At 38.0% G+C, this 72,089-nt stretch overlaps 3 protein-coding genes and 1 non-coding gene across 5 annotated transcripts; 1 reads left to right on the forward strand and 3 right to left on the reverse strand.

Moving 5' to 3' along the window:
- Positions 1-5,398: 5,398 nt before the first annotated feature.
- Positions 5,399-19,904, reverse strand: LOC104889079 (poly(ADP-ribose) glycohydrolase 1). 2 transcript variants are annotated; one of them, XM_010674220.4, is made up of 11 exons: positions 19,523-19,900; positions 17,960-18,145; positions 16,285-16,388; positions 14,729-14,933; positions 14,523-14,627; positions 13,660-13,778; positions 13,189-13,332; positions 7,779-7,920; positions 7,400-7,579; positions 5,803-5,865; positions 5,399-5,714 (listed from the first exon to the last, which is right to left on the reverse strand). In XM_010674220.4, exons 1-11 carry the CDS (start codon positions 19,769-19,771, stop codon positions 5,586-5,588), a joined length of 1,626 nt encoding a protein of 541 aa, XP_010672522.2. In that variant the 5' UTR covers positions 19,772-19,900; the 3' UTR covers positions 5,399-5,585. The 2 variants fall into 2 exon arrangements, with proteins under 2 accessions (XP_010672522.2, XP_010672524.2); XM_010674222.4 differs by lacking the exon at positions 5,803-5,865 and having other exon boundaries at positions 19,523-19,904.
- An 18,629-nt stretch (positions 19,905-38,533) lies between these two features.
- Positions 38,534-41,725, reverse strand: LOC104889080 (cytochrome P450 84A1-like). The gene is made up of 2 exons (XM_010674223.4): positions 40,566-41,725; positions 38,534-39,103 (listed from the first exon to the last, which is right to left on the reverse strand). The coding sequence occupies exons 1-2, from the start codon at positions 41,508-41,510 to the stop codon at positions 38,534-38,536; spliced, it is 1,515 nt and encodes a 504-aa protein (XP_010672525.2). The 5' UTR covers positions 41,511-41,725.
- A 23,745-nt stretch (positions 41,726-65,470) lies between these two features.
- Positions 65,471-67,349, forward strand: LOC109134561 (uncharacterized). Its single transcript, XM_048640289.1, has 2 exons — positions 65,471-66,405; positions 66,800-67,349. The coding sequence occupies exons 1-2, from the start codon at positions 65,471-65,473 to the stop codon at positions 67,347-67,349; spliced, it is 1,485 nt and encodes a 494-aa protein (XP_048496246.1).
- LOC125496128 (small nucleolar RNA R71) lies at positions 65,852-65,958 on the reverse strand. Its single transcript, XR_007272830.1, has one exon. It is a non-coding gene; the product is annotated as a small nucleolar RNA R71 (small nucleolar RNA).
- Positions 67,350-72,089: the final 4,740 nt, after the last annotated feature.

Raw genomic sequence — 72,089 nt, forward strand, 5'->3', positions numbered from 1 at the left:
TAAAATGGATCCCTATTTATGTCAACTTATGGTTTTTATAATCAATTTACAATCCTAAGGACTTTAAGAAATACTACAATTGTACATTTTAGTCAATAAATAATTATATTTAGTTACAAAACCCCCTAAAAAAAAGGGAGTATGTTTAAAAGTAACCATATTTATGTTATTACAAAAGAATTATGTTTCAAAGTAACCATAATGTGTTCCCACTAATTGAGATTGTGTTTCACCAATCAATTAAGGATCATTAAATATTTATGTGTTGTTATAAAAAAAATTATGTTTGAAAGTAACCATCTTGTGTATTGTTACAAAAGAATTATGTTTTAAAAGTTACCATATTGTGTTCCCACTAATTGGGATTGTGTTCCCACTAATTGGGATTGTGTTTCCCACTACAAGCAATTTTCACCAATATTCATTGGTGAATTAACCCACTATATTTTAAATATTTGTTGGTATTATTGTGGTTGAAATAAATTGGCACTAATGTTTGTGTTGTGTAATATAGTACTTTTGATTTGTGGAAATTTAGCGTTTAACTAACAAAAGTTTACATAAAGTCAACACAACAAAAATGCAACATGTTATTATCATGTTGTTATATTAGAAACAAATAGTGCTTTATAGTAAGCATATTGCAATATGATGAGATGATTGTAAAACATAAGCAACGTCTGAAGGATCAAATTAAGGAGTAGGGTTTCATCTCGTTATTTGGTTGTATTGTTGTGCCAAATGGAACAATCATCTAGGGTTTTAAGGTAAATTTGGTTTCGTCTCCTTATTTGGTTTTATCTAGTGCCAAAAATTGCAAAAAAAATGTGTTCTGTAACATAGTACTTGTGGTTTCGTCTCGTTATTTGGTTGTATTCAGTTCAGATAAGTTTCAATTAGGTCCAATCAGATCAATAAGTTTCAATCAGATCTAATAAGTTCCAATAAGGTCTAAATAGTCAATGATCAATAAATTTTAATTAAAGTACCACTCTGATTATATAGTATTATATTTATATTATTATTCATATTACTATTAGCTGATTATGTTATTAATAATTTTTTAATTAAAGTAGCATTATGATTGTTTAGTATTATATTTACAATATTATTTATTATTTTATAATTCATATTACTATTAGCTGATTATGTTATTATTAAAAAAATATTATAATCATAGTCAAATAAGGTTAACAATAATAACCATCATAATTATAATATTTTGCAATTCGTCTTCAAATAACTAGAGATAACATGTTTTCGTTACTAATAACAATGAAATATATTAATGTTATCAATTGATTTCCTACTAGTGCTTTATGAAATCAACGCAAGACTATTAGATATATTAGTAGTGAAAGTTGTGTATAAGCAAGCATATAAATAATATTTTACTTGTTAAAATGTTAATCATAAGAGATAATTAATAATTATTACTATTTTTTCGAAGGATAAATTTTAATAATTATTATGTCATAATAAATTTTTAGGGGTAGTATTCATGTTAGGGGTAATATTTATGTTATTACTCATCAAAATTTTTGTCAAATAAGGTCAAATAAGTTCCAATCAGGTCCAATAAGTTCTAATAAGTTTCAATCAGGTCCAATAAGTTGAATCAGGTCTAATTAGGTCTAATAAGTTAAATTCAGTTCAGATAAGTTCGATCCAGTTCAGAGTTTTTTAGGTGAAGAGGACGAGCCTTAAGAGTGTTAGTGGTCCATGATATTGTGTTATGTAGCATAACATATTGTGTTCCCATTTAATGGATTTGGGTTTAGTGTGAAACAATTAAACTCCATATGGGCCTCCTTGCAGTATGCTTATCTTTTATCATATTATACTGATATGTTGTCTAGTTGAAATCATATTGTGTTTTGAAACATTTGATTTTTGTATTATATTCCACAATTTTATTTTTCATACGCAAACCAAATCAATCGTTTTTCAATAACTTTTATGTCGGTTTCTTCATCTTCATTACTTGTTTCAAGAACTCCTAATTAAACCTCCAAAGGGCAACGTCTACGGAAAGAGTGGGTTCTTCTAGAAAGGGTTCCGGATCTTATTGGTCAATTCGAGTAGCAACCACAACGCGGAGACAGTGGTCCGAGTAATAAAATATGGCCCAAACAAAGGGAAAAAAGTTCCACGGATGTTCTTATCGGCTTGTAATTTTCTTCTCTTATTGTTTGTGTTCTTGAATTTTAACTTCATTTCATTTGTCAATAAATCCAGTGACGATGTTGTTCATCTTTCAATTATCAGATTTTTGATTCACTGCAGCTCTCCACCTCCATGAAAGCCCAATTGCCTTCTCCAATTTTCCGCAATACACAACAAAACAACAACAATGGTGAGGGTTTTTTTCTACAATTGAACAACACTTAATTTCCTCCTTACTTTTGGTTTTTATTTCTCCCCATAATTTGCATCAAGTTATCGTCCCAGTGTTACTAATTTGGTTTTGTTGTCCAGTCACTTGTAGTGGAGGAGAGAGAGATAAAGTCACTTTTTCGGTTTTTCCCCATTCTCTTCTATTCCCCTTCTATTCCCTTTCTCAAACTCAAAAGGTTGAATAAAATATGTTTTCTGAATATAATACATTATTTATGTACTTTCAGCTTTTTGCAAGATTACTTTTTCAACATAATATTGCTGATACGGGCAAAATTCCCCATATTTGATATGATTTTATCATTACTCCCCCACCACAACCACCATCAATTTTAGTTAATTGCACATGGATCTTTGTTGTGTCCTTTAGCTGATAGAGGTTTATCACTTCCTCAGATTATGGCATTCTTTTAAGGTCATACATATAGGAAGGCACACGTTTCCACTATCACTCTTGTCGAACAAATTCTAAGGCTTGCCATGTTTCGTTTCTTCCCCCACCAAATGATTAGCTTTGTCGTACACTGATATATGAGACTCTTGCTTTTGGAAAAAAAGTGTGTGAGATCCCATTGAATTGTATTTGGAACATGTACTTTTCTTAGTATCTCATTAAGAATCAAATCATGTATTTTTACTTATTTGCCCTAATTTGATTTTTTTTTTTTAATATAACTTCATTTTGATTAGAATTGTGTTTCTTTGCCATGTACGTGCAACACCAAACAATATCTAAGATTAGAGAACTAAAGCACTCAATCCATAGTAAGTAAATGGGTAGGTTGAAATTCTATGAGATGCATGCAACAAATTAAATAGGTTTATTGAAATTGTATTTATATCCAGGATATCATCAAATTGACATTTTATATCAATAAATTAAACTATGAAAAATAATAGTACCTCGTTTTGTACAATTGAGAAATATTATATTCACATCTCGTGTGGGGTCTTGCCTCGGATCCTAGCCCATTAGCCTGGTTAAGAGTGAATTGTTCCTTTAAGTAAAGGTTGACCAAAAGTAGCTCACCTGGACTAGCCGACCTTCTAGCTTCCCTTGTTGTATAGGCCAGTCCAAGTTCCTTATCGGTTGAGATCCTCTTTTAAATAAACGATCAAGGTCTGGAAATACATGAAAGCAAAAAAATACATGAAAGCAAAAAAAATGCTAGATTAGGTGTATCATCTCACGATAGACAATAGATGTCGTTATAAACTAAGGCCACCTCCCGAACAGCCAACCCACCTCATTTGGCCCACTGGCCAACTCTAACAATCACATATTCTTTAGAGTAGTGGAAAGCCAAATAATAATAAGTGATGAAAGAGATATGGCATGGAGGAAGTTGGAATTGCAAATTAATGATTGTAATATCTACAGAATCAAAATACATCTACGAAACTCAAAAAGGCTCTTGCACTTGTATGAATGTGTTTGTTGATGGTCATCTAACCACAAGAAGCGCTAGCATATTCTAATATTCTCAAACATATGGAAAGAGACTTAATTAATGGTTAGAGGACCATCAACAAAACATATTCATCCATGCAAAAAACAATGTAAATTCACTTTTGCACAGCAGACAACACTTGTTCAAGACAAAAAGAAAAACAAAGAAAAGAAAATGGTCTTTTTGGCATCATTTATGAGCTCGATTATAAGGAAGAAAGTAACGAAGCATATTCCAAGGAATCATTCTTTCCTTCTCCAACCTAACTTCAAATTGTCTTGAAAGTGACTTTCTTAATTTCTTTTGGCAGCAATTGACTGATTGGAGGATTTGTGTTACAATGAGAGCATGTGGACTCATTTTCTGTCCCAAGTTGCAAAGACGAATTTGATATATGATGTTAATGATAATGAATTTTATAATTAAACTAGTTGGTATCGGTGTTTTTCTTAATCATTTAGTAATGCGAATTAAAATTTTAAATCAAACATTTTAGAAAAATGGAAAAAAAGTTGTAGGCATTGAATTGTGCTCTAAAACTGATTTTTTAGTTCCTTTAAACTCTTTTACATAGTAAATTATAATATGAACTATGCATCTCAAAAACCACACCAGAAAATGAAAATAAGTTTCATCCTGCAAAGAAAATTAAGTTTACGGTTTTTTCGCAAAAAAAAATGCTCTAACATGTTTTTTTTTCGCAAAATTGAACATTTAAAAGTTTTTTTTTGACAAAATTGAACATTTAAAAGATTTTTTTGACAAATTCTCCGTAAATATTAACAATATACCACATTGGAGAATAGGAAATCTATTGGGATAGCTGCCTTCAACCATATGAAACTCAAATTTATACCATGCATAATATTCATTGAATTACTCAATTTACGCCCTGCATATTATTCATGAATAATCCATTTTACACCATGCACATTATTCATGAATAAGTCGTGATAGCTGCCTTCAACCATTTGAACAAATATAAATTATACAAAATAAACTTCACAAACTACTTGATGTTGGTCTCATTTACAACAACGCCTGGAAAACTTCACATAGGTACCGTGATTTTCGCATGGACAATATGGTCCTTGCAGCCCAATTAAACACTAAAAATATCCCTCAAAATCAAGAGTCATATCTAGAAGGAGAGGTGATAGCTCAGTGAAATACCACCCCGGAATCCTGGACATTGCTCAGGGTTCGAATCCTCATCCTAATAATATGTTGGGAATTTACTCTAACCTGTTTAGCCTTGTACCCAACCTTTGAGCTGATGTGCCTGCAGGTTACTAGCCTAGCAAAAATTGGTCTTCGAACCAATTATATTTCCTAATAAAAAAAAATCAAGAGTCGTATCTTAAGAGCAACATTGTGCTTCAGACACACACTACACACCCTTTCTCAGAAAAGAAAAAAAAAAGACACTACACACCCGCTCTCAATCTACGATTGACTAGGATCACAAATGACTTTTACAATCTACATTGCCGGCCTGACGAGATCGCAATTGTGCTTTATAAAGTCTACTTACTTCCACGGTCCACCAATTGAATAGATTAATCCCTAGATGCTCAATCTCAACTAAAAAAGAGTTTTCTGAAAGTGAATCAAGCAATAACTGCAAACAAATAACAAGAAATTTGAACTGTGGTTCTATTTACAAGTAGGGAAATATCTGCAACAAAACAAATGACATGAGAATGTTACATGACAAGAAACTGATTTAGCATCGATTCAACATGGCAGCAGCCAAGAAAAGAAACCGAGATTTGTTTCTCCCTTTGCACGTTTGGAAGAATAGTCGACCAACATGTTCCACAGGTCTCCCACAGTCCAGTTATGTGACATAATCCATTTGCATACCTGCATTGTATTTCCAAATGATCAGGAAAAATATTCTATGATTCAAATTTCAAACAGGTCTCAAAAAGCACCCAAGAAAAAAAGGTACCTGATCCAAATTTTGCAATTCCTCTATTCCAAATGTGTAATGCAAAATGAAAGGTCTTAGAGCCTGAGAAGGTTGAGCACCCGGAACAAAAGAAAAGATTTAATGGACCATGGAGAATGCACAGCAGGAAAAAAAACACATTCCTTCCCACGCTTCTAACAAATTTCTCAGACAAGAAACTAATGCAAGAAATCACGAATACACAGGGCAGCTATAGCAACTCTTTGGGTCATCGTCTCACAAAGCCTTTATTATATTTCTGTCCCCACACTTTTTGCAAAATAACTTGAACTTTGTAGAAACATATCCTTCAATTCTAGCTAACTGGGCAGTTGGCCTTTACGCAAGAACATGGATTTCTGCTCGAGTTGTGAAATTCTGTGACAAACATTAACCAGCAATGTTGATTGCTAGTTCCTAAGGTGTTCTTTTAGGAGGATATATTAATTATTGTATAGACATAAAGGCTTCTTTTTTGGGCAGGGAAGGGGGTAGGTGAAAGGTGAGATCAATCAAGCCCTTGTATTCTGCAAGTAAGTCAGATCAGTCCGCCAATTAACAACCTTCCACCAACAAAGATTCAGAAATCGGACACGAGTCCCAGAACTGGGAAACATGGTGCAGGTATGTAAATGGATCATGTCCATATAGTTTCCGTTGACAAATAGAGGCTTGTTCTCCTCAATCCCAAAATCGGCAAAAGAAACATACCAGACAACTGAACAAGCCATACTATGTAGATCAGAACTAAAAGTGCTCAGATTAACAAAGTAAATGTCAAAATGAATGAATCGTAGAGATCTACAGATTAAAAAAGATGCAGACACAGCAGGCCAGAACAAACACCTCTATGCAATGAACTGCCACAGGGAGAGGGGTACTATTGGTATAGCAGTATTGTTTAGTTAGAGGTTAGCTTGAGAAATAAGTTAAGAATTAATGAGGGAAAAAAATCCTATAAATACAGGAGATTGGGGGAGCCAAGTTATGGGGAATATGGATGAGAGTTTTGGTGAGCTTTTAAGAGTTCATTTGGGAAAGAATCAAGCCTCTCCAAGGCTTTCTACCATCTATATATTATCTGTGTTTTGCATCTTATTAATACAAATCCACTTTTAGTCCTTACTAATCATCAAAATCCTGAATCAGCTATGCCAGTTCATAGCACTACAACTTCAAGCAGTATCCAACATGTCAATGTTAACCAAACAAGTGATATAAGGAGGAGCAGACCCTTCATTTACCACAATCATTAGACCAGTATAATAGATAAATGGGAGTCTGAAACTCTGAAGGCTGCATCTACGATTTGGTAAAACAGGGCATAAAGCAACTCCGATAGCCCTACAGTTTGGTGATACAGGGAATAAAAGCAACTTCGATAGCCCTACAGTTTGGTAATACAGGGCATAAAAGCAATTCCAATGAGATAGAAGATTCACACTATTTTACCAGAGTTGAATTTTAGAGTTGGTGACTATCTTATGACAAATATTTATAAGAGCTACCTCTCAGGAAAAATGACACAGTTTACGCTTCTAAGTTTCGTACCTCTACGAGAATCCATATTTTGAACAGAGATGGAAGTAAGTGTCACCTGAGATGCAGCTAGCCATTGTATCACTGACTTAAGTTCAGGATCTCCACCAAAAGCACCACAACCCCAGTTTCCAGTAGCAATTCCAACATCACTATGATGCACTTGCATCTGACTAGTAACATTTTGAGTTGCTTTTGCTTCGTTATTGTCTGGAGACATCCCACTGTCCTCAACTAACTGGAAATGGCTCATAAATAAAGATCAAGAATCAGATCTATGTTGAAAATTTAAGCTAACTTGATATAAAAATTACGTACTCCATCACAGGCCAGAAAACAATTGTCAAGAAACTGCGGAGCCCAATAATGAAAGAACAGAGAAAAATAAAGAAGTCAAATAGCAAAGCACATTCAATACAAGAAAGTCGCCTCCTTACTGTTGCTTGGATATCAGATACGTCGGCATCCATAGGATCATTACCACCTCGAACTACGCAAGAGTCACAGTATTGCAACAGCATCTGATACTGCTGATAGTTTAGTTGATCCAGAAAGCCACAAAATGCTTTGTTAACCTCCCTGTCAAAATTAAAGAGCTTGCTATGTCACCTTAACTACATGAATTGATATTTCAGCAATTGGCCACATCATTATGTGCTAAATAACTTTAAAATGTCAAATAACCTATGGCGTTAAAACATTCTTCACTATCACTATAACTGTTTACAAACTGTACCTTTTTTTCCATTTAACTCCATTATGACTAAATAGACAATGACATGTCATGAACATACCCAAACCACCACTAAAATTGGTGTATTCCATTTCCAGGCGCCGAAAGAAGTAGCTTGAAAGTTCTAGAAGGTTCTGCATTGGTGAGCAGGCGAATGATTGGAATGATTGCAACATCAGCTATTTTGTCTTTAGTATTACTTCAGCTATCTTGTCTTTACCTTAGAATAATCCTGTTGGCCAAAAGATATTCTTATCAAAGTTTCCACCTAAACTGTTTATTTCCCTCCCACGAGTTGATTCATTTTACAACTTGGTATCAGAATTCAGAGCCGAATCCTGGGAACCCTCATGGCACCCCCTTCAAGCAACCTAAGAGTAGAAACAATAGAGCAAGAGGTTACCTCTGTCAAGGAGACATTACGGCAAGGGCCACCAGCCTCCATGGTAGCAAGAAGAGTCCATAAGGGCCCTGCGAGAAGAAATCTCCCTCCTAGCTGCCACCTTCGCCGAGCACTAAGGAAAGCTTAGGGAGGAAGTTCTCTCCACCATTTCGTCCATACCCAAGCAAGGAGAGCTCGAGATTTCGGAGAAACCCCCTCCTGGATTTCAAACAGCGAACCTGTGGGTATTTGAACCCAAGTATCCGGGAAAGAGTCGAGTATTAGATGGAAGAACGAGATCCTTTTGAACAACCTGTTATAATAGGAAATCCTTATATATTGAAATTTATTCATCAAGTTGATGATAAAATCCATGGATGTTTTAGTGGTCATTATGCACTTGTTACACAACAACCCCTGAGGAAGAGCCAAGCAAGAAGGACAACGGTTAAGAGAAATGGAGGTTTGGGTTCTAGAAGGATTAAGTGTTGCTCATATTTTACAAGAGATGCTTACTTGTAGAATCGGATCATATTAAAGCTCGAAGTACTTGGTACTACAATGGGGGAACCATACCTAACCGCGAAGATGCTCCAGAATCTTTTCGATTGCTCGTTCGAGAACTATGATCTTTGACTCTGAAACTTAATCAATTCCTTATATATGAGAGAAACTTTCAGATTAATAGGATGGAAGGAAATCCGCCACAAGATGGTGGACACAAGTGGAGGTAAGAAAGCTTGACATGCTCCTCTTTGATGGTTCACGCCCCGAGGATCAATACTACGGGCATAGAGGTATTTGATTTCTACCGATTGAAGTAAGAAGAGAAGTTAGAAGCAGATGCGGTGTCCCTTCAAGATGATGTGTTGGCTTACTATTAGTGGGAGCACCGCCGATAATTGGTATGCTGGTGAGAGGAGCTAAAAACTCTCTTACTCCGGCATTTCAGGCGTACCCACAAGGGTTCACTTCACAAACAGTGGTTTACTTTGGAGTAGGTGGGAATAGTGATGCAGTATAAGAGGAGGTTCATCGAATATGCTCTGAGTGCATAGTAATGGGCCTGTTTATCAAAGGTCTAAACGATGATATTAAGGCACAAGTCCATTTAACGGGTTCAATTAATGATGACTAGGACATGAACTTAGCCATAAAAGCTGAGGTGAAACTGAAGAGTAGCCGAAGTGGGAGAAAGTACAGTTATGGACCATCTGAGTCCACAGCCCAGACCTCCCTTTTTCTAGATCCCACCCAAATCCAAACTAGACCGGTTTATCAAAGGTCTAAAAGATGATATTAAGGCAGAGGTCCATTTTAATGGGATCAACTAATGTTGATCAGGCCATGGACTTGGCCTTATAAGTTGAAAAGAAACTCAACAGTAGCCCAAGTGGGGGGCAATGTCTAGAGATGGACCATCAGCCCGAACCTCCCTTTCTCTAAATTCCACCCGAGACCTAATTGGACCAGCCCAAAACTCCACCAAAAACAATACCCTTTCCTAGTCAAAAAATAACCCACCCTTTCTTCAAACCCCCACCACAAAAACAATCACCACCACATAGCCTGATTACCCAAACCCACGCAATCAACCACATGTCCGTCGATTGTCAAATAACTCCAATTCCGCCGTGAAGGGGCTATGCTTTATGTGATGACAAATGGTCCCAAGGGAACCATTGACAGAGGAAGGAATTTAGCTTCCGCATAATGGATGGCGAGGAAGATCCACTCCCACAATCCGACGGAGGAGTATGATCCAAGATAAGAAACCGGCACCGAGATCACCGCTGTTGAAGTGTCCTTGAACTCAAAAGTGGGATTGACAAACTTGAAAACAATGAATCTTTTGGGTCTCATTAATGGATGTGAAGTGGTGGTTATGGTGGACCGAGGGGACAACCATAACTTTATTTCCCTCCCGACAGTGAAAAAGTCGACTTTCCTTGGAGGGTGACACTAATTTTGGTGTTTCGGCCATTCTTAAGAAAATTTGTGCTTGTATTCTTCGATGACATATTGGTTTATAGCCTCGGTGAGGAATTCCACCCCTACCACTTTAATCAAGTCATCTACTCTACACCTTAGTTGAGCATTGACTGTATACCAACCTTGGGAAATGCGAGTTCGGAAGACAACAAGTGGTCTACTTGGCTACGTTACATCAACACAAGGAGGATCCAGGAACTACGGGGGTTTTCTTAGACTTACCCGACATTACTGCAAGTTCGTGGCAAATTATGCCAAGATTGCCTCTCCACTAACAAATAGTTTTGCTTGGACACCGGAAGCCACCCAAACTTTTGAAAGGTTGACTGTCTCGGTGTTGGCCATGCTAGACTTTACCCAGCAATTCATCGTTGAAGCGGACGCTTCGGGTTTTGGCTTAAAGGTTTGCTTATGCGAAAGGACCTCGTAGTCGCCTTTAGTCTATCTACTAGAAGGAGCTCATGGCCATCATTTTTTGTCATCCAAAAATGGAGGCATTATCTTTTAGGTCATCGGTTTGTGATAAGAACGGACCAAAAAAGTCTGAAGTTCATCATTGAGCAACGTGAAGTCGAAGATGACTGCTGACTACCAACGGTGGGTTAGCAAATTAACGGGCTTTAAGTTTGAGATCCATTGATATGCACCACTAGAACAAGTTTGGATATTGTACAGAACCGAAGAAGGGTCCTTACATACAGCAGCTTGTTACAAATTTGGAAAGGGGAGGCCAGCCCATGGTAGGGTTCACCATTGAAAATGGCCTAGTCATGTACAAAGGCTGCATTATTTTGCCTAAGTCTTCCTTTGTCCAAAGCCTGCTAAAGTTTTATCATGATGGCCCAAACGGTGGGCATTCTGGAGATCTAAAACCTACCTTTGAATGGCTTCTGGTAATGGGTCGAGATGAGAAGCACTCTTACACAATATGTGATGAATCAAGTATGTCAGCAAAACAAAACTTCAAACCAAATCCCAGCCTCTTAAGTCTGGGATGACATCACCATAAATTTCATTGAAGGCTTACCTCCCTCCAAAGTAGATACCATATCGGTGGTAGTGGATCGTTTCACCAAATTTGCCCACTTCTTAAGCCTTAAACATCGTTTGATTGCTGCTGCTACAGCCGGAGGTTTTATCAAAGAGGTAGTTCGACTTCACAGATTTCACACATTCCCAGCCTCTACTGTATCAGCCTCTACTGTATCACACAGAGATATTCATGAGTTTTTTGGAGGGAGCTCTTTTGACTCCAAGGCATGGCTCTGAAGAGAAGCACCGGCTATCATCCTCAAACGGATGGTCAATCGGAGCATATTAACAAGGAATTGGAAACCTATTTACGGTGCTTTGTGAACGGGAAACCAAAACAGTGGCCTAATCGGCTTCCATGGGCAGAATTCTGGTACCCCACATCTCACCATGTATCTACCCAGATGACCCCATTCAACGCATTATATGGGAAAGACCCCCGTTCCTCTGATCCATGTTGGGCACGGTCAAACACCGGTGGATTCACTAGACAATGACCTTCAAGAACATGATGCAATTATGGATAATCTGCGTGTGAATCTTCTAAGGGATCAACAAAAGATGAAATTTTGGTTGATAAAAAGAGGAGGGAGCTGCAACTGGAAATTGGGGACTATGTATACCTCAAGCCGCATCAATAGAAATTTTTGGCTAGAAGGCCATATGAGAAGCTAGCAGCTCACTATCATGGGCCTACCAGATTACAGAACGCATTGGCAAGAGGCATATAAATTCAACCTTTCCCCAGCAGCAAAATACACCCAGTATTCCACATTTCTCAATTAAAACCAGCCATTGGCAACCCAAATCCTCCCAGCAACCTACCTGACAACTCTCTCCTGATATGGAACTAATGGTTGCACTCCTAGATGTTCGCTATGGCACCCCAGGAAAACCAATGGAAATCCTCATTAAATGGAAGGACCTCCTTGAAAGTAAAGCTACATGATAAGATCTGGCAGCAATGAATCAAAGGTTCCCCACCTTCCACCTTGAGGACAAGGTGAAACTTTGGACGGCGGGTAATGTCATGAACGCACCCAAACCACCACAAAATTTGTGTATTCCAGCCTCCAGGCGCCAAAATAAGTAGCTTGAAAGTTCTAGAAGGTTCTAGATTTATGAGCAGGAATGATTGCTAACATCAGCTTTTTTTTCTTTAGTATTACTTCAGCTAACTTGTCTTTACCTTAGAATAATCCCGTTGGCCAGAAGGTATTTCTAGGGTAACCTTTAGGACTATGTCTATAGATAGTGAGATAATTGTAAGGAAAGGTATCCACAAAACATTTGAGTGTTTGTATTCTTGGGACTTGGGAGGAACCCAGCTCCTCAGAGGCTCTGGGCACATCTTGTTCTTATCAATATACAGCCTGATTCTCTCTATATTGGTTTAGCTAATCAATAGCTACTCACTGTAGACTCAGTAAACCAACATCTCTCATGGGGAAATGCGAGAATGCAGAAGTAACCTGAGTCACAACATCTTTCTCTTTAAGCTCTGTAAGACAAAAGAACCTGAAATGAATCCCAGCAGCAGAGACCTGTATAAAATTATGAATGGTCTATCACGGACTCACGGTAAGTCCTTATTAGCATACTTACTATCCTTTCAAATCTGACTTGTCATGATAAGCAAAAATTGATTAACAGCCAGAGCTTTGCCAACCCTTAATTGAATTACAAAAAAAAAATCAGGAATCCAAACCTTAAGAGAGAGTCAACTCTGTATTGTCGCAATCCTGGACTGCGCAGTGCATCTATTGCAACAATTATTGTCTTACGCCTTCCAAAAGAATCTATTTCTCTTATGTCCACATGGTTGCCAGCATAACGAAATGTAGAGGCATACCTACAACAAATTTTAAGATCGCATGATAAGAAGATGAAGATTATGGTTCCATTTAACAAGCAAAACAATGCCTATATGACTAAGAATTATGTTAGTGTTATAGAATAGCTACCAAATACACCAATTTAAATAACTTCAGTCTTTATAATTCTCATATTTAGATCTTCACAACATCAACCTTAAGGGAGAACGATAAAACAAATATGTTCTTGACAAGGAAGGGTTTTCAAACCCCTCAATGCAATACTACAGTCTGAGGACAATTCTAAAACATGTATCTGCCGGAAAAAAAAAATGGTTTCAACATCAGATTCCATCAGCACTAACCCTGAGTAATTTGAGAATCGTTCTGCACCAACAGTTTCTATCGCCTCATTGTCTGACATGGAAGGCAAAAAAAGCATGCCAGCAATCAGTTCAGGATTGATCATAAAACGAATTTCCTCCTACAAAAAGATTAATTAACAATGAAACACGCTATTTCCTCTTATAAAAGTAGTATGAAAGAGTCGTCAGGTATCAACAATTACAAGTTCCAGCATAGTACCTCAGCTGGTAACAGCTTGGATATGATTCAACGTTACATGTAACTAGAGAAGACCATAATCAACACATCAGACCAAAACCAACACATCAAGGACCTTGTAACTGAAGGTGTATGAAATTGTCAAGGAAAACCCTCATCTAACCCTCTTACATACAACATTGTTCACAATCTCACAACCAAATAATTTTTGTCCGCTGTGCATTTTTCTCAGCACAGATCTACCAACATACAACATGTCAATCATTGAGTTTAAATTAGGGTTCATATTAGGATTTAGATTTTAAGGTTAGGGGTTAATTGTGGCAAAATCCTAAATAATGCAAAGGGTGAGTTAACGACAGTTACGAAAAGGGCATTTGGTGAACGTTTTCGAAAAGTCACGGGTATATGGTGAATATCTAAAACATTGAGGATATCTGGTGAATTTTCCGAATTGTCGGGGCTATTTGGTGAAAAAACCGTAAAATTAAGTACAAGAAAGTTGTGGGAACGACGATCAGCAAGAAACCGTGGTGACACTCGGAAGAGACATTATCCAGGGAAGAACTTCACAATATACAAGAGAACAGGAACATTCAGAAAAGTATTTAGAAGCAATAAAGCATCTATGATCCACATCTTCAAATATTGTAATTTACCACACCTGAACACAACCCCTAGACAGAGCACCACCACCCAGATACTTGTTAGCAAAATCAACTTCCAGAGCCCCTCTAAGCTGGTCCTCTATCAAGCCTGAAGAGCAAACCTTTCACAGGAATGTGAAATTTTAATTAGTGGTCCATTGTCTAATACATTATTCAAACTTCATACAGTAGCTATATATGTTTTAGGCCATATTTTTGTTACCTCAAACAGGCAGAGAGGAACTACAGATTTAGCCCATAAATTAGCAGTGGGATAAGTAACAAGAGGCGCATTGTTCTCCAGAACAAGAACTTTCCTTTCAAATGAAACATATCCCACCGGTACACTTGAATGTATCCTCTCAAAATAATGTACAATGCACTTGATTTTGTGCTCGAGATTTTCATGGTACTTTTCATACAAACTCCTGAAATTTTTAAAAAACTTGTCATGACTTCACATATAGAACAATTAAGAAAAGAAGCGAGTGATAAGTGGATACAGTCATGTTCAAAAAGATTCAAACATCATAGCAGGATCAAAAGTAATAATGAACCAAGACAACTCATAACTCAACTCTAAACCTTCATGAGTCATGGTCACAACTCAACTTACCAATTTATCTTAGATACTCATAAGATTGAGTAATAACCTTATTAGCAACAAAAGCAGCATCAGAAACTTACCAGATTACACCCCCTTGAGTCTTGATAAAGACACTAAAGTAAAGAAACACTGCAAGATGACCAATCTATCAGACTTGATTTTACATTATAGACAGAAATGGTCAAACTAAACTAAGAGTACCAATGTATTAGACTTAGACAATATATTATAGACATGACCTATCATCAGAATCTAACTGTGACAAATGATAACTTATCTTGACCCCAGTACCAAAGACTCTTAAGCATTTATCTCACTAAGTCAGTGAGTCATAAGATCTCTCAATCCACAATTTCTCTATATTGTTTTTTTGTAAGAGATCTCTCAAGCCAGGTAGCACAAGCATAGCAGTCATGCTTCTTAACATGCACCTTCTCTAAATCTATAAAATCATATGTTAACTCCTTGCTCCCAGCCTGAAAGCACTTCATGAACCAAATTGTAGTAAGAGATGTTATGTCCCCATTATGACCCGAAGAAGTGAAGATTATAGTGAAGGCAAGTCCAGTTAAATCTACATTATAAGAAAATAGTTTACATGCCTCATCCTATACCACTAAGAATCCAGCAAGTGCTAGTGTCTCAACTATCAATTGCTGTACCCAACAAATTGCTAGTAGCTTTGATGAAAGGGTTTTAACTTACTCAGATGGGGGGGGGGGGGGGGGGGGGGATGGTTCTGATCATGAAATAAAAGTATTCATCTGAATGTATAAAAGTTATGATTAGATATCAAGAGTGAGGAGAATAGGCAAGCAGGAGCTAACTAAATAGAATTTTTAAAGTCATCAACATATATTATACATATACCTATGTTACTCGGACTCTTCAATTCACCTTAAGTACCCGCATCGGACCATTAACATTCCAACATGGATATGGACACTTTGAACACTCCAGTGGGTTAAATCATGGAAGTTATTCATAAAATAGCCAAGTCCAAAACATGAACACATACTCAAGTAGTCAAGTCCAACATGAGTACCCGAGTCCGAGCACCATATGTACACATAAATTTTTATGCATTGGGGTAACTAATCAATTCAAGTTTACCACTGACTTTCCACGCACACACTTGAAAATCCACCAAAGGAAGGAAAGGGATAACATACGCAAATAAGCGATCAAAGTTGATCACTGGTAGATGATTGGTGACTCTATTAGCAGTTGGAAACAAGCAAAAGAAGGAACATGACAGCAGAGCGGCAATAAGCTCCTATACAGAAATATGGAAACTTGCTGTTAGGGGACCTCTTCACATTACATATACGAGTGAGATCTGAAATTTTGAAAAAAAAACACAACGCTGTACAGGTGCTAATTTTAAAAAAAGGGGTGACATTTAGAAGTGGGAACAGAATACTACCTTGTATAAGTGTGAAGCGTCCAATGCAAACAATTATCCACAAATTTTTATATCATTTTTTGTCATACTTGGTACTGAACGATTCCCATCAAACATTGCCTAATTTTTGCCAAGAAAACCAACATCTACTGCATGACACTCCACTGGGAGAACATGAAATTCTCAAATTTATCCCTAACACATTCCCTATTCTACTTGGTAGATTCATTTTCCCATAATGAACAAGTTTCATGATTGATGCGTGATGACTGACGACTGACGTAGTGAATTAAACAGATACCATCTACTCATATCTGCTTGCCTATATGGCCAATACATTTCTTTTTCTTTTTTTTTTGCCATGATTAGCATGAACATGAAAGTCAAATATATAACTCAAGGAAAATAGTATACCTTCATGATTTCTCAGCAAAGAGAGGATATGTGCCGGAGAGAATAAAATTCATATTAGATTTTCATATACAATTTACATGTAACTCTCTCAAAGGGAAGAAGTAATTAAGCTTGCCAATTATGCATCAGAGTACTTAAGTCTTAACCTCAAAGATGTGAGACATTCTAGTCGTCGTGGCACAAAAAGAACCATAAAGAGCACTTGGTCAAAGGCTTAGCAAGATATCTATGGACTATTATTTCGAATTTAGCCTATCCTCTCTAACTACAAACCTCAATGATGGAAATGAAAGGCAATAATACGACTTTCTTGTCCTTTATTTCTTCCTCCTCAAACTTAAAAAAGTTATTCTTCACAAATTATAAGAAAACACTATGATTATTATCATCGCTACCATGATAACAACACAATTATCCCAATAGAGAACCTTTTACATTCTAGAGAACATAGGCATGTCAAAGATACCTGCATAAGACAAGCTCAACAGAGCCATGTTTAAATTGCAATGAGAACAGAGAATATCTAATAACACATTGATTTCAAGGAAAAATCTAGAAAACATCTCATCAACTATGTTATCTGGACTCATATACCCATGTCTGACACACATACATGTCCAAGTGTCCGACTCTGCTATTCTGTAAAAAAATCAATGACTTTGGCCCAAAATGAAGTGTATGTATCCATGTCCGAGTGTCAAGCATCTTACACGGGTATTTGAGGTGAATTGAAGATTCCATATAGCTAAGCTCATCAATATAACATTTTGAAGTATAATAAGCATCACTGAAATCTAACTACGACAGACAGATATTTTGACTATATATGAAATGGATGTCACTAACAACTAGCTGATCTACTGTCATAACTGACAACAGTATGAGGTCAAACCTATTGCGATTGGCTTGAATAGTCAAGTAGAGCATTTGAAAAGAAAAAAAAAAATCAAATTTTGTATGAGCAATGCTTTAGCATAAAAAATTAGAACCGTTTTTACTTTTTACAATTATAAAATAAACGTATGTACCTGACTGAGGAAAACAATGCCTGGTTGTTGTGGTTCCAACAAGCGAAGACCAGTATCAACCCCAACCATGATTAAGTCTGCATATTGATAATGAGATTCTAGAAAAGCGGGAAACCTCAGTAACAAATTAGCCATCAGTGGAACAACTTCCCCAAACCATTTCGCTGCTTCAGCCCTAGACAAAAACTGCACACAAAAGAAAGGTGACAACCTTAGCTAAGATTTAGGCCAACCCTTTATAAATACTTTACTTGTCTCACACGTACCACAATAGATTACTCAAAGACAATTTCTGTCCAAAAATAGTAACAACCGGATTATATATTTCAGTCCCTAAATAAATTAAGCATTTGGTTCTCCACATTAAAAGTCTTACAATTGCCTTTACCACATATACACAAAGAAGCACCACACATAAGCAAGCATTTTAAAATAACATGTGACATACAGATATCTAAACATTTCCCAGATAACCCTCTAACACAATTATTCATTTTCAAACAGCTGAAAATCTGGAATGTCATTCAATTTCCCTTCACAGTGTAAATGTAAAGGTCGAAAAGTAGCCTTAAAATCCACAACTGGCGGTCTACAATTTTTACAGCTTGCAGCTCAAAACTACAATGATCCTCATCTAACAGAACCAACCAAAATCTCTATTATATATGGCAAGGCATGGGGGACACCAAAAAATAGAAAAAAAGGAAGCCAACTACCGGCTTTAACCAAACAAAAAAAACAAGATCACCATATCCCTATCTTTGTTATATACGAAGAATTTTATATGCTTTTGTACATAGAAGACTAGTAGTATAATAGCGAAATCAATAGGAAAAAACTCCTCTTAGAATGTTTTTGAAGCCTTTGGCAAGAGCGTAATATTCAAATCTTCTTAGTTTAATTTTGGTATTCATAATCATATATACTATTACTAAATTTCTCCAAAACTGTCAAATTTCAGTCTTTCAGTAATATTTGCCCATAAAAAATCATATTCTTCCTGAAAATACTAGCACTAAAATTCTTATTGAATGTCACAAGAAATGCCTAAATCGGAATTGTCCTTGACATTTTTCAGTTCAGACAATTTTTGGTGGTAAATTCAGCAAAAACAATAGTAAACTTATTACAAAAAGTAGTATATTAAATATTAATGTTGAAAAAATGTAGTATTTAAAAACCCAACATATGACATGATTATAGGTATATATACTACTTTATTGATTTAGGTATACTACATTTCACTAGATATACTACTATTCTTGATAATCTGAACTACAAAAATATAGAACAATTCTGATTTGGGCAAAGCATTGTATCTCACATATATACTTTCTCCCAATAAATCCAAAATATCCCCTCTACCTAAAAAAACCCTGATCAAACTGAAGCATCATAAACACATATGCATGTCAACACAACATTCAACAACAAAAGAGGATCAAATTAAGAAAATTTCACAGAAACAAAAAGAGCAATGACACCAGTAGATAAACTAAATTACATTAAATTCGTGCTTAAAAATTGCTCAAATTTCAACCAAAATCCAGAAAAACAATTTACCTCATCGAAGAAGAGGGCGTATCCGTCGGCGGCGGAGTTAGCGAAGGGATGAGAGGAGAGAGAAAGAGAGTTTCTGAGATCAGAAATGGCGAGAAAGAGGACTTCTCCTGAATCGACTCGGCTGTGACTCGGTCCTTTAGAGAGCGATTTTAGAGCTTCGATTACTTGGTTTGGCCAGGAAAGGGTGGATGAATTTAGTTTCAGAGGGAGAAACGGAAGAATTGATCTCAAATCTTCTCGATTTTCCATTGTTTTGTCGATTGAATTCTTCAGTCCTCCCTTTTTCAGCTTTACTTCTGCAACGGTACCAGTACCACTACTATATGAATTCGGTTGTAAACAGAATTGTAAACGTGGCCGGAAATTTTCCTCGACGTAAACTTGTACACGCTGTCACCCGTCAGGCCGTCACTACTGATGTGGCTTGTTCTGCGAGAGTAGTTGTTGTTAATACTTCCTCTGATTCTTTTTACTTGCAACAGTTTGACTTTCACGCTTGTCAATGCATAATTTCAACCATTAATAAGTTTAATTACCAAAAAATAAAAATTATAAAAAGTATATATTTGGAAAATATACATTCAGACTAATCTAGGTAGAGTTGGTGAATAGTGTAAAAGTCAAACCGTTGCAAGTAAAAAGAAACGGAGGAAGTAGTTATTAGTGATTGTAATAGTTGTTGACTTCTTTTAAGTGATGAGATTGTTATGATTATAATCTATTGTCCGTGAAGATGCAAAAAATATATCAAAAAATTGATGTTAGGCCATATTAATGGGACCGATGGACAGGAAGCTTTTCATCATTAATCATATCTCGAATAGCATTGCTTAAGTTATGTCCATTATCTTGATGATACATGCAATGCAAATGTTCATCGTATGTGATACTCTCCTTGTCTTCAGGAGGTACCTAGATTGGGACTAACAAGGATGGTTGGGACAAGAACCATCCATTTCGTTCGTACTTTAGATACCCGTATAACCATTGTCCTAATTGATCTTGATTCGACATTAGAGGTATATTGTTCAACTCGTATATGAAGGTTTTTTTACGTTTTTTCTGTTTAGATAGATAACTCGCTTCCTTTCGTAAATAAGGAGCTGATACACTTAGAAATTTGGGCGTGACAGAATTGACGGAAGCCAAGCAGCGTCAATGGATGTAAACGAAATTCCCACCAATGGCTGAGATGTTCGGAGTTGCTCTAATAAAGCAATATCGTTTCGTGAATGAATTCAATTTAATAGATGTTCTCACCTTATACAATAAAAGTGTTAGCCTGACGTGAGGCCGTCAATTTAGTGGTGTTGCATGTGGCTTGTCACACTAACAAGTGGGTGTGGCGACTCCTCCTTGAGAAGATGTCTGCTTCGACATCACATTTTGGCGAATAATTCTCTCTCATCCCACAACCTCCAACTCCCCTACAATAATAAGAATATGCGGTTATTTCACCAAATACCCCCGACAAATCGCAAAATTCACAATATACCCTCAATGTTTCAGAAATGCACCGTATACCCCTGACTATTCGAAAACATGCACCAGATACCCTTTTTCTAACTGCCGTTAACTCATCGTCAGCATTATTTACAATTTTGCCATCATTGAACCCTAACCCTAATTCTAATCTAACCCTAACCCTTATTCTAATCTAACCCTACCCCTAAACCCTTCTCCTTACCCTAACCCCTTGGCAGCCTCCACCCCCTCCCCCACCACCGCAGCACCGCTCCCCCTCCCCCTCTTCGTTCACCGGTGCAGCACCCCCACCCCTCCCCTCCATCGGCCCCCTCCCTCCCCCCCAACTACTGCCGGAAATTCTCGTGTCCCCATCCCCCTCCAACTGCTGCCAGAATTCGAGTTCCCCTTCGAATTCGAAAACCGCTCCATCGGTCTGATCTCCCTCCCCCTCTACTGCTGCCGGAAATTCGAGTCCCCCCCTCCAACTGCTGCCGGAAATTCGAGTCCCCCTCCCCCTCCAACTGTTGTCGGAATTCGAGTCCCCCCTTCGAATTCGAAAACCGCTCCACCGGTCCCCTCCCCCTCTACTGCTGCCGGAAATTCAAGTTCCCCCCTCCAACTACTGCCGGAAATTCGAGTCCCCCCTCCCCCTCCAACCGCTGCCGGAAATTCAAAATAAAGATGAGGACGAGAGAGGGGTTGTGGTGGCAGGGGGAGGGGGTGGGGGCTGCGTTGGGTTAGAGGGGATGAGGATTGGGTGGCGGCTGCGGTGGCAGGGGGATGGGGTGGGGTCTGCGCTGGGTTAAAGGGGAGGGGGAGGGTGTATGACCCTGATTTTTGAAACAGTTTATTATTTATTTTATTAACTGTATTATATATTTTAGTTTATTTAATAATTAAATTCATTTATCTTTATGAATTATTTTGTAAATAATTTATATGCTTATAGTTGGACAAGTTTACTAAGTAATTTAACTAATAATAGTAATAAGAGGAAATATATTCACATATATGTAAGAAGGGGGAAAAGGGAAAAATAAAACAAGAAAAGAAAAAGGAAAGAAAAAAATAATAATACCAAAACGTACAAAAGAACGACATTCAAAACGGTGCTTCACTACCGTTCACCATCTTCACCATCTTCTTCTCTCAAAATCTTTAACATTCTTCCTTCATCACACAACCACCACCGTTGCCGACGATACACCCACAACCGCCACTAGAGGTGACACCATAAAAGTAGGCGGCGGAAGGGAGAGCAAAGGGGGTCGTCGTTGCTGTAATTTGGAGCATTTAGTGCTCGAATTAGGGGTGTTTGCAAGTTATTTTTCATCCCCAATCTTCTATATTAGTGGATTCCGGTTTCATTGAGGAGCCGTATTGACTGAGCTAGTTGGTTTGATATAGTTTAAAAGGTGAGATTCCTTACTCAAATCTTTAATAGTTACGAGAAAGGTCTACAAAAGATAAGATTTCAACTAAAACTTTCATATTTACGAGAAAAGATTATAAAGGTATGTATCTCTCTTGAGTTGAAATAGGAGGATTTTCCTCCTAATACGGATAGTTTATTTTCAAACCTTGAATTATTGAATAGTTACAGAAAATATTTATGGATAGTTTTATGTTTTTAAACTGGTTGGGACTGCCTTTATGGTGTCTCAAGGAATTGGAACTTTGTCGGGATCGTCTCGACATTACAGAATAGTTGGGGGGGTACGTTGATCAGTACCTCAGACTTAGATCTTCTGCTACGGTTTGAACGTTTGTGGGGTGTGCACACTAGGGGTCTTTGTCTAATAGTTATCCATAGGGCCTAGCTAGCCCAATGGGGAATGAAATTCGTTCCATTCCATAGATTTATTATTCTAAGATTCTGAAAGAAATTGTTTTAGCAGAGAAAATAGAAAAGTATTTGGTTTGGAAAAGAAATGAAGAAAAATGTTTTACAATTTTTTATTTAGTATTGGGGTTGCAAAAGTGAATAATTTGTAGGATATAATTAATGCATCCTACCTGCACATGTATTTGGCTTTACAGTATTGAATCTTGCTCAACCTGTTTGGCTGATACTACATGCTTGATATATGCAGGACATGAAGGTTTATAGTCGGGGTATGCGCGGAGAGCAACGTCCACTAGTTTTGCGTAAATATAGTTATAATAGTTCTTAACTGGTGCATTTCTTATATATAATCAATATTTTGAGACTTAGGGTTGTAAATATTAATCCACCTAAATCTTTATTCGGTTGGGTTGTAATAGTTTAAAATAAGCTTTAATTTAGTTTTGGTGCATGTAGTTCTTCCTTAGCGATTATTCTCGTAATAATCGTGGAATAACACGTTTGAATGTCGAGTAGTTATACAGGAATTTCGTTGTATTTGAAATGGGTGGAGTTGTTGGGAATTTGGATTTTAGATTGCTGATTTGTTGAAACAGGTTTAAAATTCGGACACCAGTCCTAAATTAAATTTTAGGCAGTCAATTTTTCAAACGGAACTGTGCCGAATTTTCTATAGAATTTTAATATTATTTAATTGAATTAATCACTCAAAATTCAGGGGTGTTATAGAAGGGGTGGGGGTGGGGGTGGGGGCTGGGGTGGGCGGTAGGAGGTGGGTTAGGGTTAGGGATTAAAGATTAGGGTTAGGGATTAAAGATTAGATTTTAGGATTAGGGTTAGATTTTACGATTAGGGTTTAACGATGGCAAAATTGTAAATAATGCTAACGGTGAGTTAATGGCAGTTACAAAAAGGGTATCTGGTGCACGTTTTCGAATAGTCAGGGGTATACGGTGCATTTCTGAAACATTGAGGGTATATTGTAAATTTCGCGATTTGTCGGGGGTATTTGGTGAAAAACCATAAGAATTTGTATTCTACCCTCTTCACCATACTATCTCCTCCTTGATGTCTCACATCTCCATCATCTAAAAGATTGCTGCCAAATTTGGAGAGAGTGGTGATAATGTGCGCGAGAGGAAGATCATTTATGACTCCGTTTGCGATGAATCATAATCATAAGAGTTCAGCATTCGCAATTTCGAGGCTTCTTTGTAGATCTTTGTCAAATGTTAAGTGGTATGTTGAGTTTTGGTAATTTGCATGTAGTTTTTCAATTTATGGTATTAAGGTAAGAGTCTTAGTTTTCGTCTTTTCGGACTTTGAGACCCAAGTCCAAAATCTAAGAATTTGTTTTTTTGTAATTGATATGCAAAGCTCAAAATTTGAGACTTGAGGGTCAACACTCTAAGACCAAAAAAAACTATGTCTAAAACACAAAGTTCAAAAATCGAGATATTGAGGTCTCAAGTATTGAACAACTGCCTCAACTATTGGGTCTAAGATATTAGAATCTCATATATTGCCCAAAATGTCTCAATTATATCCCAATATGTCTTAGAATGTCAATCCACCACCTTAGACATGATGAGACAGTCTCACCCAATACTGCTGCATTTCTTTATACTAGCCTTCATATGCACGCGATGCGTGCGTTAATTTCAAAATTTGTTATTGTATTAGATACTCCATTCGTACTTTATTTATGATTAAACTTAAATGTGAAAAATTCAACAATTAGATGAATTTAGATATATTGAGTCGCTAATGTAAAAAAATAAAAAGGTTGTGAGTGATTGTTAACATTAATTTTTTGTGAATAAATATTGAACAGAAAGAACAAAAATAATGAGTTGGTTTAACTGAATTAAAGAGTATCAAAGGTAGTGAATGTTCAGACTTTTCATGTGCACGTTATGTATGCCATCTTTTTTTTATAAGGTATAAATATTTTGTCCATTTAATTTTTTATTGAAGTATTTGATGCATATACCATTTTAAACTTGTTTTAAATGGCAAGTTGGAATGAGAATTTTTAAATGATTTGCTTTTGTAATTTTTTTCATTCCATTAATTAGATCATTAAGGGTATTTCAGTCACTTCAAAAGAGGACACCACACCTCCTCCCTTGGCTTATATAATAGAGATTATCTCTCTACTTTCTCTCCTCATGTCCTCTCTTTGATCGATTGTTCTTGAATAATCGTTCTTCCAAATCTCTAATTCTCTTTCTCCAACTCCCATTTCTTTATGTAATTTATGTACTCTCTCTCCTTATGCTTATAAAAGAGAACAACTACCTATTAGAATTACAATAAGTACAAACTAAAACGAAAATACATAAACTAGACTAATTAGGACGAGATTACTCTATGTCCTTAAGATAAGAAAGGACTCAAAGTTGTTATAAAGTCCAATTATTGCAAAAGGTTATGCATCTCATGGTATTCAAACTAAGTATCAGTAAAGAAGAAAGTTCTAGTTATTAAGAGGTATGCGTGGGTATTATGAGTGATTAGGTGTTGATATGGCGGTGGAGATCGGGAAGGTATTATGGAGTGAGGGAATAGTTGGCCATGTTAGGCGTAAACTAAGGTATTAGGTATTGTGGTGTTAGTATTTTGGTTATGGGAGTATTGGTGAAAGAATTATCAGATAGGTGATAAAATATATGGTGTAGAGATTTGGTGGTGATGATTAGCTGATGATGTATAATGATATATGGGTGATGCGTGGATTCTTGTGGAGTACTAAGGTGAATAAGGGGGGTAGTTAATATAGTTTTGGGTGTTTAGAAAGTACTCTTTCAGTCTTCTTTTACTTGCTACATTTTGCCATTTAGGAGTTTCCTCATTTAGTTGTTATATTTACAAATATTTCTACTTATAATATGTGGATCCCCCTATTATTTACCCTATACCCTTATTTTTATCACCATTCATATAATTAATCCCCCCCCAACCTAACCCCCCATTTATTACCCTACCCAACAATCTATTTTAATGACTTCCTCCAAAACCGTAATCTCTCTAACACCTCTTTTCTCACTCTCTCACTCTGAATCTGTCTTTTTCTTTGAATTTCCATTTTTTCTCTCTTCCTGTTCCTTAAATCTTCAGATCTAGGGTTTTTCTCTTCGAATCTCTCCAAACAATACTCGAGATTAATAATATGTGAGTTATTGCTAGTATTTTGATACCACTTTTTGTGTGTTTTGAGTTGGTTTGATTTATGGGCTCCCCTGTGTATTTGGGTTTCTCCATGGATGAGTTAACCCCAAACTCGAAGAAATGCCTTTTTTAGTTGCTGGATGAGTTTGATTGTGAGGTGAAAATTGCGAGGGTTCAAAAACCCAAGTTCGATGCTGAGCCTTTTTGTTAGGCTTGCGGTGCTCCTTCTAAAAAGCACCAGTGATTTTTGCTTCAGAATTGCAAAGGAAAATTGATTCACCCTGAAGGTTTTGTTTCATGCAAATCTTACCTTTGTGGTTCAAATGACATCAAGAAATAGTCTACGAAAGTCCCCTAAATTTTTTCGCTGAAGATGAGTCTACTCCTTAACTTTATCCACTGTTTTTAAAGTAGATTTATGATTTTCTGAATGATCTACATGTGTGTTTGTGTGTGGATGCATGAAATTAACTGCAAATTAGGTTGTATGTTTAGGGTTTATGATTTTTTTGATTATTTCTCTCTTTCAATACCTTTGTTTTTCCTTGACTTGGTGTTTCTGTTGTGATATTTGTTGATGGAATTAATAATCCGGTTTTCATTAAGGTTTTGTGTTATTTTGTGTTGATCTTCTGTTGCTTAGGGTTTGACCGGATCTGTTTAGGGTTTTACCTCTTTAAATACCTCTATTTTGACTAGATATGATATTGTTGAGAAAAATGAATTTCATATGTTAATTAGGTTTTTCCACTGTGAAATTGGTTTGACCTGATTTATTTAGGGTTTTATCTCTTGTAATTCCTCCATTTTGGCTAGATTTGTTGTTGTTGTGGTGATGGTTGATAAGAATAATGATTTTCATGTTGTTTTTGTGCTATGAAGTTGGGTTTGGGGGTTTGTTTAGGGTTTAAACTCTACGAATACCTTTGTTTTGTGGTTATAATTGATGAGATAAAACGATCTTGATGAAGTTCATGTTATTTTTGTGCTCATAGTTAATATGGTTTAGGGTGATTTGTTTAGGGTGTAACCTCTATCGATACCTCTGTTTTGGCTAAGAGTTGTTGTGTTTTGTGGTTATAATTGTAAATGATTTAGTTGAAGTTCATGTTGGTTTTTGTGCTTTGATTATGGTTTAGGGTGATTTGTTTAGGGTGTAACCTTTATCAATACCTCTGTTTTGGCTAGGATTTGTAGTTTTCATGGTTACAATTGATGAGATAAAATGATCTTGCCGAAGTTCATGATGTTTTTTTGCTCTTAATATGGTGATTTGCTTATGGTGTAGCCTCTATCAATACCTCTATTTTGGCTAAGATTTGCTGTATTTAGGGTTATAATTGATTAGATAAAATGGTTTTGCTAAAGTTTATTTTGTGTTTTGTGCTCTTAATATGGTTTAGGGTAATTTATTTAGAGTGTAACCTCTATTAATACCTCCGTTTTGGCTAAGATTTGATGTATTATTTGGGGTCATAATTGATGAGATAAATGGTTTTGCTGAAGTTCATGCTGTGTTTGGTGCCTTGAACATGGTTTAGGGCGATTTGTTTAGGGTCTAACCTCTATCAATACCTCTATTTTGGCTAAGAGCTATTTTTTTTAGTTATAATGGATGAGATAAATGATGTTGCTGGAGGTCATGTTGTTTTTGTGCTCTCAATATGGTTATGTTTGATGAGATAAATGACTTTGCTGAAATTCATGCCTCTGTTATTTGTGTGCTCTGTTCCTTGTGTGTGTGAGTTGGTGTAAACCTTAATGATTACATGGCATCAAACATCCAATAATACATTACATTGTGCATTTAATTAGTGTCCATTGACTAGGATTGAGTATGATTAACTAATGAGGCATATGAGTGTTTGTTAGGGAGTCATGTAGCATGTCCATAATACTTAAATTGATAAATGTTTACATGAGATGAGGACATCAATCCTTAATGATGAATGAGGTTTTCTGATATTTTACTTGGACATTAAGCAAAATGATTCTCTTGACCTCTAACTACTACCTGTGGTTTATGCTCTCATTTCCAATGTCATATTTGTATTGATTGTCCTTGTTAAGTGAAATGGATGAGTGGGAGTCCGTGAGAGAACCAACAAAGTAGTTTATGTATTGCCTTTGTTTTCACGTTGACTTGTTGTTTTTGAATACCTCCGTTATGGGAAATCTATACAAATAAATTAAAAGGCGTGCATAAACAAGAACTTGTGCCACGTGGTGCTCTCCCTAGGAAGTTTTAGTTCATGTAATCCATGTACAATAAAAAAATTTAGAAATTGCGTAGTATAGGGTTTGATCCCGAAACCTCAAGTACATATACTAAAGTCTTAACCACTAGACTAAGTTGTATTTAGTGTTATTATCATAAAATATTATATTAATAAATGAAATTTTTTCTTATCCGGGGCGTAGCCCGGATAACTAGTTGAATCCTTAAAATGAGTGATAAGATTAGGAAATCTAATTTTATTTGTAACAGTGGTTGTTGCATATGCAATGTGATTTTCTCTTTTTGTCACTCATTTGTTTGTGTTTATTCTTCATTTCTTTTAAGTGCATGTATTGAAATTATAGGAATTCGTCACTATGTTGTCGTTGCTTCTATGCCTATGTTATGTTAAAGTCTTCATACTTAGCTCAACTATGTGTTCTTCCACTCTTCTTTGCATGTCTATGCTTTTAAATGGAATGTTTTAATGCCTCATTATGGAACACCGAAATAAGGAGTTGATAAATAATATTAAAATAGGTTTAAATAACATAAAACACACAAATGGGATATAATGGCATGAAAATGAGCACTAATAGGATTCAACTGAGATATAATGACACGGAAATCAGCAGTTGACGAATAATATTAACATAGGTTTAAATATTACAATTATTCTCTAAAATACCATTAAAGAGAAGTAATAATGATGTATAATCGCGATAAAATGACACAAAAATATGAAGTTAACAAAAAGATCCAAAACAACGTAGGTTGTTTATATGCCTTTGAAATTTACGAACTAATTTTATATTGGAAGAAATCAACACATGCTCTTAATAAAGGCAAAGTAAAAGCCCATAATGCATTTGGTCTCGATAATTTTGGTCATACTAGAAGAACCTTAACAACGCACGATGTTTATATTCTTTGGAATTTGTCAAGTTTGCTCTTTAATGATATGAAAATGAGTAATCATGACAAATAATAATATCAAAATAAGTTTACATTATATAATAGAATGAAAGTGATGGGTTAATTTGGTCATACTAGATGCATTCGAAACAACCTACGGTACCAGATGAAACAAAACAACGTAGGTTGTTTGTATTCCTTTGAAATTTACGAATGTAATTTTATATTGGAAGAAATCGACACATGCTGTTAATAAAGGCAAAGTAGCTCAAAATGCATCTGGCCCAACAAAAAGCCCAATGATTTCTCTTATGAAACCTTAAAATCTCTCCTCCCTCTCTCAAACGCCACTCTCTCTTGCGAAACCCTAAAATCCCAACCACCAATCTCTCCTCCCTCTCTCAAACGCCACTCTCACTTCCCTCTTTCATCTTCTCCTCTCCTTTTCTGCGATCTACCCACCTCCAATGCTACGAACTTTTTCGCGATTTCCTCGTCATTTTTCGCGAACGAAGCTGTGCAAGTACAGTCAATTTCTCGTCATCTTCGTCGTCTCCAGCAAGTACATGCAATTCCTCATCATCTTTTCGCGAACTGGGCAATTTTAGGGTTCCGGCAAGTCTTCTAGTAATATTTATGGTTCTTTGTGTCGGTTTTTAGCATTTGAATGATAGTTAGATCTAGTTTTTTTTTTGTAATTTTCGTTTATTTTTCTGTAATTTATATTTTAGTTAGATCTAGTTCGTTTTTTGTTCGTTCACTTTATATACGTTTTTTCGTTAGATATGATTTTTTAGTTAGTTTACATACATTTTTTTCGTCTGTACTTTTTACTTAGATCTGATTTTTTTTTTTCGTTTTTTTTAATTTTTTTTTCCATTGTTGAACTGGAAATTGGTGTATATATATTTTTTGGTATGTATACGTATATAGTACATTTTCTGGAAATTGGTAAATTGATATGTATTACTGTATATATATGTATACATTTTCTGCTCTACAAGATTTTGGTCGCACTTTTTTTGGGGGATGACCTGATTCTGCATACAAAGCATTGTCAGTGCTTTGTATGCAGTATTTTTTTTAACAGTCAAAGGTGCTTTTCTAATGGCCCCATCTGATGCCGACCAAAACCGCATATGTAAGCCCGATTTTGACCGCATCAGATGGGCTTTTTTCCACTAGTGTGTGCAGCAAGCATGGAGGAGAAATCAGGCTTCTTAATCCCCACTTAGGATAACCTTTCAACTTTAAACAAACATCCTTTGTGTGGTCACTCTTATTACAAAAATCACAAATCTTGCCTTGTTTATCTTCCTCCAATCCTACTTGTATTTATCTCTAGAATAATGAGATATTTGAATAGCCAAAGCACTGATTTCATGATTGCTATGACCAACACACTTCCTTCTGCTTCTCCATATGTTGAACTAAGTAAAATGCTCTACTAATTGGAGGCAAATGATCCATAGCTAAAAATGCTACTAATTGCATTATCACTATTGAGGCATAGTAAAAACTGCATCAATTTTTCTTTAGAATCAAACTCAGCCAAAACCTTCGTGAAATTGCAACTACATTTTACAAGAATACCCAAGTGCAAGAAGGAAAACTTCGCAAATTTTACAATTCATCCAAATTAAACAATGCTTCAATTTACCATAATTGTCATAACAGATTGATTTTTATTTCTTGCCTAAGATTATCCAACTCTATCTTTAATTGATAAATATGAGGTCCATTAGATTGACCATAACACTCGCAAATTTCTCGCCATAATTATGTTGAACTCTCAACAAAAGTGAAATTCTCACCTATTTCTTCATTCATAGAATTGACTAACCAGCAGATTATCAAGTAATTTACATCTAATCCATCGATTATAATCCTTATCAGGTTCAACAGGTTTGACAAGAGTTCCATCAAGAAAACCTAGCTTGTTTTTTGCAATCAAAGATCTCTTAAAATTTCTTTCCAACTGATGAAATTACTTTCATTGAGATTTACAGCAACAAGTTTGTTAACAATTTGATTTGAAGAAGTAATGTAGTGAGGATCGTTGTAAGCTATACTTACATTGTTAATATTATTAAGGTTTTATTGATCTCCATTTTGATTGCCAGAATTTCCAAAATTTTGGTTAAGTTTCACCATATTTGCGGAAGAAGAATAAAACAATTGATTATAATCTCAACGATTTGGGAAAATTTGAACATACCTTGATCGATTATGCTCTGGTACCGTGAGCCTCAGAGAAATCTTACATGAGTTTTAGAGATAATAAAATGGAGACAGAAATTCTGTAATCAAAGGTGTTTTCATTAAGGAAGAAACAGGAGCTCGGAGAGCTATTTATAGTTTGTTACAAGTCGAGAAAGTTGAAGGAAGTTAGTTACAAGAAGTGACTTATTCTTATTACAATAACAGAAACTAGCAACTAGTTTATTATTCTTCATAGAGCCTATTTGGGCCCACTTACCCTTAAGCCCAAGAGGGACCTAGCAAAAGGCATCCTGCCATGTGGCCCTAGTGGGTCCCACCCCTAGTTGACCTAGCTAAAGGTTTGGGGATCCACTAAAGGGGCCAAGAGGGACAAAACGATGAAAGGAGAGGATGGCCAATGATCCCAAAAAAGCCCATCCCATCAAAAATGTCCATGTTTAGGGATTCCTACTATTATAAATACCCCCAACTTCATCAATATTGAATTCTCACCTAACTAACTAGAACTTCTCACTCTAGATTATCTCTCTACCTCGATCATCAACTGACTTGAGCGTCAGAGAAGCGATCCCGGAACCACCCCCGGGAGTCTAACGTATTTTGCAGGATTCCAGTGAACAGATTCCTAGCTTAGAACGACGTCCTGGAACATTATGCCTTCTCAGCATTAATTTCTATCCATATTTTCTAAATAGAAACAGTTTGGTGCCGTTTGTGGGGAAGGTACAAGAAGTTGCTTTGCCACCACTCAACAAGAGTCACCTCATTTTCTACTTAGCAACAACCCTTTTCCTTGTTACTCAGCAATGGCCCCAACTAAGAGCACCCGTAACATAAAATCCTCGGCACATGCCTAGAGGTCTAAGCGGGAACCCTCATCTTATCCTAGGAGGTCCGAGTGGGCACCCTCCCCTGCCTGTAGGTCTCTCATAGTCCAAACTATCGACCCTGACCAGGAATATGAGAATCACCAGTCTCCATCCCAGCAGATACAGCGTTCTGACCCTCAAGCTCTTTTGCAACGGATATAGTGCTTATAACAGCCCAACTTCAAGAGACTCTACAATGAAGCATCTGGACATGCTGACTGCCTTACAACAAGGATAGGCTCAGCCTAATCTCCATAATCCCCCGAGCCAAGAGAGCACACTCTAGTGCGCTCCCAAAGAGAAGAGCATAACCCTCACTCACCTCGTGATCAGCCTACCCGGCAACAATCCGAGCCAAGGATCTTGGTCAGCACGACAGGAAACGGTCAGACAAAGAAGAGTGCCACCCCTCTAAAAGGAGGTCGGCTCGTCGGGGAGAGGAAACTCACGTCTCCCAGTCGCCAAGAGGAGATCCCAAGCGCAAACCAGAAGACACCCAATACTTTCTTAACTAGAAGTGCCTCAGCCAAGGGTACGACGGTTGGCATATCCTGAACAAAAAAGCCACCCAGCGGGAGGGACATGGCGACTCAGCTCAATCTAGACCCCCTCGGTTGAACAACGGCGCCTTAAATTCATGGTCCCGTTCAGCCAGGAGATCCTAGAAACCCCTAACCCCGAAAAAATCAAGACCCCCCTCATTATGCAATTCACGGGCCTAACCGACCCGCATGATCACATGGCCACTTATAAGGCTCAAATGAGCATGAAGCCCAGCTGCGAGGCCACATGGTGCCGCTTCTTCCCCAACACGCTCAAGGGCCTCGCCCTGAACTGGTTCCAAGAGATTCCCGCTGGAATCATTACTGGTTTCTCAGTGCTAGAGGACTTGTTCATTCATCAGTTCGTGGCAAGAAAGAGATAGAAGAAGACAAGTCTCCACTCATGGGGGTCAGACAAGAAAAGAACGAGAGTATGGCCGACTACATCAAGAGATTCAATGAGGAATCACTGAAGGTGTCGGACCTATAAGACGCGGTAGCCTTTGCCGCTCTGATGTCCAGACTTCAACCCGGTCAGCTTAGATGGTCCTTGGCAGAAAGTGAAGTAAAAACTTTCTCGGAAGCCATGACGAAGACCCAAAGGTTCATCTAGGAGATCAACATATGTCGCCACTCAGACGACGGGAGTAAAAAGAGAAAAGAAGAGGGTAACCACAAGGATCAACCGAAACAACAAACGACAGGGGGTCGGTCGGATCGATTCAGTAATCACGGCCACGACCCCCGATTCAGCAAGAACCGAAGGGAAATCTATTTGGACATAAAGGTTAAGTCCATGCTCCCCCAACCTCCCATCAGGACATCCTCCGCTCGGCGAGACAAAAGCTAGTGGTGCGAATACCACAAGGAATGTGAGCACACGACCAAGGACTGCAGGGAGCTCAAAAAGTCTCTAGATAACTTAGCGGATCAAGGCAAGCTGAACCGCTACCTCAAACATACTAGTGAGGAAAAGGGCAAGCAGAGGCAAGGTTAGTCGAACAGTGGAGACACTGAAGGCTTCATCGGTGTCATAGCGGGTGGCTTTGCCTCGAGAGGCCTAACCGGCCGAGCTCGCAAGTCCCATCTGTAAGGCTTCAAGCACTTGACGTCCAACAACCGCGACCTGACTGCCACATAATGAATTTTGGTGCCTCCAGTCGAACATTGAGTACACCACATGACGATCCCCTGGTCATCGAACTCAAAATGGCTAACACTAGGGTCAAGAGAGTTCTGGTGGACAGTGGGTCATCAGCTGACATCATAACACTGGAGTGCCTCAGGAAGCTGAAATATAGTGACAAGGATGTCACCTGACTTGATCAGCCACTCATAGGCTTCGGAGGAAACTCAATACACCCGATCGGATCAATAAAGCTACCCAACCGGAGGGGTGAGAAATGCAAAGGTAGAAGCCTACCGATGGACTTCTTGGTGGTGAACATCTCCTTTCCCTACAACTTAATCATGGGGAGGCCCACTCTGAAAAATGCCAAGGCTGCTATCTCCACTTACCAGCTCTTCATGCAATTCAAAACGGATGAGGGTAAGGTGGGGGAAGATCCAGGGGGATCAGCAAGTAGTGAGAGAATGCTATGTCAATAGCCTGAAGAATACAATCGAGGTCCAAGAGGACTCGAAAAAGAGAAAACGAGAAGAAGACGGGCCTTCAGGCGGTCATAGAGAAGATCGACCTTCAAGAGGCCTCGGGGTCTACATTGCAGAGAACCCCAAGTCATATGAACACCCTCAGCCGGCTGAGGAGGATGAAGAAATGGTGATCGGCGATGAGTCCAGTCGGACAATAAGGGTGGGCAAAGCCATGGATCGTATGACAAAAGTAGAAATTGTCCAAGTACTCACTAGATACCAGGACATATTCGCTTATGAGGCCGCGGAGATTCCCAAACTCGACCCCAAAGTCATGTGCCACGAGTTGAACATTAAAGAGGGATTCAAGCCGGTCAAGCAAAAGTTGAGGCACCAGGGTCTTGAAAGGAATGCGGCCGTGGCAGCTGAAGTCAAGAAATTGCTCGAGGCAGGCTTCATAGAAGAATGCCAGTATTTAGAATGGTTGGCCAATGTTGTATTGGTCAAAAAATCAAGCGGAGCGTGGTGGATGTGCGTGGATTTTATGGACTTGAACAAGGCCTTTTTGAAAGAAAACCACCCTCGCCTAAGATAGATAGGCTGGTCGACTCCACGGCTGGCCACACCCTCCTGAGCTTCATGGACGCAAATGCCGACTATCATCAAATACCAATGACCGAACAGGATAGAATCCACACTGCCTTCATCACCCCTCAAGGGGTTTACTGTTACAAGATGATGCCATTCGGCTTGAAAAATGCGGGGGCTACCTATCAACGAACGATCAACAAGATCTTCAGCGATCAGCTGGGTTAGAAAAATCGAGGTGTACGTCGATGATATGATAGTCAAAAGCAAGGCCCGGTCGGATCACCGATCGGACCTAAGGGAGACCTTGAGCACATTGTGGCCATTCCGCATTATGCTTAATTCGAAAAAGTGCATCATCGAGGTCAAGGGAGGAAAGTGTCTCGATTTTTTGGTGGATGAAAGAGGAATTGAGGCCAATTCGGACAAGATCAAGGCAGTAATGGAAATGAAGTCCCCCCCGGAACGTACGAGAATTGCAGCGCCTAACCGGCTGTGTAATAGCCCTAAGAAGCCCTAACTCAAAACCATTATGTGCTAAAGCATGAGATCGTATTAAAGTAACTACAGAGCAGTCTAACTGTGTATTTCCTATGATATTATGTTTAATTAGTTAACTTATATGTTTTACGTAAGTTAATTGACTACTTCATATAGAGTTATAGGATTTTAAGGTTCTAGGTGGAAGATAGTTACTTGAAACTATCAGTTATGCTAAGTTTCATTTGGTTGTAGTGCTTAAAGTAGATTAGAATACTCTCCAACACCATACGAGGGCAAAAGTAGGTAAGATCTACCATTCTTATTGGATAAGAAGACTTTGGAAACCAATAGATAAGTTGAAAAGTCCTTGAGAGCCTTAAACATTAAGATTGTGAAAATCGTATAGAGATTGTTTTATCGGGTAACGATGACCTTCCAGTTAAAGAGCCTTTCGGGATTGAATCCGAGCTCAGAACCTAACCAAACTTGATATATGACATGCTTAAGATGTCTTAAGGTTAAAATGGTCATTTAAGCCCAAGAATTACGTGGCTTAATAAGGTAAATTGCTTACATAGTAAAACCTGGCCAGCTGAAATTACAGCTCAGACCTATCCTCAAAGAAAGCTGCTTAGCAGCTACTAAGTGTCGATCTCTCAAAGCCCTTTGAATGCATGATAGCCAACACCAAAGGCTAACACCTCAAGCAAGAATCACCCAGAAACTCCAAGAAACCGACGTTGCCCAGATCACTTTTCCCTCCTCCTTGGGTACCGCCAGAACAGGCTATAAAAGGCTGTTCTGGGTTTTCGTCTCCTTTCTCATATTTTCTCCTCTTTGACACCCACTTTTCTCTACATAGAACTCTTCTAAACATCCATACAGAGTTGTACAACTTTGGTTCCAACCTTTAGACCATAAAATCATATAGAAAACCTTGTTCAAAGATCACATAAGTTGCTGTAAGTTCAACAGTTTACATCTCTTGTATTTAAGCTTAGTTTTTCATATCTATAAGCTTGTTGAAACTAATCTTTAGCATTTTATACATTCAGGGGAAGCTGTAGGAGTAGTTAACCAAGTGAATTAAGGAATTTCGTGAGCTTTAAGCATCCTTAGCTAAGGTACACACTTAGTTTGGTTTAACCTAGAGATTTTCCACTCTTATAGTTAAGTGATTGTTTCTTTCTTGTGTAAAGCATGTTTATGAAATGAATTTATGTATGATATGTGTATTATTATGTGTATATTGAGTATATTACATAAGTATAACATGCTAAGGTTCTTAGAGATGTTTCAATTGACTTAAACAACACTTATACACTAAGTCATTACGATTATGCTTCTAAATGGGATGTGCTTAGTACATGAACTTATATAGTAATTGATAATTGGTAATCTCTTGATGAAATAGATGTTGGAGTATTATTTAAGTCCCTAAGACATAATTGGTTAAGTTCTATCAAAGTTATTATGTTAAAAACTAGTTTTAAGTATGAAAACCCTAAATCTTCTCAACTATCAAAGTAAGGGTAATTGAAAGGAGTTGATAAGAGTTCTGAGTATTAAGGATGAGTTGATAAGGATTTTGAGTATTGAGGTTTAAAGTATAAACCATTAAATATCTTATTTTATAAATATGAAAGTGAGGCATGAATAGGCACCCCGAGTTAGGGCGGGTAGAGTCCCTAGCTGTTGCCTTCCAGGAGGGGCTAATTCCTGGCGTTATAGGACATGTCCGGGTAAGTCTTGCAAGCATAACAATAAAAGGCTGGGTGACGACCCTCACTAGTTTGGAGACAGCTGGTACTGCGTGGTACCCCTCTCCACTCGCGTTCATGCCAAACGATTGATTTTGTGAAACCATAGTAACTAAGTTAAGGGTGATTATCTGTTATTATAACTATGTGTTAGTTTTCAAAAAACACCTAAACTTGTATTTTCTATTATACAGTGTGTACTCAGCTTTGCTGATTGTTTTGTCATTTCTGTGGCCTGTCACTCGGTGGGTGGCAGAGTTTGATTTTGATGCAGGTTGGTACGAGGATATGTGATGAAGGTGTTTACTTTTGTAATAGACTTTCAATAATGTAAATTAAGTAATGACATCTATATACATATGTTTACATAGTTAAGCAAGTGATAGACTACTGAACTTTAGTCAGTTTTTGGTGTATGTAACCTAAGAGCTCTTATGAGGACAGCTTTGTATGCATTAAGTAATGTATAAAGTATGTTTTTGAGGTAATTCGATATTCTCTTCCTTATAATTTGAGAATGTCATGGTAATAGTCCAAATCTTAGTTTGATAACGCTTCCGTTGTGATTAAACGATGTTGATTAAGATTAGTGGAGGTTTGGGCTGTTACAGGCTGTCTAGCTGCACTCGGACGCTTCCTCTCCCGGTCGGCTGATAAGAGCTTATCCTTCTTCAAAGCTCTAAAAAGAAAAGAGTTCTCTTGGGACGACGAAGCTGAGCAGGCCTTCGCCTCCCTCAAAAAACACATCTAAACCCTCCCAAAACTCGTATACCCCTTGTCGGGGGAAGCATTGTTCATCTATCTGGCCGTCTCGGAGTATGCGCTCAGCGCGGTATTAGTGGTTGAGAGGGATGGAGCACAACATTCGGTCTACTTCATCAACCATGCCTTCAGAGGAGGTGAAGCCAAATACACCGAAGTGGAGAAGATAGTATTTGCCCTCGTCATGGCTAGTCGGAAGCTCAAACCTTACTTCTAAGCTCACCAGATCGAGGTCCTGACCGAACAACCACTCAGAAAGGTGATAGAAAGCAGAAACCACTCCAGTTAGTTGACTGACTGGGCTGACCAACTTGCTGATTTTGGTCTGGAATATGAAGCCAGGAGAGCAATAAAGGCCCAAGCCTTAGCGGATTTCATTACTGAATGCACCACCCGACCCCGGTCGGCGAAAAAGAGGAGTGGGAATTGCAGGTGGACGGTTCCTCTACCGAATTAGGGTGTGGAACTAGACTGGTAATTAAGCCCTCGATCGTAGACAAGATGGAGTATGCTATCAAGTTCGAATTCATGGGGTCCAATAATGAAGTCGAATATGAAGCTTCATCTTAGGGCTTCAACTTTGTATTTTGGCACGGTTTTCATCTATACTAACTTCACTCGGCTTCATCTCATCTGGCAGCTCCCACGTGAAACAATGGAGCAAGTTTGCCATGCAAATCTCAAGCATGTGTAGCCCAAGCATCATACCTGGACAAGACCTCCTACCTGATCCAAATGGTATAAATTCAAAATGACACCCCTTAAAATCAGGTATGCCCTCCTCAAGGAACCTTTCAGGTTTAAATGTATCTGCATCAGGCCACGAGTTTGCGTCTCGACCAATTGCCCATGTATTTATCATGACTTGTGATTGTTTAGGAATATAGTAGCCTCCAATAATAGCATCCTCATTAGTCTCATGGAGTAAGAGGGGGATTGGTGGGTGCATGCGTAGGGTTTCTTTCATGCAACATCGTAAGAATGGAAGTTTGTCAAGATCCATTTCATTAACCCGTCTAGTCAAGCCAACAATATCGACAAATTCTTGTTGAACCCGTTTCATGTCTTGAGGATTTTGCAATAACTCTGTCATTACCCATTCTACTGCCCATGTAACAGTCTCACTCCCACCAATCATCACATCCTGTTTGTAGTAAGGCAAATACTTACATTGAGTAAGCTCCACTTATATTAAGTTATTGTTTTCATATGACACCAACTATTGTTTCAGTGCAAGGAAAATTTTCAATTAATATCAGGTGTAGAGGGCAACATCAGCTATAATTTTGGATACATACATAATAATTTATAGCCACAAGTTTTGCTGAGTTATGCTGAATCTTTCTAATAATTTGATGGTGAATTCTAAGCCATAGCTAGGTGGGTAGTGGGAAGTAAAAGGAAGAGTTGTATAAGTCGTTGGATAGGTGCAGAACTCGCAAAATTTATAAAATTATAACAAACATCATTTTGTGTTATTAAATTATATTAATTAAAGTTGGTGTTGTCCTTTACCACCTAAATAATTTGTACACTCTATCCACCTATACTTTAGTTAGTGTTGCTTCCATCTATACTCCCAATCTATTATTGATGTCATACATACATGTTAGTAGTTTTCTTTTCAAAAAATTAGGAAGTAAACGTCTAAACGAAAATAAAGTTGTAAAGGAATAAGTTATAACTTATAATGAAAAAAATTACGGTTTTTTCACCGGATATCCTTGAGGTTTCACAATATTCACCTGGTACCCTCGCGTTTTTAACAATTTACCTGGAGCCCTTGTGATTTGGAAAACTACCTGACGTGACCCTACCGTCAACTTTCTGTTAAATATAACCCTACCATCAACTTTCTGTTAATTAACCTTAACTTATTCTAGCCCTACCCTAACCCTAACCCTTAACCCTCCACCCTTAACTCTCTCACCATCCCCCCTCCAACCACCCCATCCCCTACCCACCGCAGCCCCTGCCCAACCCCACCCCGTCGCGCAGTGATTCCCCCAACCCCACCCCGTCGTGCAATGATCCCTCACACCTCGTCGAATTTCGCACTTGGGGAATCATTGCGCGACGGGGTGGGGGTTGGGGGGAATCGCTGCGCGACGGGGGCGGGGTTGGGGAGGGGCTGGAGTTGGGAAGGGCAGAGGTAGTGGGAGGGCTAAGGGTGGTGGGGTTTGGGTGGTTAGGGTGAGGTGGGTCGGGTGGTGGGGTTTGAGTGGTTAGGGTGAGGTGGGGTCAGGTGGTGGGGTTTGGGTGGTTAGGGTGAGGTGGGGTCAGGGGAGGGGAAATCGGCTCTAGGGCTGGGAGAGGGAGGGGGCTGCGCGACGGAGGGGGAGATGGAGGGTTGGTGGGGTTGGGTTAGGGTTAGTTAGGATTTTAGGGTTAATTAGGATTAATTACAGTTAATTTGGGTTAATATGAATGATTTGGAAAGAAACCTAACGAAGTTGACGTTAACGACAAGGGCAGTTTAGGAACTTTTACCAAACCTTAGGGATACCTAGTGAATCTTGGAAAACGCAAGGGTACCTTGTGAATATTAAAAACCTTAGGAGTACATGGTGAAAAAACCGAAAAAATTAAGAGAACAGATCAATTACCATGATGATAGCTTTGATGTTATCTCTAGTAAGCTTGATAGAATTTTGCATGTCTTCCGACTCATTAATCTTGGTTTCATCACTGTAAAACTTTAACAAATCATCCACCATATCTTCTTCTTCTTCTTCTTCTTCTACATGTCCATGAATATCATACTTCTTGTTCATATGATCATCAATAATCGGATCAATGAAACGGTCCAATGCGCTCCGAACCATAACAAGCCGGTCGTTAAGACCACTCGGGTCGACCCAAGTGAGAAAAGGGATAAAATCTGCAATATTAAATGCCCCAAAAAGCTTAGAATATTCTTGAAGGATAGCAAATAACTCATCCACACCCTTGGAGAATTTGGGCCCGAAGGCGGCCCGGTATGTAACGTTCTTAGTAAGTTTAAACATAAGCTCCCCGATGTTGATGGGAGAACCAGCCCGGCCCAATAGGTCCTGGACCATGTCGTCCACCTCATAGTGGACCGACAGCCACGACTTGGCCCGTTTGCGACTAAACAGACGTATGACACAAAGCTTGCGTATCTTGCGCCAAAACGGACCGTAGTGCGCGAAGACCATGTCGGCCCGGTTGTAGGTGAGGTAATTGATGGCGATGGTGGCAGGCTGGTTGGAGAAGATGTTATCATGGGCTTGGAGAACTAGTTGGGCCTCCTTCGGGCTGGAGACCACCATGATGTGGACGAAGCCCATCTTGAGGTGGAACAACCCGCCGTAACGTCGGGCCAACTTGGCTAGCCCACGGTGGTTTAGTTGATCCATCATCATCATGTTGCCTATAATTGGTAGGCCCGTTGGGCCTGGTGGGTAAGGTCTTGGCCGTAGTGTTGAAATAATGCCTAGTAATAACATGAGTGCTAAGAACAACACAACTGTAACGGCTACCGGATTACTTTGCGCCAACTTGAATACATAAACTAGTTGAATATCCATTCTTTTTTTATTTCTTTGTGGTGGGAATAAGATTATTGGTTGTGTTTCTCTATATTGTGAATTTGTGATGGATCATTCTCTGTTTTAAGTAGCACTAGTGGCATATGTAGCTGTGCTGTGTGTGCATGATGCACGAGAGGATTAGAGTAAACAAGTGGGGGCACATAATTTTTTTTTTTTTTGGCAACAAGCAAATGAACAAGCCTACCTCAACAACCCTTTCCTAATCGAAATGGCTAGTAGACCTCTACTGACTTAAGGAGCACAAAGATGATATGACGTGTAACTCTACTTTTACAGTTTCCCTCCTAAACTTTTCTCGGGATACAAAGAGCCACAAGGGTAAATAATGTGTAAGATTTTAAGTACTATCAGCGGAATTTCATGAATCTAATTCATAAGCACTTAAAACAGGATTACATAATAGTTTAGAATTAACCTTTGTAGCAGGAATTCCACGAAACTTGTTGTAACTCGTAGAAAGAACCGCTACTGTGATTCCTCTACTTGGTCCACCAACCCGGATCAACACTCCACCAATGCTAATTGGAAGGAATAAATTCTTCTTCTACTTTAATGGAGTTTTTGTGACTTTTTGGAAAGAATATGAGAGACAAGAATAATAAGAGATATCTTATCTATTCTTTTGATTGCCTGACTAAATATATAAGTATATTTAGGTTAGAATCATTCCCCTCTCCCCTCCTCTTGGCCGGCCAACCTAGGGCCCTTATGGGCTTTGGGTTTCTTTTGGTGATCCAAGGTTTTATGTGTGACCTAATATGATCTATTATATTGGGCTTCAAATTTATAATTTCCTAACCCGAAGTTCTATAGCATTCTCTAGCAAGACGTATAGACGACCCAATAGAATGAATTTATTATCTCCATAACACGATCCATAATATAATTAGTAATTGCATTTAAGTCGAGGATATAAATCCTTCAATCTCCCACTTGTCCGAGACGAGTGTGCAATGTTTTAATTTCTTTAGTCTCTTAGTGCCTTAATTTGATAGTAAGATTATATTTCTATACCATCCATACTAGTAGTGTTCAAATTAATCCTTGAAATTCGAGTTCGAATTGACAAACAAATGATCATCAAATGATCCATTTGAGCACGACCATGCATTTTTCAATTTTCGCTCTTCAAGGGGCCAAGACACCCATCCTATCTCATATAGGAGGACCTTTTCAATCTTGTGGCAACTAATACTCCCAATCAACTTTTAGCACAACCCGAATGCTGTCTTTATAATCCCCTTTTACGGCATGACGTTTGACAGTATCAAAGTCATACCAATCATTGGGCTAAGTAATGTTCCACTCATGTCTTAGGAATCTACTAATATAATTTCGAAGTTATAAAACTTCTAAGTAGGTCTTATTCGATTATGTATCAACTATACACATCCATACAATTTGATTTAACATCTTCGTGTTCCCATAGCCCATGAAACGGCGCTATCAATCGATCTTATATGCTAATCCTTTTAACAAGTCATTTATGTCCAGTTTAATAATTTAGATTAGGAACTTTAATATTCTATGAATTATGTTCACTTATGGTGTTTCATTCATCAAATCACATATTTGACAAAACCATAAAATTCAAGATATAGTTTGGACATTTTATTTGATACCGTACCAAACCAATAATCAAATAAGATAAAATTTATTCTCATAAACATAAATAGCAAAATCATGTCTTTACATTGTAACAAGTTTCTTGAAACCTAGTACAATCTAAAGCCACTCAAACAATTCCTTCAAGCCTATAGCCCTAGCATGACACTCATGCTTGGGTTGAGGTAGTCGTTTAGTTAGCGGATCAACCACCTTCTCATCTGTATGAACTTTGCAGATTTTGACATCCTTCCTATCAACTATTTCTTGAATAAGGTGAAATTTCCTCATCACATGTTTGGACTTGTTATGTGATCTTGGTTCTTTTGCTTGCGCAATAGCACCATGGTTGTCACAAAATAACTCAATTCCTTCCAGAACACTAGGTACAATATCCAGCTATATCAAGAACTTCTTTATCCAAACTGCTTCCTTAGCTACTTCAACTGCTGCTAAATATTCTGATTCTGTCGTAGAGTCTGCTACAGTGCTTTGCTTTGAGCTCTTCCAGCTCACTCTCCTCCATTCAGACGAAAGACATACCCTGACTGAGAGCGGTATCATCTTGTCGGTTTGGAAGCTTGCATCCGTGTAACCTTCAACAACCAACTCACTTTGTCCCCCATATACTAAGAACATGCCTTTAGTCCTCCTTAAGTACTTAAGGATGCTCTTAGCTGCAGTCCAGTGTGCTTCTCCTGGATTTGCTTGGAACCTGCTACACATGCTCAAGGCATATGCAACATCAGGTCGAGTACTTATCATGGCATACATAATAGACCCTATAGCCGAAGCATAAGGAATGCTACTCATTCGCTTTAACTCATCAGGCTCAGTCGGGCACTGACTCTTGCTAAGCGATATGCCATGTGACATGGGAACGAAACCTCTCTTCGAGTTTTCCATGTTGAACCTTGTAAGAACCTTATCAATATAAGTTTCTTGACTTAGCCCAATCATCCTTCGAGACCTATCTCTATGGATTTAATTCCCAGTATGTACTCAGCTTCTCCAAGGTCCTTCATAAAGAAACAACTTTTAACCATTCCTTGACTGATCAAGCATTGGTATGTCGTTTCCCATGATTGTATGTCATCTACATATAGAACCAAGAAGACTAAGCTGCTCCCACTAACTTCTTGTAAACACAAGACTCTTCTTCGCTTTTGATGAAACCAATTTGTTTGATTGCCTCATCAAACCGGATATTCCAGCTCCGAGATGCTGCTTCAATCCATAAATGGATCTCTGAAGCTTGCAAACCCTTTTAGGATTTTCTGGATCTTCAAAACCTTCAGGTTGTGTCATGTACACATCCTCATTCAAGAACCCATTCAAGAATGCGGTTTTGACATCCATCTGCCAAATTTCGTAATCGAAAAATGCAGCAATCGCTAAAAGTATCCGAATTGATTTAAGCATTGCTACTGGAGAAAAGGTCTCATCATAGTCTATACCATGAACTTGTCTGAATCCTTTTGCAACCAGTCTTGCTTTGTAGACATAGACATTTCCATCTTTGTCTGTTTTCAATTTGAACACCCACTTGCATCCAATAGGGTTAACCCCACAGGCAAGTCAACTAGTGTCCAAACTTTATTCTCAGACATGGAGTCTAACTCGGATTTCATGGCCTCAAGCCATTTCTCAGAGTCTGGGCTCGTCAAAGCTTGTTTGTAGGTAGTAGGTTCTGAATTTTCCAAAATCATAATTTCAGAATTTCCAGTTAATAGGAAATCAATCAACTTCTTGTTTGGAATCCTTGGTCTACTAGACCTACGCGGGGTCTGAGCATCAAGAGAAACGTTCTCTTCAACATTTGAAGATTTTCGCTTGATTCAACTTCGAATGGGACGGTAGGAGGTTCAGCGTTGAATACGTTATCTCCTCAACATGACTTTCGTCTTGTTGGGCCGTCTCTGACATGGTGTGAGCCACGTCCAGTTGTTGCTCATCTCGAATTTCTTCGAGTGTTATTTTACTCCCACTTGTCTTTCTAGAAACAAATTCCTTTTCAAGAAAGACACCATCACGAGCAACAAACACTTTGTTCTCTTGACGGTTATAGAAGTAATAACCCCTTGTCTCTTTTGGATATCCCACAAAGAGACATTTATCTGACTTGGGTGCGAGTTTGTCTGATAGTAACCGCTTTACATAGACCTCGCATCCCCAGATTTTTAGAAAAGACAAGTTTGGAGGTTTTCCATTCCATAACTCATATGGAGTCTTTTCTACAGCCTTTGACGGGCTCCTATTTAGTGTGTGTGCAGCAGTTTCGAGAGCGTATCCCCAAAAAGAAATCGGTAGATCAGCAAGACTCATCATAGATCGAACCATATCTAGTAATGTTCGATTCCTCCTTTCAGATACACCATTTAACTGTGGTGTTCCTGGTGGAGTTAATTGTGAAAGAATTCCACAATCCTTTAGATGATCATACAAACTCTTGGCTCAAATATTCACCACCACGATCGGATCGTAGTGCTTTTATTGTCTTACCAAGTTGATTCTGTACTTCTTTTGGAACTCTTTGAATCTATCAAAAGATTCCGACTTATGTTTCATTAAGTAATATGCCATATCTACTCAAATCATCAGTGAAGGTGATGAAGTAATTAAACCCTCCCCTTGCCTTTGTGCTCATAGGACCACATACATCTGTATGTATGAGTCCTAAAAGATCGCTGGCCCTTTCACCTTTTCCAGTAAATGGTGATTTTGTCATCTTACCCATTAAGCATGATTCACATACATCAAATGATTCGAAATCAAATGATGGAATTATACCGTCCTTTTGTAACTTGTGAATGCGCTTTTGGTTTATATGACCCATTCGGCAATGCCAAATATAGGTTAGGTTAGAATCATTTGATTTCTTTTCTTGCTATCTATGTTATAGACTTGTAATGATTTATCAAGCACATATAAACCATTTATCAATTAAATTGCTTGGCATAGAACATATTATTGTAAGAAATGGAACAACATTTGTTTTTTTAAAAAAAACCTTCAGAATCCAAAACTGAAAAGAAATTATGTTCTTAGTTATTGTAGGAACAAATAACAATTATTTAATTCTAAAAAAGCCCAGATGGCAAATGTAGACTATAGCTCTCTATGGCAAGTGCAACAACTCGTGCTCCATTTCCAACGTGTAGCTCTACCTTTTCCTTTTGCCAGCTTCCTACTTCTTTTCAGTCCCTGCGCATCAATAACTATGTGAGAACCACAATCGGTATCAAATACCCCCATAAAGAAGTAGAAGTAAAATTGATTTATATAACATATATACCTGAAGTGGAAGCCCGGCCCAGACTTCTTTTCCTCCAAGTATACCGGGAAGTTCCTCTTCCAATGTCCATCTTGTGACAGTGGAAGCACTTGCTTTCCGCAGCGACCTTTGCTTGGCGGTTGGCTTAGGTTTTTCGCAACAGGGCAACTTGCCTTTGCCTTCATTCTTTCCTGCCCATTTCTTCTTGAAACCCTTTCCCAGTTGAACCATCAATACCTCTTTCTTTGGTTCAATCTTAGGGATGTTCCTCTCAGCATTGACGAACAATCCAAGCAGCTCTTGCAAAGTCTTTTTAGACTCATTCATATTGTAGGTCATTCTGAACTGATTGAAACTGTCAAGGAATGAGTGGATAATGATATCAGTAGCCAACTCAACCCTATAAGGAAATCCAAGTCGTTCCATGTTTTCGAAAAGACCCATCATTGCGAAAACATGGGGGCCAACAGCTTGACCCGACTTCATGTGACATTCAAGTATCTCCCAATTAGTCTCATACCGCTGAACTTGTGCCTGAGTTTTAAACATGGCCCGTAGCTCTTGCATGATCGTATAGGCATCCTTGGTTTCAAACCTCTTTCGGAGGTTTGGCTACATGGTTGCTATCATCAAGCAAGTGATTGGTATAGAGTTATCATTAGCCTATTTAGCACGACGTTTGTCTGCCTAAGTTGACTCATCAGTGACAACAGGAAGTGGTATCTAACACGTCCTCTCGACCCTCAAGCCTTAGAACGAGTCTTAAGGTCCTTTTCCAATCAAGGAAATTTTTACCATTTAGTTTGTCCTTTTCGAGAAAAGGACGAATGTTGAAAACGGAGTAGTAGTTGTTGTTGTTGTTATTAGACATGGTATCTAAAGACAGAAAAAAAAAGAAGCAAAGTTCAATTTTATGTTTATAAAGCAACCTAAAACATGTAAAAGGTTTCTAGGTTGACTAGATACCTACTCAAATTAAAGTCCCCTATGAATAAGTGATTTACAAATCCAATCAACATGCAATACTAAGCATATTGAAGCCTTATCTTAGCATTACATTATCAAGGTAAGTAAACTCGTTTACTAATTATAACAATTTATAACTCTTGTTTAGATGGATAAATATCGCATGCTTAACTATCTCTTGCTTCAAAATTCAAAACGCTTTTGATAATTTTGTTAAGGACAACCAAACTAAGTTGTAAAATTCGCAATTTTACCTTATATCCCAAAATTAATGATAACACCCTGTGGAGGCATGACCTATTACTATTAATTAAGGGTTTGATAAGTACTTTTATTTATGTATGGAAAAGCAAACCTTAATATTTACGAGACCTAAGTTTATTATGTTGTTATGAATTATGAACTCTAGTGCGTCAATAAACAACATACAATAAACTTATAAGCATTTTAAAGAATAATAAAATGCAAAATTTAAAATGATCTAGTATGGCCCCTAATCCTAAGAACTAAGCATCATTGGCTCCTTCTTGGACTCTTCATGGATCTCCGTCCACCTTAGGCACGGGTCTTTTCTTGATGGGCTCGTTCTAGGATTACATAAGTATCAAAATAATTTAAATAATCTCTAAATTTAATAAATTACAAAAATACTTAACGATACGCATATCGTATTTAAAAATACAAGAATACATCACGATACGCAGATTGTATTTTCTAACTTAATTTGGGTCATACTAGTCATACATATCAATTAAATAAAAATATAAAAGCCACATAATAATATCACATATTATACTTGTCAACAATTAAAATATCAAATATTCTTAATTAAAGCAAGAGGATAAAGAATTTAAGTAATTGCTAACCACCTAAAAATTCTATCCTATGAAATCTAGCCTACTAATTTTAATTAGATTAAAGAACAAAATTATGGAAATATTTAACTGAAAATCTGCTTAATATTCTAAAAATCTGTTTTAATAATTTTTTGAGAATTTTTTTTATTAAATTGCTGCTGGGAGCAACAAAACGTGGCTAGCAAGCCACGCCATTGCTGCCGTAACTACCTGCAGCAGCAAGTCTGTTGTAACGGCAGCCAAAGTGTGCCGACCTGACCATAGAGCAACCACCATGACCCACCAGCAGGTGGTGGCGCCACCCAGTCGTGGCTGCTCCCCTTCCCTTATTTCTTTGTGCAATGAAATTAAATTATAACCTTTTGCAAAATAATTTAGTGATCAAAAATAAATTAAACATAAACTCCTTTATGCCTAATTCTAAAAATTAATTAAGATTTTGATTTTAATTAATTTTAGGACTATTCATGTCAATTAACCTAAAATCATATAAAACTCCTTTTATATGAATTAATTTGTCATAAATAAACAATTTAAATATGAAAAATTCAGATTAATTACATGATCTTAATTTTCGAAATTTTTATAAAATCTCTATTTTATGTAATTTTATTATAATTCACATAAATTTAATCTCTTATTCACATATAACTTTCTTTTACATGAATTAATTTCCATACATAAACATTTTTAAACATGAAAATTAGATTAATAATATGAATAAAATCTCCAAATTTTAGAAAAAGGTGAGATATAAAAATACAAAGATTTCGAAAATCATGTTTTTAAATTTAAAAAAATTGGACCACCTTAATTAATTTTCAGAAAAATAACTTAGGTTGAATTTGTTAAAATTTTCGGCCCTTGGTTAAAAAAATAAGCAAATTAAATCTCCATTTAATTAATCCAATTAAACAAAATAATCCATGATTTCAATTCCTCCCCTTAATTCCAATTAAAATTAGCCATACAAAATTAAACTTTATGACCGAAATTCTATATGCAAAAGGCTAAAATCATATACCATTGTAGGATTCTAAGTACTATACGCGAAATTTCATAAATCTAATTCATAAGCACTTAAAACAGCATCACATGCATATACAATCAAGGATCACATAATAGTTTAGAATTAACCTTTGTTGTGTGAATTCCACGAAGCTTGTCGTAACCCGGAGAAAGAACCGCAACTGTGATTCCTCTATTTGGTCCACCAACCCGGATCAACACTCCATCAATGCTAGTTGGAAGGAAGAAATTCTTCTTCTATTTTAATGGAGTTTTTGTGACTTTTTGGAAAGAATATGAGAGACAAGAATAATAAGAGATATCTTGTCTATTCTTTTGATTGCCTAACTAAATATATAAGTATATTTAAAATTAGAATCACTCCCCTCTCCCCTCTCCCCACCTCTTGGCTGGTCACCCTAGGGCCCCTTATTATGGGCTCTAGGTTTCTTTTGTTGATCTAAGGTTTTATGTGTTACCTAATATGATCTATTATATTGGGCTTCGGGTTTATAATTTCCTAACCCGAAGTTCTATAGCATTCTCTAGCAAGACGTATAGACAACCCAATAAAATGAATTTATTATTTCCATAATACGATCCATAATATAATTAGTAAATGTATTTAAGTCGATGACATAAATCCTTCATAATGTACACGAGATTGATCTCAGGTTTTGTATATAACCTTTCAAAACTTTAATTTACAAAGTTAATTGACATTCGATTCCTATTAAAATTATCATGCTAATATTTCAATGTACTACTATATTATAGAGAAATAATTCTATGGATAAGTGGCAGTGTTAGCTTCCCCTTTAATATGTTCCCTCCTAAGTCCTAACCTTCAATATAGGAAAAAAAAAAAAAAACATGCTAAAGTTACCCTTAACATAATACTCTTGTTAAGAAATTTTTCCGTATTATAGCACCTAAAATGAAGCAGAATAATCTCATAGATAACAACCTAGAAATATAAGATTGAGTTTTGAAGCATAACGAAAGCTTTGGCGATAATGTTATTTCATAACGAAAAGTTAGGCGAAACTTGAACTTTTAGATGACCCACCAATCTAAGATAGTGTTAGGTTTAAGATAATGTTATTTCACGGGTAGCACATTATTCATAATTTGACATTACTTGAGGGCAATACGTTAATTTTCTTGTAAGAAAGCTTTGGCGAAACTTGAACTTTTAGATGACCCACCAATCTAGGAACTCATTTCACAAGATTAATCTACTTTTTGGGTTCGAGACATTCTCCAAGTAATAAGGCAAAAAAAAAAAAAATTGTTTAGAGTTGGTATTATGTCACAAGTAGAAATTACAATTTGGTGATAGAATAATGACTCCCACATTAAGGAGTCAAGAAATCAACACCTCTGACAAACAAAAAACTAAATTTTATAGGTGATCCGTGATTGAAGAGATCTGAAAAGATGACATAACACTAAAAAATATTAGTGTTTTACATTAAAATATATTTGATTATTATTGAACTAAAATAAATATAACCCAATTTAATTAATTTAGCCTACTCAAATAAGATATTTAAATTAAGATATAAATAAATATAATTTGGATTGTAAAATATTTTGGCCAGTCTATATCACTAGTCCAATTAAGATGTTTAAGTTGCAAATGTAAAAAGACTTTTATGAAATAAACGGGCCCAAGCCCATAAACTACCAAGTCCATGAAGGGATCTTCATTTCCTACAAATAGACTTCACATTCTTCAGTCGAGGAAGATGAGAGAATCATCATTCTCAAGAGCTTATAAAATTCTCTTGGAGTTCTATGAAAATAGTCAACAAGGACATCAAATATGTGCCTACTGTTCAGATACACTCAAACAAATTCGATTGAGATTCAAGGTTTTACCAGCCCTCATTCGAATACACTTAAACAAAACTCAAACTTAGATTGATGTTGACAAAATGTCATCCCACACTCAAACTCAGGTTGACGTTGACAAAACGTCAATATACACTCAGCTTCACGTCGACATCAACACATGTCACTCTCTAGCTGCGGAACATAATCAGAGGACTTAGTTTATTATTATTATTATTATTATTATTATTATTATTATTATTATTATTATTATTATTATTATAAATTGTCTATTGAAATAAAATTTCTTTATTACTTTATTTCTTGTCTTATATTTATTTTGACCCGAAATTTGTGTATACAATAACAATTAAAAAGAAACAATCATTTGAGAAAAATGTAACAATTAAAAAAAGCGAAGGGAGTACATGTAAGAAATATTTTGTATCTATAATTAACAACATCGAAATCAATCTAATACTCCCTCCGTTATTTTTCTTCTTCCTAATTGCAATATGTCTGTAGGAAGAACATTTTAGAATGGAGTGAGTATATAAACAATACACTCTCTTCTTTAGTTTCTTCATTGTTGCAATATAACTTTTACATCATTCAATATTTACATGCTATGACCATATTTTTTTAATGTACAAAAGGAAATGTTAACATGTAAATGGTTATTGAGTTTGTCGCAATATATGTTTTCAAATGATCAACTTTCCAAAATTAACTCAGATGACCCTGATATTTTATGCCATTTTCACGCATAACTCTGACAATTTCATTCTATTGCGGAAAAGCATAAACTTTGTAAGAATAGTGACTTGAATGGTGCCTTGAAGGTGTTTGGTAGAATGCGTGAAGATGGAATGACATAAGGCTAACTTTGAATGGACATATCTCTCAACATATAAATGACTTTGAGGTGATTCAAAGTGGAGGTGATAGCTTGTTCCGAGAGCTTTCCAACGATAGGTCATATGCCCAATTCCGCTGAGAAACGAGAAAGTTATGACAGTTTTACGAAGTCGCCCAATGGCATTGGGCGAGGTCGCCCGATCGGGCGGCTGACCGAGTAACGATTGGGCGAGCTTCGCCCGATCGGGCGCGCAACAAAACTGGGCAAAGGGAAATTACCGCCCGATCGGGCGGATGTCGCCGATCGGGCGGCTGATCGGGTAACGCGGAAACGCGTTTTCTGTTGTGGATATAAATATGTTATCAATATCTTAGGGTTTTAGACTACGAATTACTCTCTGTTCTCTCTGTAATCTGGTTTTCCTCACATAATAAAATATTCTCCCTCTCTCTGCCGTGGATGTAGCCAAATTGGTGAACCACGTAAATCTGTTGTCTGTTTTTATTGTTTTTGCATTCATAATTTGTTTCTCTCTCACGTCCGTTATAACAAACTTTGATTTCGTCATTAAACTTGACCGAAGACTCAACACAGTCAATTATTTGGCATTTTAAAACAAAACATGTATAGTTATTATTGGTTATGGGTCGGTGGGTTCAAATTCTGGGTGGTTGGTGGGGCATGCAAGTTTGATTGTGAGGAGGGGTTACGGGTACGATGTTATTGTGGGTGTGAGGAAGAAGGCAAGGTTGTGTGATGTTGGTGTGGTAGTAGTGGGTGCGACTGGTGGGTGACTGGTGTATAGGTGCGGCAAACGGACAAGACTACCAAAAGTCCAACTAAGGAGTCAATGTCAATCATGACCACCTCCTCGCCTATCAAGATTTCTAGCAAGGCTGGCACGAAAAAGAATAAGGGTTCATATTCTAAAGAACATAGGAAAAATATGCCAACCTTGAAAGAACTCCAAGCAAAGAAATATCCATTTCCAGACTCTGATTTATCAGGAATGTCAGATGATTTTCTTGAGTTACCCGAAGCTAAGCGTTCTGCAGAGGTCATTAAGACTTCCGACCCTAACTACTGCTGGAATCATAGGTTGATTAGTCATCCCATAGAAAAGTGTATAGCACTTAAGGAGAGAATTATGCAACTTTGCAAAGGATGGGAAAATTGTACTGGATTTTGATGAAGTTACTGAAGCTAATCATGCCTTCGCAATGTTAGATTCTTATTGGAAGGCTCAAACTCTGCAGTTTGGGAGTTTGGAGCCAATAATTCTACATGTGATGTGACCGATTCCCCAGGTTGATAGCGTGCCATCTGTTAGCACAGTGTCCCAACTGACAATGAACATGGAGACGATGACGAAGGGTGGACGGTGGTCACTAGAAGGAGGACTAGATGGCAGTCGAAGCCTTAACTAAAGTCTGTTTGTCGTAAGAAGAAGCGGTAGAAAAAGGAGGGGATCAAGACGCTCGAAAGGAAAGAAAAAGTAAAAAAAAAAAATACTAAACAGCAAGTACTACCAATTGACTTGCTCGAACAAGATCCACTTACCCCTGTAACCTTAGAAAAAAATTTCCCAAAAAATTACTTCATTATGATTATTGTTAACTCTACCTCATTTGTTGAGGATGAAAAAGAAAAAGAAGAGGAGGAGGATCAAGAGCCTGTTAAAGAAAATGAAATCTTTGTTAAAGTGATTGTTCAGCATTCAGGGACAGTGATAGATCAAAAGATATTGGCTATCTTGGAAGCTCTTCCTACACGCATGGGATTGAGGCATATCTTTCATTTGCCTCGAGAAATTGTCGGCATGTGGCTCTTGCACTTCAGCACCTAGAACTATACCTTGACAAAGTGAAGGATGTTGGAGAGCTAATAGAAAGTTCGGCTAAATGCACGTCATGTAATTTTGCCTTAGCCTTCACTAATGAAGACTTATTGTTAGGGTTAAAACCTCACAATCGACCCTTTTTTATCTCTGGATATATTTTCGGCCAAAGAGTGAAATCTATCTTAGTGGATGGAGGTTCAACTGTCAACATCATGCCAAAATCCACCATGATTAATTTGCGGATCACAATGGAAGATCTTTCTGATAGTCGTCTAATGATCCAAGGATTCAACTTGAACAGTCAGCGTGTCATAGGTATAATAAGTCTTGACCTTGTGATGGGAGAGTTAACATCATCTACTCTTTTTTATGTCATAGATACAAAGACATCATATAGAATGTTGCTTGGACAACCTTGGTTGCATGAAAATGGGGTAGTTCCATCAACCCTCCATCTATGTCTGAAGTTATATCTTGGAGGCGAGAAGAAAATAAATAGGGATGTCAAACCCTTTAGCACGGCTGATTCGTACTTTGCGATGCCAAGTTTTTTGAAGATGAGGAACCCTCACGTGAAATGTTGCCATCTAAAATTCCTTCAACAGGGAAAAGGGGTACAAATAAAAATGGTGATATTCCCTCGTCTTCAAGCTCTAGCGAGTCAGCCACCGCTGAGATGCAACAACAAAAATGCAAGGAAAAAGTAAAACAAGAAGTTGTTGCTCAACCTATTAAAGCAATGAAGAAGGTAGAAAACAACTCTGGTCTTGCGATGCATTCCTAAATCACATCGTAAGGAAAGGGAGTCACCTTTTGCAGGGTGTCAGGTTATGAAAGTAGAGCCAAAGAAAGAAAAAAGGAGTACATGAGACTACTCTTCAATGTTTAAAGCAAGGAGTGGTTATTCCTTTACCTAGAGCCAACCACAATCAAATTGCTAAGCCTCCAACCTCATAATCTATTGATCAATTTAGGATAAAGTGGCTTAACAAGGGTAGGTTTGACCCAAATGCTTATAAACTCTTGGCAAAATCTTGTTGTGACTTCGAGAATCCAGCGCCCATGGGCAATGTCCTTGAGGTTGATTCTCATGGAATTAATGACACACAAAAGAAATTGCAAGAGTATGGCATTGAGGCATCAAATGAAAATTTTCGCACGGCGTAGCACTAGTAGAAAAAGGTCAATTTGCGTCACCCCATTTGCGTCGCACAAACACGAAAACGACGCAAAAACAAAATTTGCGTCGCATGCTCACTGGGGTACGACGCAAAAGACAACACATAAGCACCAGGTATGAGTGATGTGCGTCGCATCCTTCCTACCTGCGACGCATACGGACCATATGCGTCGCACCATCATGAAGGTACGACGCACATCGCTTGAAAATAAATGACGCCTATCTGCAATGTGCGTCGGATGGTATGTAGAGTGCGACGCGGATAATTGGGCCCAATAATATAGACACGCGGATAACTTGTACACTCCTTTTTATTTCCAAACCCTACTTCATTACTTCCTCATATCAGCCGTCATCTCTTCTTTTCTCTCTCTCCCCTTCTCTTTTTCCTTCCTCGTTAGTTCATTTTCAGTAACTTATCTCCTTCCTTAAACTTCTCTCTCCTTCTCATTTTTCTTTTTATCCGTCACATTTTTATTTTCATTTTATCATCCCACATTTGTTTTTCTTCGCCGAAAAATCTGCAAGTTCTTCGTCAGATTCGTCAGATTTTTCAAGGTGCTTGTTGGCGGATTCTTCACTCAACCCTAATTTCGCTCAACCATTTTCTTAGTTCAAGTTCTCTTTCACTCAACTCCGTTTTCCGGCCATTCGAACGAACGAACGAACGAACAAAGGGAGACATTCGAAGAAGAGCTGCGAAGAAATCTGATTTTCGGCGACTACACAGATTCGTTTTTTTTTTTCATTTTTCGATCTGATTCATTTTTTTCAACTACTTGATTTTTCAACTACACTCGAAATCGTGATTTTCGGCGACTACACAATCGCCATTAAACAACTCGATTCCAACTACTCGAAATCGCCTTTTTTTCATTTTTTAGATTTGATTTTCGATTTTAATTGTCAGATCTAAAAATACGTTTTTTCATTTTTAGATCTAAAAACTAAAAACTTTCTACTGATGACCTTTTGTTTTTTTTCATTCTTTTCCGTTTAAAAAACACAAGCAGCAGGTGCTTGGTGGTTCACGAAACAGAGTGGCAGCAGCCAGGAACATAATGTGGTTTGGTGGTTCATGAAACAGAGCAACGCGCACTAGTGTAGAACACAGATTCTTTGTATTTCGTTCCTTAATTCGATTCAGTTAGAACAATCTTGTATTTTCTTGTATTTCGATTCAAATTTACGTTCCTCATTTCATTCTTGTACTTCTTGTTGTTTCGATTCACATTGTTTCAATTGTATTTCGTTGTTTCGATTCAGATTAATGCAAATCAGTTAGTACTCCCATATTTTGTATATCGATTTTATTGTTTTGGAGTTGTATATCTGTAATTTTATTTTATTGTTGTGGAGTTGTATTCGTTTTTATTATATCGTTTTATCTGTTTATTATTGCGTTTGCAACAGAACGTATCCTTCATTGATTTTCCAGTCATGAACGTTTCTGTAATTAATTTTCTTTTCCCTCTCAAAATTTTTTTTTTTTTTTTAAAATACCAATTTGCGTCGCACGTATCCCAAGGTGCGACGCAAATCACTCATCTACGTCGCACCCAAGGAGATGTGCGACGCACATTACAGCTCTATGTTGGCTGGGCAGACTCATCTGCGTCGCACCGTATATAACGTGCGACGCAAATAGCTACTTAATCTGCGTCGTTTCCACATATGATGCAGATCGTTTCTTAGTCATTTGCGTCGAGGGCTTTGGCGTCGTACCACGGTCCGACGCAAATAGGCGCTTCACATCCGACGCAAATTGCCTGTACTAGTGTAGAGGGATAACCTCTCCCTCACAGTATATTACTGCGGAGGAAGTCGAAGAAAATGAAGGTGAGAATAATGTGCCTCTGCCAAAAATATCAGTCTTTGATCGACTACAGTCGCCTATCGTAAAGGACCATGAGCTAAATGAAGGTGCAAAGTCAATAACACAAACAACCTTGCAAAATCTTCGATCCTCTAAGAAGAAAGCAAAAGTCTTTAAACGTTTTCATGCATTGACCTTAATTAATAAACAACGAAGACGGTTAGTACTAAGTCGCATCACAAGACGAAAAAATGAAGTCAAAGGCAAGGACACACCTCAAAGTGTTATACCATCTCGCATAAGGTGTACACAGGTGGTAGACATCATTGAACATCCACCCTTGAAAGCCAAAGGTCGTGCATAGTGCTAACAAACAAAAGGACACTAGTAGAAACTACCCCATCTGGTGCGGTGAAAATCCGGCTTACGAATGCGATTTTGGTCCGCATCAGATGGACCCACAGCCGCTAACAAAAAAAACTGATGCGGTCAAAAACAATATCAGTATGGTAACAATCTGATGCGGTTTTCAAGAATGACCGCATCAGATTGTTTGTTTTTTGAAAATTAAAAAAAAAGTTTAGCAGCGAAATTCGTTTATATTTAACGAAAACATGAGGCCATTACAGACAACGAAAACATGGAGCCATTACAAACAACAAAATAACGCCATTATAGACAACGAAAATCTAAAATAAAGTAAATGAAATTATACAAACGAAAAATAAGAAACTAACTAAATGAAATTTATACAAACGAAGTTAGTGGATTTAATTTATACAAACGAAATTAAATGAAAAAAATATAGTAATTAATCGAACTTGAAATTACAGAATATAAACTAATTAATAGGAAAAAAAAGAGATGAAAAATGAGACTAGATCGGAAATTATACAAACGAAATCAAATTCAACTAAAAAACAAAAACAAAACCATTATGTGTGGGTGGTGGTCGGCGTTTCAAGGAGGTGTAGACTACATCTGGGCGCCAATGAAGACTAGGACGCAGTCATTTCCCTCCGTGGTTGGTGGCATTTGTGTTGGTGGCATTGGTGGCGTTGGCAGACTGTCATTAGGATTTCTTGGCTTGGTGTTGGTGGTGTGTCGTGGCATGGCGATGGCATTGCTGTTGGTGTTTGGCGCCGTTGTCGTTGTCGGTGTTTGAGAACAAAAGATGTGTGGTGGTGGTGTTTGAGAACGAGGAAACGAGAGAACAAGAGAGGAGAGAGGAGAGAGGAGTGAGAGGGTGCCGTGAATGAGGGAGAGGAGTGAGGAAGATTAGGGTTGAGTGAGGAGGAGGAAGGGGATTAGGGTTGAGTGGGGAGAGTTATGTGGGATAGGGTTGTAAGGGAGGGGAAATGTGTCGTGCGTTTTTTTATGAAAATCTGATGCAGTCCTAGGAACCGCATCATATTCTTAAAAACCGCATCAATTGTTTTAATCTGATGCGGTCCACAAGAGGACCGCATCAGATTTTCTTTTCAGGTTTCCTTCCTATTTTTAATTGATTTTCTGATGCGGTTTTAGAAAAACCGCATTTGTTACTAAGTGACATATGAGGTTTTTTCCACTAGTGGGAGTTCGTCTAGTCAAGAAAAAGAAAAAGATGTTGAATTTGTTTCTTCAAACCATATCACGAGGCATGAGGCTCCTAAAAGTGACAAGGAGATGAAAGCAGATGAGGCTCCTAAAACTCTTGAATATGGGGGGAAAGCCACCATTAATGAGTTAAAAGAGTTAAACCTTAGAACTCAAGAGGAGCCACGCCCTGTCTACGTCAGCGCTTTTCCTACCCAATGGGAAGAAAAAAAATATTCCAAGTTACTCTGTGACTACAAACACGTATTTGCATGGGGTAATAAGGAGATGCCAAGTCTCGATCCAAAATTGGTTGTCCATCGCTTAGCCATCAAAAAAGGTGTCAGCCCAAAGAAGCAATCCCAAAGACGTTTTAGGACAGAATTAATTCCTGAAATTGAGGTAGAAGTAAACAAGCTCATTGATGCAGGATTTATTTGCGAAGTCAAGTATCCCACTTGGATAGCAAACATTATGCCAGTATGGAAAAAAAATGGACAGTTACGAGTTTGTGTGGACTTTCGCGACTTGAATGAGGTGTGTCAGAAGGATGACTTCCCACTCTCAGTAACGGAAATCATGATTGATGCCACCACTGGTCATAAGGCTTTCCCATAGATAAATTATACCACTGGATACAACCAAATTCACATAGGTCTTGAAGATCAAGAAGCAACTCCATTTAGTACTCTAAAAGGATATTATGTTACAAAGTTATGCCTTTTGGTTTGAAAAATGCTAGAGCAGCGTAGATGAGTTGGTGGTAAAGTCTAAGAAGAAGGACAATCATCTGCATGATCTCTGTAAAGTCTTTGAAAGACTACGGAAATGTCAACTAAAAACAAATCCCCTCAATTGCGCATTTGGCGTCACCTCAAGAAAATTTCTAGGCTTCATTGTTAGACACAAGGGTATTGAAATTGACTAAGCAAAGATCAAGGCCATCAAAGAGATGCCTGAACCTAAGAACCTCAGGGAATTGCATGGCCTCCAAGGGTGTCTCACTTACATTCGAAGGTTTATTTCCAATTTACCAGGAAGATGTCATCCCTTCAGCCATTTCATGAAAATGATTGTCATATTCAAATGGGATGAATCATGTAAAAAAGCCTTCGAAAGTATAAAGAAGTACTTGTCTTTTCCCCCTATCTTAGGGGCACCAATAAAAGGGAAACCACCCGTCTTTTATATCGCAGCACAAGAGCGATCCCTGGGGGCAATGTGCGCTCAAGAGCAAGAAGATCGTAAGGAGACAACTCTTCACTACTTCAGCGGAACTTTGGTGGGTGCTGAATTGAATTACTCACCTATTGAAAATTTTGCCTTGCTTTGATTTTTGCGATCCAAAAATTAAGACATTACATGCAAGCTCATAAAATTCATGTCATCTCAAGGTCTAACCCGACAAAATACATTTTCTCAAGGCCCGTGTTGTCTGGAAGACTTTCAAAGTGGGCTATGCTTTGACATTGTGTATGTTCCGCAGAACGCTGTCAAGGGGCAAGCGATAGCAGACTTTTTCACATACCACTCAGTCTCAGCTGAATGGGAGACATCAGACGGCGCCGCTTGTCATGACGGTGTAGGAGTTGGAGGTGTCTACATTTCTCCAGAAAAGTATATACTGCCATACTCTTTTGTATTAACTCAACTTTGCTCCAATAATATGGCTGAGTACCAAGCACTCATAATAGGCCTCCAAATGGCAATTGAAATGGGACTTAGAGAATTAGACATTTTCCCAATTGGTCCTAAAATAATTGTCGCGTGAATAAAAGTAAAAAAGAATTATATAATCCCTTATCAAAGGCAAGCGTCACGATTGATGCCAACAAGATGGCTGACGCGCTAACCAGGCTTGCAACCACTTTGGCATTGGGGGCAGAAGAAATAATGTTTGTACCCGTTTGCAACGATGGGTTGTTGCTCCTGATGACAATGATGTTGACGAATATGCTTAAGAAGTCGACATAATCTATGTCTATCATATCGACAAATAAGATTAGGCGTTAACCAATTATTGATTATTTAGAACATAAAAATTGTCAAGTGATCTAAAACATAAGACAGAGATTCGTCGTCGAGCCTCGCAGTTTACATTATAAGGGGACTATCTATCGACGATCCCTCCATGGTCTCTGGTCAATATGTCTCAGAGATGAAGAAGCAAAGAAAACCATACCATACCATTGAGGAAGCACACACTGGAGTCTGTGGCGCTCATCAGTCAGGTCCAAAACTGCATGACCGTATTAAAAGAATGTGTGTAGCCAACCATGGTACAAGATAGCATGGACTATGCAAAGATATGTGAAGCTTGTCAATTTCATGCTAACTTCATTCATAACCCCTCGAGAGCCATTACACCCCGCAGTCGCATCTTTGCCATTTGAAGCATATGGAATTGATGTAGGCGACCCAATCACATCAAAATCATCTGTTGGACAGACATATATTTTGGCAGCGACTGACTATTTTTCTAAATGGACATAGACCATCCCCTTATGTGAGGTTAAAAAATAGAATGTTGTTGACTTCATTCGTACTCACATCATCTACAGAATTAGTGCACCCCGAAGAATTGTCACTGATAATGGAACATCATTGTACAATAAATTGATGAAAATTTTATGTGAGAAAAATTCACCCAATATAGGTCATCAATGTACAATGCACCAGCAAACGGCCTAGCTGAAGCGTTCAACAAGACACTTTGTAGTTTGTTGAGCAAAGTTGTTGCCAGGTCCAAACGTGATTGGCATGAAAGAATAGGGGAAGCTCTATTTGGCATACATGACAACATATAAATCAGCAACGTAATCAACTCCATACTCATTGGTGTATGGCGTTGAGGCGGTTCGCCCCTTGGAACTTCAAATTCCATCATTATGAATTGTCATTCAGGAAGGCTTGACTTCTGAAGAAAATGATAAACTCCGACTTGCTGAGTTGGAGGCGCCTGACGAAAAAAGACTCTAAGCACAATAAGAATATGAGTGCTACCAAGCTCGTCTGTCACGCGCCTTCAATAAGAAAGTTTGACCTCGCACCTTTCAAGTTGGAGACATTGTCCTAGCCATTAAAAGACCCACCATTGTTTCTCACAAGACAGGAAGTAAATTAAGTTCTAAATGGGATGTTCCAGACGTTGTCAAAGAGGTATACACTAATGAGGCGTATGAAATTGTTGAAGCCGAAGGATTACTTGTGGGACCTATCAATGGCAAGTTTTTGAAGCACTACTCATGAAAAGTGAGAGCGCCGTTAAACTCCTAAGCAAGAGGATAAACAACATATGTTGAAAGAAAATATATGTGAACTTGAACTACGTTGGCTTGAACTTGTAAAAGCGATTCGATAATTCTTTTGCAAGTACATAAGAAGCTTGGGTAAAAAAAAAAACTCGAGTCCAGCCACACAAAAAAAATTGCAATCATTGTAATACTCATGGCCAGCAAGAGTCTAAACTATGAACGGCGAAACAAAAAAATGCAATACTCCTGGCCTAAAGTGTATAAACTGTGAACGGCGAAACAAAAAAAAATCTATCAATTTAATACTCATGGCCCCAAGAGTATAAACTATGAACGGCTAAATAATTATAAAACGAATAGTGTGTATATCTTATTGCAAATATGAATAAAAAAACTGATTGTGCATACTATTTATAAAATTAGAATAAAAAAACAAAAAAAAATACAAAGATAGAGAAGAGGGAATTATTCTAAGTCTGTGTATACTGGGTGAGTAAGTAAAGACTGAAGCTCCAACAACCGTCACTTGCCCTCATCAAGGTCGCAGATCTTATCAGCTTTTAAAACAAGGGTAGCTACTAGCTCACTCAAGGCTTTGTTGTGGTCTTCCACCTTCGCTGCACGTTGATGTTAAAGTGATCCCCTTGGCCTCCAAGATATTTTTCAAGTGGTTTGCCTTGTGACACGCTTACTCTAGTTTAGTTTCAAGTTTCATGATCTGGAGCTTGTTGGAAGATTGCTCTCTTAGAAGTACTAGACGTTCTGTCTCAATCTCAGCATAATCAAGCTCAGCCTTCTTAAGCGCCTATGTTCGAAGAAAGATCTTATCTTTTGCTTGTTCAGGTCGTTGACACTTTGAGGCAACCTCTTCTAAAGCAAGATGATCTTTAACCGCACTAACATAGGATTCTATACTGCGCTTCAAGGGGTTGGGATTTCCTTTAAGATTTTCAATACCCTCGTATAGAATTAAGGCTTCCTCATGTTTCTTCGCAACCTCGTTAAGGGGTGCTACTCTCAGTGTTTTCGAATATTGCATACACCATGTCTCGAATCGCCTTAGCAAAGATATTTCTCATCAAGGACCCAGATTGGGACGTATAAGTTGAGACACTAGAAACATGAACTTCAGGCGTCTCAATGATAGGAGCTCCTGCAGCTTTCGCATAAATATCCGACAGTCTTGCAGTCTCCGCAACGGATTGATGATTGTGAGTAGAAGAGGAACTTTTAGCAGATCTGTCAATGAAATCCATGCTAATATCTTCCCATGGTCTCTCTGGTACTAGTAAAGGAGTATATACCCCTTTATGAAGCATGCTATTTGCTCTTTGACAAACACCGCAACGAGCCAAAACATCATGTACTCGTTTGATCATATGAGGCCATGAAAAGTGTTCTTGTAATAACTCCATGGTTTTGCTAACACAAAAATGGCTAGCCAAACCACCTCCGTGAGATTCTCTAATCAACAAATCACGAACAGGATACTTAGGAATACAAATGTTGTTCCCTTCGAATAAGAATCCCTGCATTTGATGATAATGGTCTTTTGGACCATTTTTTGTAGCCACGAACATGTCACATATCTCCTCATCAAGAACATAGAGTTCTTTAATAAATTCGAACCCAAGTACCTTGGAATCCCCCATATTGAGCAATAGATGTCTTTGAGATAATGCATCTGCTATAATGTTAGCTTTGCAGCTTTGTACTTAGCAATAAAATTGAATGATTATTGTAAGAATTCTACCAATTTAGCATGACGAGCACTAAGCTTATGTTTTCCATGAATATATTTTAATGATTCATGCTTAGAATGAAGAACAAAAGATTGTGGTTGTAAATAATGACTCCTACGATTAAGAGCTCTAACCATAGCATAAAACTCTTTGTCATAGGTAGAAATAATTCAATTTGGCATTGTTAAGCTTCATGCTAAAAGAATCAATAGGCTTGCCACATTCAATCAAAACAGCCCCAATACCTGTTCCACATACGTCACATTCAACTTTAAATGGTTTAGTAAAGTCAAGTAAAGCTAGAATATGTGTGTTACTGATAAATGAGGTTTTGTGCTCATTCAAGATCGACTTTTAGGCTGCTTTTAAGCTTTGGTCGAGTTATTTTCAATAGTTTTTAGTTCATTTTCCATAATTTTGTGTCCTTGAGTGTTTTTGGTGTCCTAGAGTAGTTTGTCGTTGCGTTTTGGTGTTGCTTGTGTTGCTTTGTAGGTTCCCAAGGTGGCTCATGCCTTTGGTTGGGGTGCTCTCACCATGCTGGAGCTGCTTTTGTTGTTTTTGCTGCTTCAAGCTCGGAGCTACCGCTCCTCACTTGAGCTCCAGCTCAACTTGGGTAGATGCTTTGGATGGGCTACAGATTGCAAGGAGCGAGCGTTCCCCAAGATCTCCCAGAGCGAGCGCTCCATGAAGGAGCGGCGCCCCCCTGTGCTCTGGCCGACACTTTGCTATCTTCGCCACAATTTAATATTTTATTTTGAGTGCCATATAAAAGCAAAAAGGGGGAGAATGTAAAAGGAGGACTGATTCTAGTTCTTTAGTTTTAGTTTTTAGCTTTGAAAACAAGAGAGGAACAAGATAGAGAAGGGGTGACAACTTCAAACTCTTGAGGATCTCAATTAACTTATGCACTCGTAGTGAACTTTAAGGTTTAAACTCGACAGTTATTTCTTGTAATCAATAAGTTTGGACTTTAAGGTTTTGAGTTACTTTAGTTTATCCAATTTCTCTACTCGACTACTACTTGCATGTTGGTAATCTGTGTTTCTATGTATGCTATGTTGTTCATCATGAGTAGTGAGTAGTCCCATTTTAGGGCTTGGGGGTGAAAACCTCTCTTTTTCACTATGAATAGTTGATTGGAGCATGTTGATGGGATTGTGAATGTGAAAATTGAGTTTTAGTGTAATTTGATTGTGGGTCTCTTTGCTTGATCACCATTGAAACTCTTCTAAGCTATCCTAATTGTAATCGAGAGGTGAATTTAGGATGTGTAGCCCACTAGACTCACTTGTCTTGAATTCACTAAGAGATTAGATCTTTAAGGCAAGACTTTGTGAACTTGATGTACTTAAGCATGTTGAATTGAGTAATTACCACGAGAGTAGGAGTTGCTTAGTCTAGCATAGTACTAATTTTATTGAGAAAGTGATTAGTTATAGCATATAGTTCACTTCATCACATCCATACCTCAATTGACTAGTTCCATTGACTATCTCATTTGAACTTAGATTGGAGCCTCATCCCCAAGACCTATTTTCATCATATTGAAATCTCATTATAACTTAATTGTGTGACCTATATTAATACAACCCTCAATCCTCGTTGTAACCGAGACTCATCCTCTAATAGTTCGAAATTTGTGTTCACTACCAGTTCTCCCTTGAGTTTGATCCCTTGCTTGCCTTTGCTACTTGTTAGTAGCTTGTCTTGAGGTGTTTTATAAATTGTAATTTGGAGTGGATCCTTGGGCCTTAACGAAATCCCCAGTTCTGAGATCCTTCCTACCAAATTTTGGCGTTGTTATCGGGGGTTGCAACGGAGGTGAACTTTGGATTATTTGTTTTATGAGTTACGGTTGTTTATTATTTCCATATTATTAATTCATTGCTTGGGTCATTTAGTCCATCCTTGTTATTACTAACCATCTCTTTAGCTTTGGTGTTGTACATGAGTACAAACCCCGTAGGTGATACTCCATTTCCAAACAGGCAAAGGGGTAGACCTCCAAAAAGGCAAAGGGGTAGACCTTGAGTTATTTCACCATCTCCATGAGTAAGAGTTAGTGATACACCAGGCACATCTTCTCAGGGCACTCCAATAATTTCTATTTCTCCTCCTAGAATGGCCGGAAATCAACAAAGAACTCTTGAGGACTATGGGGTTCCAATGGTATTCGAGGAGATAAGTGATATTAACCGCCCGCCTCTTCCAGATGGTAATTACGAATTTTCAAGCCAATTGATAAGAATGATCAAGGAAAGACAATTTGAAGGGAGAGGTAGTGAATGTCCTTACACGCATCTTGCTCACTTTGTAAAGTTGTGCAACAATATTAATGAGCATAATGCTACTCAAGAGCAAACTCGACTTCATCTCTTTCACTTTTCACTTGATGGTAGAGCTTTGGCATGGCTTGAGTCACTTCCCGCTAATTCTGTAACAACATGGGCGGAGGTGACTAAGGCCTTTTTGAGGAGATTTATTTTGGAAGAGAAGACGGTGGAGCTAAAACGTCAAATAGCTACATTCTCTAACCTAAATGGTGAGACATTGAGTGAAGCTTGGGAAAGGTTCAAGGACTTGAGACGGGCTTGCCCTCATCATGGTTATGACTTGGATACACTTTTGAGATCTTTTTATGATGGCCTAAATCCCATAACTCGTGCTAATCTTGATGTAAGTGCGGGAGGGTGGCTTTTGAAAATTAACTTGAATGATGTGGAAGCCACCATTGAAGAGGTAGCAAGACATAGTGGTTGGAGTGGTTCCGGTCAAAAACAAAATACAAGGAGTGCTAATAAGATTGATGTTGACAATTATGAAGCTTTGGCGTCCAAGTTGGAAGTTGTGATGAAAAAGCTTGACAAGATCAACTTGGCATCGTCTTCATCATCAATCCCGATAAATGTCATACAACCTTGTGAAACATGTGGAGGTTGTGATCATGTGGCGGCTCAATGCATGGCCACATTGGAGCAAGTAGCCGCGGTAGGGGCCCGAAATGACCCCTATGCACCCACTTTTAATCCTGGCTGGAAAAATCACCCGAATTTTGGGTGGAAGCAAGGAAACCAAAAAAACTCACCAACCACAACCCTACTATCAAACACAACAAGTACCCTTCCAAAACCAAAACCAATTCACTCAAACACCAAATAACCAATTTCAAGCCACTTCGAGACCACCTCCCGGTTTCAATCAAGGGGGCGGTTTCCAAGCATAAAGACCCCCGTATAACCCTCCCCCGTCACAAAAGACTTCACTTAAAGCCGCACTTGAAGCCTTCATGACCCAACAAACTAAATCCAATGCGAAAGTGTCCTCCACCATCCAACAAATGCAAGCTCATAATAAGATGATGGAGATACAACTTTCCCAATTAGCCCAACAAACTAGCCAACAACAATCACTTTCGAGCTAACCTAGTAGCAACCCTGCTAATCATGATAGAGTGAATGTCATTACCTTGAGATTGGGTAAGACATATGAGGGTCCAGTTATGAAAGAAGTTGAGGTTGAGAAGGGAAAAAGTGAAATAGTTGTGGAGAAAAAGATTGAAGAAGAGAAAAAGAAAGAAGTAGAGAATGAAAAACAAAAGAGTGACAAAAATAAGGAGGAACACGAAAAAGAAAACGGGAAAGGAGCGCCAACTCAGCAATATCTTACGCCAATTCGGTTTCGACAAAAATTTGCGACGAAAAAGTTGAATGATAAACTTTCTCAATTTCTTCAACTCATGAAGGGCATCCAAATCAACATTCCATTCTTGCAAGCTATAAAGGAGATGCCAGCCTATGCAACGTTTCTAAAAGATCTCTTGACTCATAGAGATAAACTTGATGATGCAACAGTTTTTCACCTTCCACAAAATGTTAGTGCGATCATTCAAGGAATTATGTCGGAAAAGAAGTCTGGTCCGAGTGCTTTTCTAATTCCGGTAAAAATGGAATGTGTTGAACAAAAGAGTGCTTTGGTCGATCTTGGAGCCGGAGTGAGTTAAATGCCCTTAGCTATAGCTAGCAAGCTTAATCATGTTGTGAAGTCATCAAGGAGAACTATTCAATTGGCCGACCACACCATTAGAAGACCCGTTGGAGAATTGATAGATGTTCTGGTTCAAGTTGGTAAGTTCACCATTCCTTGTGACTTTGTGGTGATGGACATGGACGAGGATCCTTGCACACCTTTGATACTAGAGAGGCCGTTCTTAGAGACGGCTAGAATGCTATTTGATTGTGATAAAAACACTCTCACCTTGAGAGTTGGAGATGAGAAAATAGTGTTTGGGTTCCCAAGGTCCATGAAAAAGCCACTTATGAAAGAAGTTATGAGATTTGATGTGCTAGATGAAGAGATTAGGAAGATGGAGAGAGCCATGGAGCTTGAACACCCTCTCCAAAAGACTTTGTGGGGTGAGATAGGTAGCGGTACACTAGAAGAAGAGGAATATGAGAAGCTGCTAGATGAGTCTTAGGTCTACCATTCACCACATGAAAGGTTTGAAGTACTTAATGTCGATTTGGAGGAGGTGGTCTACGCCTCCTCCTAAGGTAGAGTTAAAACTCCTCCCCGTCTTATTGAAATATGAATTTTTTGATGATGACAAAGCTTTTCCCGTTATTGTTACTGCGAAGCTAGAAGGCACCCAATTGAAAATTTTGATACATGTTTTGAAAGAAAATAAAAGTGCCTTAGACTACTCATTTAATGATCTTAAGGGGATAAGCCCATCGCTTTGTATGCACCGTATGTATCTTGAAGATGATCAAGATTCCTCCGTTGAACCTCAAAGGAGATTAAATCCAAATATGAAAGAAGTTGTGAAAAATGAGGTTTTAAAACTCCTCAAGGCCGGGATAATCTATCCTATTTCGGATAGTAAATGGGTAAGTCCGGTCCAAGTAGTTCCAAAAAATGGAGGTTTGACCATAGTTGAGAATGATTACGATGAAGTTGTATCCACAAGGTAGGTTACGGGAGGATGTGTATAGATTATAGAAAGTTGAACAAGTCAACCCACAAAAACCATTTCCCAATCCCTTTCATTGACCAAATTTTAGAGAGGTTGGCGAGTCATACACACTTTTGTTTCCTTGATGGGTACTCCGGATTTTTACAAATCTCGATTCACCCACAAGATCAAGAGAAAACAACTTTTACGTGTCCTTATGGCACCTTTGCTTATCAAAGGATGCCATTTGGATTGTGTAATGCTCCTTCAACGTTCCAAAGATGTATGACCGCAATCTTCTCCGACATTCTTGAGTCGGAAATAGAGGTTTTTATGGATGCTTTCACGGTGTGTGTGTTTCTTTCAACGTATGTATTAACAAATTGTCTAAAGTGCTTCAAAGATGTCGAAAGATGAACTTGGTATTGAATTGGGAAAAATGTCATTTCATGGTAGAAGAGGGAATGGTTCTTGGTCATGTGATCTCTAGTCGGGACATTAAGGTTGATCCCGCTAAAGTTGAGACAATCAAACGCCTTCCACCTCCAACAAATGTTAGGGGTGTAAGGAGTTTTCTTGTTCATGCCGATTTTTTATCGGCGTTTCATTAAAGATTTTTCACAAATGGCCAAGCCTTTGACTCAACTTTTAGCAAAAGATGCCCCCTTTTTGTTTACTAATGATTGTCTACAAGCTTTTGATAGGTTAAAAGATGCGTTTGTTTCGGCCCCAATATTGCAACCACCTAATTGGGAGCTCCCTTTTGACCTCATGTGTGATGTTTCGGATGTTACGGTGGGGGCCATTCTAGGCCAAAGGAAGGAGAACAAGCTTCATGAAATCTACTATGTAAGCAAGACTTTAGATGATGCACAAAAGAACTACTCCACAATCGAGAAAGAGCTATTGGCGGTGGTTTATGCAATTGAAAACTTTTATCCTTACTTGTTGGAGTCGAAAATCACTATATTCACCGACCACACAACATTGAAGTATTTAATGTCAAAGAAAGAAGCTAAGCCAAGGCTCATCCGTTGGATCCTATTGTTACAAGAGTTCGACATTCAACTCAAGGATAAAAAGGGTGCGGAGAACTTGGTAGTCGATCACTTGTCTAGGCTTCCGTTAGAATGCATGGAAGGAAATGAGCCAAAGATTGATGACTCATTTTCGGATGAAAACCTAGTTGCAATAGTGAAGGATTCGGTTCATTGGCTTGCCGACTATGCTAACTACCTTGCTTGCAACTTGATGCCTCCGAACTTGGATTCCCAACAAAGGCGAAGGTATTTAAGAGATGTCCAAACCTATATTTGGGAAGATCATTTTCTAATCAAAAGAGGTCCGGATAGTATCTACCGTAGATGCATTCCGACATATGAGGTTGAAAATGTGATTAACATGTGCCATTCATCCCCGTGTGGTGGGCATATGGGTGTCGCCAAAACAGCGGCAAAGATCTTAGAGAGTGGTTTAAGGTGGCCTATCTTGTTTAGAGACGTGTGGATGATTGTTAAAAGATGTGATGCTTGTCAAAGATCAGGTAACATTGGAAGGTTGAATGAAATTCCTATGAACACAATTCTTGAGTTGGAAGTATTTGACGTTTAGGGCATGGACTTCATGGGACCCTTCCCTTTCTCATTTGGAAATAGATACATTCTAGTGGCATGCGATTATGTTTTGAAATGGGTGGAAGCTCTGACATCTCCTACCAACGATGCCCAAGGTTGTAATGAAAATGTCAGAGAAGGTGATGTTTCCAAGGTTCGGGGTTCCAAGAGCAATCATTAGGGATGGAGGATCACATTTTGCAAAGAGGTACTTCAAGGCACTTTTAGAGAAGTATGGGGTCCGGCATAAAGTTGCTCTTGCCTATCACCCGCAAACGAGTGGTCAAGCAGAAGTCTCAAATCGAGAAATAAAGATGATACTTGAGAAAATTCTTGATCGAGCAAGAAAAGATTGGTCAAGTAAGCTTGATGATGCTTTATGATCTTATAGAACGGCCAACAAGACTCCTATCAGCACTACACTTTATGAGCTTGTCTATGGCAATTCATACCATTCGTCGGTTAACATTGAGCATAAAGAATATTGGGCTATCAAGGCTTTGAATTTCAACCTCGGTTCGGCCGGCGAAAAACGAATGCTTGAGCTACATGCATAGGAAGATTTAAGAAGGGACGCTTAGGTCAACTACAAGAGGGGGAGTGAATTAAAATTTTTGCGGGTAAACTAAAATGAAAGCTAATAAACAGAAGTAACAATAAGGAAGAACACACGAAGATCCTTTTGACAAGGTTCTCTTCCTCAATTCTTTAGGAAGAAACCTTGCTCTTTTATTTATAATAGTTCTTACAACTTATTATAAATTAATCCTCACTTACTTCCTCTAGGAACCAGTTCCCAGTCACCTTGTTCCCCCTGAACACGTGACTTTTCTCACTCAACTTCACTAGAAGTCTTATCTTTCTCTCTTCTCTTTCTCTTTCTCTTTTCTCTCTCTTGATTACAAGATTTTGTTCTCTCAACCCACACTCTAAGAATATTTCAAATGTGTATGTTAAATGAAGAAATAATTACAAGAAAAACTTTCTAGGTAATAATTCACTTGATCTCGCATGAAAGTTCTTAAGTTTTTCTTCAAATAATTTCTTCCTTAAAATAGATGTAGAAGTACTTCCTTCATTGGGACATGGTGTGCTCCATATTCTCATCAACTCGCACAAGTGGAATAATGGAGATCATGGCCTTTGCTTTCGTTGTACTTCTTCCACGTTCTTTGCAACGGAAATAAACTCCTTACACTAGCCGTTAGTGGCAAGATGGTTGGAGAGCTTCAAGGGATCAGCTCCTCAATTTATGCCACTCCTTGAGAGTTTGCTGGAGAGAAACAAGGGAGCATCTCCACGATATCCTCCATGTTATTCTCCATGCTATTTTCATTTATTTCCCGACATAATCACAACCACAATATATCTACTAACTTAAAGAATCTTTTATTTAAAGATTTCTAAGTTACTAGAATATTAATCATACCATATGATAAAGATTCAAAGAGTATAAGATAAATATCTTGACTTAGATTAAATGATCAATCTTTCTCAACAAGATATAAATTCAAATTGGGACATTACATTATTTTTTATTTTTATAATTTTCGCTTAAATAATTAAATACCATATAGTAAAATTAACCTAAGTATTTGGCATCATCAAAACATGAAATACAATAATATTCCCCCTTTTTGATGATGAAAAATAATTGGCAAAAATTACTAAGTTACTAAGAAAAACAAAAAAAATAAAAAATACAAAATAAAAAATAAAAGATAAAAAAATAATGCAACAAAAGGTCTAAGATAATCTAAAACTATTTAAGACTCTAAGACACTAAATTGTGACTAGGAACATAGACAACAATCGTAGGAACAAAGACAAAGATGATCCAGAGACACAATAGAGAATAAGGAAATCATAAAGTTTTTCAAATGCCAATACATCTTTCCCCCTTTTGTCATCATCAAAACTAAGTCATGAAGCCTGCAGCACTAGTAGAGTCAACAATCTTAAATTAAGGCAAGTAGCTCTAACATATTATCTCAGAATATTAGCCATCCACACATTCCAAGAGAAAGGCACATGAACTAGCACAACAAAGCAGTCAAATATCAGGAACAGATTTCAAAAAGAAAAAGAGAAGATGATGAGAGATAGAAAAAGAAAGATGCATATATTGAAAGGCAGGAGATTCCCAAAAAAACAGAAAATACGATGCAATTGTTCG

The sequence above is a fragment of the Beta vulgaris genome, chromosome 3 (assembly GCF_026745355.1).
Source record: "Beta vulgaris subsp. vulgaris cultivar EL10 chromosome 3, EL10.2, whole genome shotgun sequence".
Taxonomy (NCBI): Eukaryota; Viridiplantae; Streptophyta; class Magnoliopsida; order Caryophyllales; family Amaranthaceae; genus Beta; species Beta vulgaris.

Coding starts and splice junctions, on each gene's coding strand:
- LOC104889080 (XM_010674223.4), bottom strand. CDS start 41,510: ATGGATATTCAACTAGTTTATGTATTCAAGTTGGCGCAAAGTAATCCG. Junction 39,104..40,565: donor ACATCAAAGCTATCATCATG/GTAATTGATCTG, acceptor TACTACAAACAG/GATGTGATGATTGGTGGGAG.
- LOC104889079 (XM_010674220.4), bottom strand. CDS start 19,771: ATGGAAAATCGAGAAGATTTGAGATCAATTCTTCCGTTTCTCCCTCTG. Junction 14,628..14,728: donor TTCCTCTCTGCCTGTTTGAG/GTAACAAAAATA, acceptor TTCCTGTGAAAG/GTTTGCTCTTCAGGCTTGAT. Junction 7,921..13,188: donor AGAGTTGACTCTCTCTTAAG/GTTTGGATTCCT, acceptor TAATTTTGACAG/GGAGGTTAACAAAGCATTTT.
- LOC109134561 (XM_048640289.1), top strand. CDS start 65,471: ATGGCCGGAAATCAACAAAGAACTCTTGAGGACTATGGGGTTCCAATG. Junction 66,406..66,799: donor AAAAATCACCCGAATTTTGG/GTGGAAGCAAGG, acceptor TAATCATGATAG/AGTGAATGTCATTACCTTGA.